Genomic DNA, 72,089 nt, shown 5'->3' with positions numbered 1-72,089 from the left:
AAAACTACAAAGCATTGCTTTTTTTTATTACTCAAATGAATTTATCACATCTGTAGTTGTATAATGATCATAACAATCTGATTTCACAGGATTTCCATCCCACAGCCCAAGCACATCCCCCCACCCCCCAAACTGTCTCCTTCAGAGACCATAAGTTTTTCAATGTCTGTAAGTCAGCATCTGTTCTGCAAAAAAGTTCCATCTGTCCTTTCTTCAGATTCCACATGTCAGTGAAAGCATTGGATGTTGGTGTCTCATTGTCTGGCTGACTTCACTTAGCATGATAGTTTCTAGGTCCATCCATGTTGCTACAAATTCCGGTATTTCATTCCTTTTAATGGCTGGGTAATATTCCACTGCGTATATGTACCACCTCTTCTTGATCCACTCCTCTGTCGATGGACACTTAGGTTGTTTCCACGTTTTGGCTATTGTAAATAGTGCTGCAATAAACATTGGAGTACATGTGTCTTTGCGAGTTGTGGTTTTCTCTGGGTAGATGCCCAGGAGTGGGATTGCTGGATCCAATGGTAGTTCTATGTTTGGTTTTCTGAGGCATCTCCATACTGCTTTCCACAGTGGTTGCACCAATATCCCATCCCACCAACAGTGTGCTAGGGTTCCTTTTTCTCCACACCTTCTCCAGCACTTATTGTTTGTAGACTTTTGGATGATGGCCATTCTGGTTGGTGTAAGGTGGTACCTCAGAGTGGTTTTGATGTGCATTTCTCTAATCATGAGTGAGGCTGAACATCTTTTCATGTGTTTCTCGGCCATCTGTATGTCTTCTTTGGAGAACGGTCTGTTTAGATCTTCCGCCCATTTTTTGCTTGCCCATTTTGGTTGTTTGTTTTTTTGGTATGGAGCTGCAGAAGGTGTTTATAAATTTTGGAGATTTATAAATTTTGGAGATGAATCCCTTGCCCATCAATTCACTTGCAAAGATTTTCTCCCATTCTGTGGGTTGTCTTTTTGTGTCGTTTAGGGTTTCCTTTGCTGTGCAGAAACGTTCAAGTTTGATTAGGTCCCATTTGTTTATTTTTGTTTTTACTGTCAGTACTCTAAGAGGTGGATCTGAGAAGATGTTGCTGTCGTTTATGTCAGAGAGGGTCTGGCCTATGTTTTCCTCTAAGAGTTTTATAGGGTCTGGTCTTATATCTAGGTCTTTAATCCATTTCGAGTTGATTTTTGCATATGGTGTTAGGGAGTGTTCTCATTTCATTCTTTTCCATGTGGCTGTCCAGTTTTCCCAGCACCACTACCGAACAAGCTGTCCTTTCTCCATTGTATCTTCTTGCCTCCATTGTCATAGATGAGTTGGCTGTAGGTGCGTGGGTTGAATTCTGGGCTTTCTATCCTGTTCCACTGATCTATATGTCTGTCTTTGTGCCGGTACCATATGGTTTTGATGATTGTTGCTTTGTAGTATAGTCTGAAGTCCGGGAGCCTGATTCTGCCAGCTCCATTTTTCTTTTTCAGGATGTCTTTGGCTATTCTGGGTCTTTTGTGCTTCCAAACAAACTTTAAAATATTTTGTTTGAGTTCTGTGAAAAATGTCCTTGGTAATTTGATAGGGATTGCATTGAATCTGTAGATTGCCTTAGGTAGTATAGTCATTTTGATAATATTAACTCTTCCAATCCAAGAGCATGGTATATCTTTCCATCTGTGTGTCATCTTTGATTTCTTTCATCAGTGGCTTGTGAAAACTACAAAGCATTGCTGAAAGAAATTAAAGAAGACCTAAATAAATGGAAACATGTTTATGAACTGGAAGACTTAGTTTGTTAAGATTTTAATATTAGCCAAAGCAATCTACAGATTCAGTGCAATCCTTACCAACATCCAACGGTATTTTTCCGGGCTTAGAATAACCTATTCTAAAATTTATATGGAGTCTCAAGGGACCCCTGAATAACAAAAACAAACTTGAAAGACAAGAACAAAATTGGAGGGCTCACACTTCCTGGTTTCAAAATTTACTAGAAAGCTATTTAAAGCTATATTACACTGGCTTAAAGAGAGATTTAGACCAACGGGATCAAATAGAAAACCCAGAAATAAACCCTTGCATATACAGTCAAATGGTTTTTGATAAGAGTGCTAAAATCACTTACTGGGGAAGGGGGCAGTCTTTGAACATTTGGTGCTGGGAAAAATGGCTATCCACATAGAGAAGAATGAAGTTGGATCTTTAGCTACGCTATATACAAAAATTCAGTCAAAATGAATCAAAGACATGAATGTAAGACCTAAAACTATAAAATTCTTAGAAGAAAGCATAGGGTGAAGACTTTACAACATTGAATTTGACTGTGATTTCTTGGATATGATGCCAAAGATACAGGCAACAAGAGAAAAAACAGACAAGTTGGACTTCAAGGAAAATTTTAAAATTTTGTGCATCAAAAGACAATAACAACAGTTAAAAGGCAACTCGTGGAACAGGAGAAAATATTTGGAAAAGACATATCAGATAAAGGATTGTTATCCAAAATATACAAAGAACACTCAAAACTCAACAGTAACGGGAAAAAAACCAATTAAAAAATGGGTCAAGGACCTTAACAGACACTTCACTGAAGAGAATATAAAGATCGCAAATAAGCATATGAAAAGATGCTCCACATCATGTATTATCAGAGAAATGACATATTATTAATATAGTAAAATTATTTTTAACAATGTTAAAAAGAAATGAGCTATCAAGTCATGAAAAGATTTGGAGGAAGCTGAAATGCATAGTACTAAGTGAAAGAAGCCAAGTGAGAGTTTGCACTGTGGCGCAGCGGGTTAAGGATTCGACTGCAGTGGCTTGGGGCAAGGGTTCAATCCCTGGTCTGGTGCCGTGGGTTAAGGATCTGGCATTGCCGCAGCTGTGGAGTAGGTCACTTCCATACACCACAGGTGTTATGCCGCCGCCCCCCAAAAAGCCAATCTAGTAAGGCTGCATACTGCATGATTCCAACTATATGACATTCTGGAAAAGGTGAAACTATGGTAACAGTAAAAACATCAGTGGTTGCCAGGGGTTGGGGCGGGGGTGAGAGGAAGGTGGATAAAGAGGCAGAGCACAGGGGACTTTTAGAGCAGTGAAAACATTCTGTATCAAACTATAATGGTGGATACATATCATTATATATTTATTTAAACCCCTAGAAGGTACAATACCAAGAGTGAATGGTAATGTAACTATGGATTCGGATGATTAGATATCAGTGCAGGTTCAATTGTTACAAGTGTACCACGCTGGTGGGGGAAGTGAAAATGGGAGAGGATGTGCATATGTGGGGGTAGGAGGTATACAAGAAATTTCTGTACCTACTGCTCAGCTTTGCTGTAAACATAAAACTGCTCTAAAATATAAAGTCTATCAAAACAAAGAAATCAGGATAATTCGAGAGGCATTTAGGGAATAGTGCTAAAGAACATGTGTATGCCTTACCTTAAAATACAGAAATAAAATAATTATAAAAATAAATAAAATAATATACTATATATATTATTTTATTTCTCTCTCTCTATAAATATATATATATATATTTTTTTTAGGGCCACACCTGAACATATGGAAGTTCCCAGGCTAGGGGTCGAATTGGAGCTGCAGCTGTTGGCCTACATCACAGCCACAGCAACGTGGGATCCTTAACCCATTGAGGGAGACCAGGGATCGAACCTGCATCCTCATGGATGCTAGTCGGGTTCGTAACGCACTGAGCCAAAACAGGAACTCCCTAATAATTATAATTTTAATGTATTAACTTTTGTGTTCTTGACTCAGCTCCTAAATTATAAAGATCTTAAAACTAATTTTAAAAGACTTTGATAAATCATGGTTTACCTTTTATGTTAAAGTTCCAACACAATGAACATGATAAACTTTCAGCATATACTTTTACCAAGAAAAAGAAAAGTGAATGGATAATGTCTGAAATGGAGAAATCAAGAAATGATAACATGCATAATATTATCTGGAAATATCATGGTAAATACAGTAAAGATTGGTTTAACCATTTTGGAACTGGTTATCTTTTTTAAATGAAAGCAGCCCTCCCGCAATCATGTTTAATTTAAAAATCTGACAAACGAAAGACACCATATTTTGAATGAAATTTATAAACTTTTTTTTTGTCTTTTTTTCTTTTTTTTTTTTTTTTTGTCTTTGGTCTTTTGTTGTTGTTGTTGTTGCTATTTCTTGGGCCGCTCCCGCGGCATATGGAGGTTCCCTGGCTAGGGGTTGAATCGGCGCTGTAGCCACCGGCCTACGCCAGAGCCACAGCAACGCGGGATCCGAGCCGCGTCTGCGACCTACACCACAGCTCACGGCAACGCCAGATCGTTAACCCACTGAGCAAGGGCAGGGACCGAACCCGCAACCCCATGGTTCCTAGTCGGATTCGTTAACCACTGCGCCACGACGGGAACTCCTCTTTTTTTCTTTAGTTTCTTTAGAGCCGTACCCGCGGCATATGGAGGTTCCCAGGCCAGCAGTCGAATCAGAGCTGTAGCCACCGGCCGGCCTCCACCACAGCCACAGCAACTCAGGATCCGAGCCGTGTCTGCGACCTACACCATAGCTCACAGAAACGCCAGATCCTTAACCCACCGAGCGAGGGCAGGAATTGAACCTGCATCCTCATGGATGCTAGTCGGGTTCGGTAACCACTGAGCCACAACGGGAACTCCTGAAATTTATAAACTTTTTAACACATTCACTACTACACTCTCCTTGGTTCTTCGGACTGCTCTTGTTTTAAAAAATATTTTTGAGTCTTGCTTAAAGTATATTTTACCCAGTTTCTCTTTCTCCTCCTGTTTTCAAAAAGTATGCAACTTTTGAAATACATATAATCAAACTTTTGAAATGAATTTACTTTCAAGGGCAAAAGTCAGCCTTTCCCATAGATCGCAAAACCACTCCTAAAAGTTTATGGGAGAAATCTTAGGTTGTGCTCACGTATAAAAGCTATCTGGTTAACATCTGTCTGGGAGTTCCCTACCCCCCTTATCTCTTTCTGAAAGCAATTTCCCCCCCGCCCAGGAAATGGCCAGATTCGTATTCCCAATGTTTCCATTTGTTATGGTCTTGTATTCAAAACATTCTAAATCAATTAAAAGACTGAAAACAATGCAAGTATCTATCAGGAAGGGCCTGGTTTAATTACATTGCATCTATCCAAAGCAGTGTTAAAAAGTAAGGATGCTCTCTATGTACCGATATCAGATACATTGTTAAATATTAAGAAACCAGGTACAGGATGTGTTTAGAGTGTGATACTTTTGTGTAAGGAAGGATAAGAGACTATATATTTCATAAATACTGGAAGAGCATACAAGAACCAGACAAAAATAGGATGCAAGGGGCGAGGGTGTGGGACTTGTCCATGTATACCTCTTTTTGGTACTTCTGATTTTTGAACTATGTAAATATATTACCTTATTAAATCAAATAGGAAAAAGGACAAGAAGTTGATTACTTCCAGAGGAGCAGAAATAGAAGTGATGTGTCAGGAGACTATTTTGCATTATTCACATTTTTGGCACAAATCATCTCCTATGGTTAGGAAACTTGGCTTTGTTTAACATTGAGTGAGATTTGGTAAAAGTCTGATCAGCTGGGCTCTAATTACTAAAAGACCCAAAGGCCCACATTATAGCATCCCCGTGTGTACTCTAAGGATCAATTTATCACGATAATCACTTGCATTTAGGGAGTATAGACAATTAGAAACACTTAACACAAACATCATCATTTTACCCAAGAGCCGAGTATTTTGCCTGGATTAGCAGGACAATCAGAGTAGCTCTCAAATCCAGTTTTCCTTTTGCTTATGTAGACAGAGTGTAAGAAAACTTCTAAAATAAAACTTGAGGGAGATTATAGATCCCCAAACAGAAATTCTCCTCTGAACCTGGAAACAGGGACAACCCAGATAGTTTTATCAAGAGATTGGAGCTAAGTGATGGGGAGCTGAGGCAGGAAGCTACTCACAATTTTTCTACCGTGCTCACCTATCCCAGAATGGCTCATTGATGCATTCCTTCTTGCCCTTTTCTCAAGAGTGGTATCATAGTGGGAGAACAGGGTAGTTTAGAATTGGGGTGAGGATAAGGGTTAGTGCTCAAGTCGAGACAGGAAGAGGATGGAAGGGGCAGTTGTTGGCTAATCCAGCCAGTCCCTTTTTTTTAATGGCTGTACCTGCCACATATGGAAGTTCCCAGGCCAGGGATCGAAGCCCAGCCACAGCTACAACCTACGCCACAGCTACAGCAATGCTGGATCCTGACTCCACCATACAGGTTGTGGATTGAACCTGAACCTCAGCAGCAGCCTGAGCTGCTGCAGAGACGCCAGGTCCTTAACCCGCTGTGCCACAGTGGGAATTCCATAATCCAGCCAGTTCCTTTTATATTCGTGCTTATTTACTTATTTATTTTTGTCCTTTGTCCTTTTTAGGGCCGCACCCGCAGCATATGGGGGTTCCCAGGCTAGGGATTGAATCTGAGCTATAGCCACCGGCTTACACCACAGCCACAGCAACGTGGGATCCGAGCCGCATCTGCCACCTACACCACAGCTCACGGCAACACCAGATCCTTAGCCCACTGAGTGAAGCCAGGGATCCAACACGCAACCTCATGGTTCCTACTCGTATTTGTTTCTGCTGTGCCACGACAGGAACTCATATATTTGTATTTAAAGCACCGTCTTGAGCAAAGAAGACAAACACATCTTTGTGAGGCCAACTCAGGAAGTTAAAGCAGCTGGTGGTCTAGACTGCAGTAGAAAGAAAGGTTTTTAAAAATGTTATATTTCATTCAATATCCTGAGATAAAATAAACCATGACAGAGAAGACTATAAAAAAGAATGTATGTACATGCAAAACTGAATTACTTTGCTGTACATTAGAAATTAACACTACAATGACATCTCAATTAAAAATTTAAGAATAAAAATATTAAATTTCAAGTTCAACTACTTCCTTTGACCATCTTTCTCATACAACAGAAATACAACTACTGCAGTTCCTGTCGTGGCGCAGCGGTCAATGAATCTGACTATGAACCATGAGGTTGCGGGTTCAATCCCTGGCCTTGCTCAGTGGGTTAAGGATCCGGTGTTGCTGTGAGCTGTGGTGTAGGTCGCAGACACAGCTCAGATCCCGTGTTGCTGTGGCTCTGGTGTAGGCCTGTGGCTACAGCTCCGATTAGACCCCTAGCCTGGGAATCTCCACGTGCCACGGGAGCGGCCCTAGAAAAGGCAGAAAGACAAAAAAAAGAAAAAAAGAAAAGAAATACAACTACTGAGATATAAGTAATATACTTGACTTTTCATTCTTTTTCAGATTGATTAGAGTAAGAATGTTTGACCTAAACACAAAAGGACAATGGATAAATTACTTAGTCATGGTGAGTTCCTAATTATCCAAAGTGTGTGTATTTTTGTTATTTTCAGTTGCTAATTCTATTTGTGATTAGGTCAATAATTACACTTACTTTTATTCCCTGAACAGACACCAAATGATCATACGAAATATGAATAACAGGGATGCAAGTGTGAGCTTAAATTGGCTGGTGAATAATCTATGAAGTAAAAAAATTTACATTCTGAGAATTAAAAAATCAATTTTCTATTAAAGCATCCAGCATTCCTCGATAGGTTAAACATAGAGTTATGTTTATGACCCTGCAATTCTACTCCTGGAGAAATGAAAACACGTGTCCTCATAGAAACTTGTAAATCAGTGTTCATAGCAGCATTATTCATAATAGCTAAAAAAGTAGAAACTACCCAGAGGTCCACACCAGATGAAGAGACCAACAAAAAGTGGCATATCCAGAGAGTTCCCGTCGTGGCTCAGTGGTTAACGAATCCATCGAGGAACCATGAGGTTGTGGGTTTGATCCTTGGCCTCACTCAGTGGGTTAAGGATCTGGCATTGCCGTGAGCTGTGGTGTGGGTCCCAGATGCGGCTCGGATCCGCATTGCTGTGGCTCTGGTGTAGGCTGGCAGCTACAGGTCCAATTCGACCCCTAGCCTGGGACCCTCCATATGCCGTGAGTGCAGCCCTAAAAAAAAAGAAAAAGAAAAGAAAAGGGGGCGTACAATGGAAACATTATTCAGCCATAAAAAGGAATGAAGTACTGGAGTTCCTGCTGTGGTGCAGTGGGTTAAGAACCCCACTTCAGCAGCTCAGGTCGCTGCAGAGGAGCCAGTTCTATCCCTGGCCTGGCATAGTGGGTGAAGGATCCCGTGTTGCTACAGCTGTGGTGTAGGTTGCAGCTGTGGCTCAAATTTGATTGCTGGCCCAGGAAATGCCATCGGCCACAGGGCCAGCCGTTGAAAAAGGAAAAAGGAATGGAGCACTGATCCACACTAGCATATGGATGAATCTCAGCACATTACGTGCAGTGGAAGAAAACAGACCACCTATCTTAGGTTTCCATTTACTTGAACTACCCAGAATAGGCAAATCCAGCGAGAGAGAAAGCAGATTGGTAGTTGCCTGGGGGTGGGGGATGGGGAAACGGGAAGCTACTGCTTAATGCGCACAAGCTTTCCTTTGAGGATCAGGAAAATGTTCTCAAATTTGATTGTGGTAATGGTTGCACAAGTCTGTGAATATAATAAAAACCCCTGCATTGTACATGTTAAATGGGTGATTACATGTAGGTTATGTCGATAAAACTATCAATAAAAAGGAGGAGCTCCCATTGTGGCTCAGCAGGTTAAGAACCCAACTAGTATCCATGAGGATGTGGGTTCGATCCCTGGCCTTGCTCAGGGGGTTAAGGATCCGGCGTTGCTGTGGCAGTGGCACAGGCCGGCAGCTGCAGCTCCAACTCCACTCCTAGCCCAGGAACTTCCACATGCTTCAGTTGCAGCCCTAAAAACTCATAACAAAAAGGAAAGGAGCAATTAGGCAGATAAGGGAAGGGGAGCAGGTCACGGATAACTATCTCCCTGGGAGCCCTGACAGCTAGGACTTTTCTGGAGCCCAGCCATCTAATTCAGGTGAGCCTGTGAACACAGCTAAGATGTGAAGCCCCTCAGGCTTCTATTCTCAGGCCGTTGGGTTTTTGAAGGAGTCCCAGCCATGGCTTGCCAAGCACTTGAATGCGTCCAGCACTTTCAACCTGTCACAGGCCTAGAGAAACATCATGTGCCGAGAGAAGCGGGGTGCTGGGCCTGTGTGGCAATCAGCTGGATCTTCAGCCACCAAAGCCCATGGGGGAAAGAAGTCAGCCACTGGGCAGGGAACACCAGCCACTGGGAGCTGGGAAATGGAAGTCACAGGCTTAGGCGGGGTGGTGGGAAGCCAGCCCTTACCCAGGATGCCCATGGAACACACAGGGAGATTGTCAACAGCCAGTCTTGATAAGGGAGAGCTATACATGCTAACTACAAAATCATCCAAAAAGGAGAAAAGATACATGAGCATTTTATTCTGCCTTAAAATCTGTACGCTTGCTCACCAATCTATTGCTTCAAGGACAAGGCTTCTTTTCCCAAGAGTGACTATGCAGATGGAGTTTTCTTCTTGTCCTTCTTGTTTAAACAACACATATGCTTCATCTGATCTGCAGTTTCTGTTTATTTAAAGTGAACACAGGACTTAGAGACATGTTAGAGAACTCTGAGAGCAGGATATTTCTAGATTTTCATAGTTTTCTCATTTTTACATGGAACCAAGCAGAACCAGGTCCCCTCCCCCGCCCCAAACACAAAAGACCCTCCATGTCCCCTTGCTTCCTGTTTGTAGAAAAGCTGAAGTCTCCCAGGCCTCCCAGGGGCACAAAAGAGCAGGCTCGAGCAGTTAACGATAAGGACAAGAGAGTCACAGATTCAGTGATGTACATTCCTGAGTCGGTTTACAGATACAGTAACTGCCACCAGCTTTCAGGAAGATGGCGGAATAGAAGGACTGGAGCTCAACTTCTCTCCTAAAAACAACAAAATTCACAACTAAAGACTGAGCACTCTTCACCCAAATGGACTGGAAACCTTAAAAAAGATATCCTACTCCAGAAGAAAAAGAGGAGGCCACATCAAGAGGTAGGAGGGGTGATTTTGCGATATAAACAACCCCATACCTCCTGGGTGGGAAGCTCCACAGACTGGAAACTAACTGGTTCACAGAGACTCACCTACAGGAGTGAGAGTTCTGCGCCTCACATCAAACTCTCACGTGCAGGGACCTGGCACGGGGAGCAAGAGCCCCCAGAGCATCTGGCATTGAAGGCCAGTGGGGCTTGTGTGCACAGGAGCTCCACGGGACTGGGGGAAACAGAGACCCCATTCTTAAAAAGTGCACACAGACTTTCACGTGCAGTGGGTCCCAGAGCAAAGCAAAGTTTCCATGGGACTCTGGGTCAAACCTGACCGCAGTTCTTGGAGGACATCCTGGGAAAACAGGGGTGAACGTGTCTTGTTGTGAGGGAAGGGTATTGAAAGCAAAGCTCTCGGGAATATTCAGCAGCCATGCCTTTCTCTGGAGGTGGTCATTTCGGGAAAATCTGGCCGCACCCGTCAGTCAGCTGCTGAGAAGCCCCAGGGCAAACAACAATCCAGGTGGGATCACAGCCCTGCCCTTCAGGAAACAGGCTACCTCAAGACCCCTCAGGCACACAGCTGCCTCTAATCCCATCTAGAGACTAAGCCCCACCCACCAGAGGGAATAGAATCAGCTTCACCTACCTATGGGCAGGCATCAGTCCCTCCCATCAGGAAGCCTACAGCAAGCCCCCATACAGACTTCTGCCACAGGGGGGCTGACATCAGAAGTAGAGAGGCTACAACTCTATTATCTGTAAAAAGGTCACCACACCGAAAACCTATAAAAATGAAAAGACAGAGGACTATAACTCAGATGAGGGAGAAAGGAAAAAACCAGCTAAGAAAGAAAATCAGCTAAGCAAGGAGGAGATTCTTAGCCTCCAGGAAAAAGACTTTAGACTGTTGGTGCTGAAGATGATGCAAGACATTGGGAATAAACTGGAGGCAAAAATGGATAACTTACAGGAAATACTGACCAAAGAGATCCAAGATATAAAACTTAAACAGGAAGAGATGCAAAATACAATAACTGAAATAAAAAATCGCTAGAAGCAGCCAACAGCAGAATACAGGAGGCAGAAGAACGAATAAGCGAGGTGGAGGACAGATTAGTGGAAATTATGGATGTAGAACAGAAAAGAGAAAAAGGATTGAAAACAAATGAAGAGAGTCTCAGAGAACTCTAGGACAATGTGAAATACACCAACATCCATATTATAGGGGTGCCAGAAGGAGAAGAGAGAGAGAAGGAGACAGAAAAAATATTCCAAGAGATAATAGCCAAAAACTTCCCTAACATGGGGAAGGAATCACTCACTCAAATCCAGGAAGCACAATGAGTACCATATAAAATAAACCCAAGAAGGAATACCCCAAGACACATATTAATCAAACTGACCAAAATTAAAGACAAAGAGAAAATCTTGAAAGCAGCTAGGGAAAAGAAACAAATAACATACAAGGGAACCCCAATAAGGTTATCGGCAGATTTTTCAGCAGAAACTCTGCAGGCCAGAAGGGAGTGGCATGATATACTTAACATGATGAAAGGAAAAAACCTCCAACCAAGATTACTCTCCCCAGCAAGGCTCTCATTCAGATTTGAAGGAGAAATCAAAACCTTCACAGACAAGCAAAAGCTGAGAGAATTCAGCAACACTAAACCAGCCTTACAACAAATACTAAAGGAACTTCTCTAGGCAGAAAAGAACAAGAGAAGGAGGAAAGAAAAAAGAGGAGCAAAAGCAAATCCAAAGCAATTAATAAAATGGCAATAAGAACATACATATCAATAATTACCTTAAATGTTAATGGACTAAACGCCCCAACCAAAAGACATAGACTGGCTGAATGGATACAAAAACAAGACCTATATATATGCTGTCTTCAAGAGACCCACTTCACTTCTAGGGACACATACAAATTGAAAGTGAGAGGATGGAAGAAAATATTTCATGCAAACGGGGATCAAAAGAAAGCTGGAGTAGCAATACTCATATCAGACAAAATAGACTTTAAAATGAAGACTATTTTAAGGGACAAAGGAGGACAGTACATAATGATCAAAGGATCAATCCAAGAAGATGATATAACAATTTTAAATATCTACCCACCCAACACAGGTTCACTACAATATATAAGGCAACTGCTAACAACCTTAAAAGGAGAAATTGACAATAACACAATCATAGTGGGGGATTTTAACACCCCACTTACAGCAATGGACAGATCAACCAGACAGAAAATCAATAAGGAAACACAGGCCCTGAATGATGCATTAAACCAGATGGACTTAATAGATATTTATAGGACATTTCATCCAAAAGCAACAGCATACACATTCTTCTCAAGTGCATATGGAACCTTGGTAACTTTAAGAAAATTGAAATTATATCAAGCATCTTTTCCAATCACAACGCTATACGACTGGAAATCAACAACGAGAAAAAAACTGCAAAAAACACAAACACGTGGAGACTAAACAACATGCTACTAAACAACCAATAGACCACTGAAGAAATCAAAGAGGAAATTAAAAAATACCTAGCAGCAAATGACAACAAAGATACAACACTCCAAAACCTATGGGATGCAGCAAAAGCCGTTCTAAGAGGAAAATTTATAGCAATACAAGCCCACCTCAGGAAACAAGAAAAAGCCCAGATAAACAAGCTAACTTACAGCTAAAGCAGCTCGAGAGAGAAGAAAAGACAAGACCTCAAGTTAGTAGAAGGAAAGAAATCATAAAGATCAGAGCAGAAATCAATGAAATAGAAACAAAGAAAATCATAGAAAAGATCAATGAAATGAAAAGCTGGTTCTTTGAAAAGATAAACAAAATTGATAAACCCCTAGCCAGACTTTTCAAGCAACAAAGAGAGAGGACTCAAATCAATAAAATTAGAAATGAAAAAGGAAAAGTAACAACGGACATCACAGAAATACAAAGGATCATAAGAGACTACTATATGCAACTATATGCCAATAAAATGGAAAACCTAGAAGATATGGACAAATTCTTAGAAAAGTACAATCTTCCAAGACTAAACCAAGATGAAATAGAAAAGACGAATGGACCAATCACAAGAACTGAAATTGAAACTGTGATTAAAGAACTTTCAACAAACAAAAGTCCAGGACTAGATGGCTTCACAGGTGAATTCTATCAAACATTTACAGAAGAGCTAATGCCTATCCTTCTGAAACTATTCAAAAAATCACAGAGGAAGGGATACTCCCAAACTCATTCTATGAGGCCACCATCACCCTGATACCAAAACCAGACAAAGATACCCCAAAAAAAGAAAACTACAGGCCAATTTCACTGATGAACATCAATGCAAAAATCCTCAACAAAATTCTAGCAAACCGCATCCAACAATACATTAAAAGGATTGTACATCATGATCAAGTGGGATTTATCCCAGGGCTGCAAGTGTTCTTCAATATCCACAAATCCATCAGTGTGATACACCACATTAACAAACTGAAGAATAAAAACCATATGATCCTCTCAATAGATGCGGAAAAAGCCTTTGACAAAATCTAACACCCATTTCTGATAAAAACCCTTCAGAAAGTGGGTATAGCGGGAACCTACCTCAACATCATAAAGGCCGTATATAACAAACCAACAGCAAACATCATTCTCAATGGTGAAAAGATGAAAGAATTCCCACTGAGATCAGGAACAAGACAAGGATGTCCACTCTCGCCACTACTCTACAACATAGTTCTGGAAGTTCTAGCCTTGGCAATCAGAGAAGTAAAAGAAATAAAAGGAATCCAAACTGGAAAGGAAGAAGTAAAACTATCACTATTTGCAGATGACATGATACTATACTTAGAGAATCCTAAAGACTCTACCAGAAAACTGTTAGAGCTTATCCGCGAATTTGGCAAAGTTGCAGGATACAAAATTAATACACAGAAATTGATGGCATTTATATACACTAACAATAAAAGAGCAGAAAAAGAAATTAGGGAAGCAATCCCGTTTACCATCGCATCCAAAAGAATAAAATACCTAGGAGTAAACCTACCTAAAGAGACAAAAGACCTGTACTCTGAAAACTATAAGGCACTGATGAACGAAATCAAAGATGACACAAATAGATGGAAAGATATACCATGCTCTTGGATTGGAAGAGTTAATATTATCAAAATGACTATACTACCTAAGGCAATCTACAGATTCAATGCAATCCCTATCAAATTACCAAGGACATTTTTCACAGAACTCAAACAAAATATTTTAAAGTTTGTTTGCAAGCACAAAAGACCCAGAATAGCCAAAGACATCCTGAAAAAGAAAAATGGAGCTGGCAGAATCAGGCTCCCGGACTTCAGACTATACTACAAAGCAACAATCATCAAAACCGTATGGTACCAGCACAAAGACAGACATATAGATCAGTGGAACAGGATAGAAAGCCCAGAATTCAACCCACGCACCTACAGCCAACTCATCTATGACAAAGGAGGCAAGAAGATACAATGGAGAAAGGACAGCTTGTTCAGTAGTGGTGCTGGGAAAACTGGACAGCCACATGGAAAAGAATGAAATGAGAACACTCCCTAACACCATATGCAAAAATCAACTCGAAATGGATTAAAGACCTAGATATAAGACCAGACCCTATAAAACTCTTAGAGGAAAACATAGGCCAGACCCTCTCTGACATAAACGACAGCAACATCTTCTCAGATCCACCTCTTAGAGTACTGACAGTAAAAACAAAAATAAACAAATGGGACCTAATCAAACTTGAACGTTTCTGCACAGCAAAGGAAACCCTAAACGACACAAAAAGACAACCCACAGAATGGGAGAAAATCTTTGCAAGTGAATTGATGGGCAAGGGATTCATCTCCAAAATTTATAAATCTCCAAAATTTATAAACACCTTCTGCAGCTCCATACCAAAAAAACAAACAACCAAAATGGGCAAGCAAAAAATGGGTGGAAGATCTAAACAGACCGTTCTCCAAAGAAGACATACAGATGGCCGAGAAACACATGAAAAGATGTTCAGCCTCACTCATGATTAGAGAAATGCACATCAAAACCACTCTGAGGTACCACCTTACACCAGCCAGAATGGCCATCATCCAAAAGTCTACAAACAACAAGTGCTGGAGAGGGTGTGGAGAAAAAGGAACCCTAGCACACTGTTGGTGGGATGGGATATTGGTGCAACCACTGTGGAAAGCAGTATGGAGATGCCTCAGAAAACCAAACATAGAACTACCATTGGATCCAGCAAGCCCACTCCTGGGCATCTACCCAGAGAAAACCACAACTCGCAAAGACACATGTACTCCAATGTTTATTGCAGCACTATTTACAATAGCCAAAACGTGGAAACAACCTAAATGTCCATCGACAGAGGAGTGGATCAAGAAGAGGTGGTACATATACGCAGTGGAACATTACCCAGCCATTAAAAGGAATGAAATACCGGAATTTGTAGCAACATGGATGGACCTAGAAACTATCATGCCAAGTGAAGTCAGCCAGACAATGAGACACCAACATCCAATGCTTTCACTGACATGTGGAATCTGAAGAAAGGACAGATGGAACTTTTTTGCAGAACAGATGCTGACTCACAGACATTGAAAAACTTATGGTCTCTGGAGGAGACAGTTTGGGGGGTGGTGGGATGTGCTTGGGCTGTGGGATAGAAATCCTGTGAAATCAGATTGTTGTGATCATTATACAACTACAGATGTGATAAATTCATTTGAGTAATAAAAAAAAAAGCACCTGCCACCAGAGGGAAAAAGCTAACTGTGCGGAGACCACACTGAAGCCCTGACAGTAGCTGCTCTATTTTGAGCAATGCTGAATCCATGGCTAGCACAATTCCAAGCGCTGGCCTTAAGAGAATGGGACTCATAACAATCTATATCTTTGTGGGCATCAAAATAATTGTAGCTTGTTCTGCCCGTATATGTAAGCAGATAACTAAAATTGTCGGCAAAGAGATGCCGCAGCCCCCTGTCTTCCGCTCTGAGAATATGGTGCCCTGTGTCAGCATGAAGTTGCAGAAGATAGACGTTCGCCCATTAGCACATCGAAATGGAAAGATGTTCTGACAAGTGGGAATTTGTAAGCAGCTTTTGGCAGGAAAGAGCTCTTTACAGGAAAGAGCTCTCAGTAGGAGGCCCCCTTTTGTCTTGTCACTACCCTTCAACCTGGCAGCCCTGAGCTCTACTTGTCTCCAGCCCTGGCACACTGTTCAGATCTTTTGATCACGCAATACCTGGCCTAAGCTGATGGTTCTTTCCGTGGATCAAAGAGTAGAAAGAAAGGAAAAGTCCTTACAGATGACCAGCTCTCTTCCCCAGCATCCCCTGCAGTTATCTCGCGAACAAACTGTGAGGAAAGAGCACAAGGAATCAACAAGCCTGCACGCAGTGGGGAGGGCGGCCGCTCTGACCCCCATCTCAATGAGTAACTGAGATCCCTTCCCTCTTTCTCTTTAAAAACCTTCTTGACCGAGCAGAATCCTTGCAGATTTTTTTTTTGGGGGGGGGGACATTGAGCCCACTGTCTCCCCAGGTTGCTGGCATTCTGATTAAAAGCAACTTTCCTTTTAGGAGTTCCCTGATGGCTCAGCAGGTCAAGGATCCGGCTTTGTCATTGCTGTGGCTCTGGTCACTGCTGTGGTGCAGGTTTGATCCCTGGCCCGGGAACTTCTGTGTGCCAAGGGCATGACCAAAAATAAATGTTAAATAATTTCTATAAATTGAAGTATTTATAGGTGAAATTATATGCTGTCTGGGATTTGCTTTAAAATTGTCTAGTAGGAGTTGAGTGAGGAAATATGGAGGGAATATATTTGAAACAAGTCTGGCCACATGTTGGTAGTTATTGAAGCTGAGTTATGTACACAGGGTTCATTATATTGTTTTGTATACTTTTGTGTATGTTTGAAATTTTCCATAATAAAACCAAAACAATTTGTATAATGTCACACTGTTCTACAAAGGTAACAATAATTAAACTAAACAACGAGTGTTTCAGAAGCTATTATAAACACTGTGCAGAGTAATGGATTTATTGCAATTCAAAGTAGGTGATACAGGAGTTCCCTTCCTGGCACAGCGGAAATGAATCTGACTAGGAACCATGAGGTTGCGGGTTCCATCCCTGGCCTCGCTCAGTGGGTTAAGGATCTGGTGTTGCCGTGAGCTGTGGTGTAGGTCTCTACGCAGCTTGGATCTGGCATTGCTATGGCTGTGCCATAGGCCGGTGGCTACAGCTCCAATTAGACTCCTAGTCTGGGATCCTCCAAATGCCGCGGGTGCAGCCCTAAAAAGACAAAAGACAAAAAAAAAAAAAAAAAAAAAAAAAAGAAAAAAAGGAGGTAGGTGATATGGATATTTTGTACTTGATTTGAAATCTTGTTTTTTCAAATATTATTTATACATGGAAGTTATGACATTAATTATTCAGTTTTGGAGAGGAAGCGGGGTTCATGACTAGCATTCTAAACATACTTTGGTTATTTTAAGCTCTATGTCATCAATGCATCAATGACCATATTAATTGGCAATGACTTTTTTTTTTGGCCTCACCCAGGCCAGGTGGAAGTTCTAGGGCCAGGAATTGAACCCACATCACAGTAGCGACCCAAGCCACAGCTGTACTGCTAGGCCACCAGGGAACTCCTTGACAATGGCTTTATATAGAAAATTCAAGTAGAAAAAGTTAAGCAGAAAGTTACAAATATATTAACTATAACATAGATTGACTCTCCCTCTAGATGTATCTATCTTTTCATATACATATATATAATAGCATAAATAAAACTGAAAATCTACTATAAAAAAATTCTACGTAAAATACTACCAAATTTGGGGAAAGCCTAGTGTGAAAATACAGTAGCTCAGTTCTTCTATTGGAACCAGCACATTTAATAGATCAGAGAAAAATGAGACCTTCCATTTAGCAATAAACACCTTTTTTAAAAATTGCCTTAAAAGTATTTCATTCAGTCACTCAATCATTCAACAAATATTATGGAATATCTGTACTGTGATTCTAAGGAGCTTATTTTTTGGTAGGAAAGAAAGTGAAAATTACTTAAAGTCAAGCCTTCAGTGAGGAAGTGATATTTTTGAGCAAGGCCTTAAGAATAAGACTTCTTTTTTTTTCTTTTTTAAAGTATAAGACTTCTTTAAAGTGGCTTGAAATCACTTTCTCAAGCAGGGACTGATTGGACAAAAAAATAATATTAATGGAAATGAAAGCATATACACAGTCCTTTACAAAGCTTCTTCTGTATGTGGTGACATATAATCCTCATAGGATAGCAAGAAGCATTCCGTATCTAAACAGGAGCTGACTTGCATGAAACTGATTGTAGAGCCACCAGATAAATCCTGCCAATAACTTGTTCCTGTTACAAGGAAGCCCATGACTATTGTCTTGGACTGTGCGGGACTCATTTGATGGAAAATTCTCAGCCCATTGGTAATGGCATATTCAAACAAAAGGATTTCCTAGCCCCTGGTCTACTAATGTAGCCATATCATGACAATCAAATATTATGGATTTATTAACATAATTTTCCAGATAATTACTCCTTTCTGATAATATTTTCTCTCTCCTCTAGAAGTAGGTACAACCCTTCCCATTCATTCATTCATTGAACAAATTATCTGCTGAGTGCCAAGTTCTGTATTAGGCACTCCTGGATATCCAAATTAAGTCAAACATGGATCTTCACATGAGAGGATATTAAATACTCCAATGTAACTTGGAGAGCAGACTTGTGGTTGCCAAGGGGGAGGGAGTGGGACGGACTGGGAATCTGGGGTGAATAGATGCAAACTATTGCCTTTGGAATGGATAAGCTCTGAGATCCTGCTGTATGGCACTGGGACCTACACCTAGTCACATATGAGAGAGCATGATAATGTGACGAAAAAGAATGAATATATGTATGTGTGACTGGGTCTCTTTGCTGCACTGTGGAAATTGACAGAACACTGTAAACCTGCTATAATGGAAAAAACAAAAATAATTTAAAATGAAAAACAAATAAATAAATACTCTGATATAGAAAAAAATGTATAGACTTTATCCATTACATCACATGTTTTCATTCAGGTGGCTAAAAGAGGTGGAAGTAGGTCAGAGAAAAGAAAAAAACCCTATGAATCCCAGTTAATGTGGCCTTTTTTTTTTGGTGGACATTGCTAACACACCTTAGATTTTAGAGAACGGTATCATATGTGCATTGCTTCATTTAATCTTCCCATAACTACCCCACGAAGGCAGTATTCCCATGGCGATTGAACATTCTGGAGCACTTTGTCGCGTGTCACAAGGTGAGTCAGGACTCAGAACCCCTCGTCTGTTAACTCTGTGGCAGACACAGAGCAGTGGACACAAGGAAGGCCGTGCAGCTCAGCTGTAGGGAGTTCAGTCAGCAAACAGCCTCCAGTTCTCAGTTCCTTCCACGGCTGCAGAGTCACCTTACAGCCAGGTCACACATTTTTGGGACAGTCCTGCAAAATGGTGTAGCCATTTTGGCTTGATACAGAGCACTTAGGTGAGCACTGTTTGCTCCAGAATCCCACAAAAATAGAGGAAAAACGAGTCCTAAAATTCACACGGAACCACAAAAGACCCCAAATGGCCAAGGCAATCATGAGAAAGAAGAGCGAGTCTGGAGGCATCACATGTCCTGGTTTCAAGCTATAAAACAAAGCTATGGTAATCAAAAGAGTATGGTATCGGCACAAAAAAGACCACATAGACCAATGGGACAGAATCAAGAACCCAGAAATAAACCTATGCATGTACGTTAAGCTAGTCTTTGACAAGGGTGCCAAGAATACCCAATGGGAAAAGGGTGGTCTCTTCAATAAGTGGGGCTGTGAAAACTGGACAGCTACATGCCAGAGAATAACACCAGATATGCACCTTACACCACATACAAAAACTAACTTGAGGAGTTCCCGTCATGGCGCAGTGGTTAACGAATCCGACTAGGAACCATGAGGTTGCGGGTTCGATCCCTGCCCTATGCTCAGTGGGTTAACGATCCGGCGTTGCCGTGAGCTGTGGTGTAGGTTGCAGACGCAGCTCGGATCCCGCGTTGCTGTGGCTCTGGCGTAGGCCGGTGGCTACAGCTCCGATTCAACCCCTAGCCTGGGAACCTCCATATGCCACGGGAGCGGCCCAAGAAATAGCAACAACAACAACAACAACAACAACAAAAAAGACAAAAAGACAAAAGAAAAAAAAAAAAAACTAACTTGAAATGAATTAAAGGCTTAAATGTAAAACCTGAAGCCACAAAATTCCTAGAAGAAAACACAGGGGAAAAGCCCCTTGATATTGGTCTTGGCAATAATTTTTTACACATGACACCAAAAACACAGGTAACTACCAAAAAATAATCAAGTGGTACTATATTAATCTCAAAAGCTTCAGTACAGCAAAGGAAAGAATAAACAAAACAGACAGGCAACCCAATAGAAGGGGAGAAATTTGCAAACCATATATCTGATAAGGAGACTATATCTGAAATGTATAAGGAACTTATATAAGTCCATAGCAAAAAAAAAAAAAAAACCCAATTAGAAAATGCACAAAGGACCTGAACAGACATTTTTCCAAAGAAGATACACAAATGAAAAGATGCTGAATATTTTTTTAAGGACTGCACTCATGGCATATGGAGGTTCCCAGGCTAGGGGTGGAATTGGAGCTGTAGCTGCTGGCCAGATCTGAGCCGTGTCTGCAACCTACATCACAGCTCAAGACAACGCCAGATCCTTAACCCACTGAGCGAGGCCAGGGATTGAACACATGTCCTCATGGACACCAGTCAGGTCCATTACCACTGAGCCACGACGGGAACTCCCAAAAGATGCTCAATATTGCTCATTTTAGAGAAATGCAAGTCCAAACCACAGGAGGATATCACCTCAGCCCTGTTAGGATGACTATTACCAAAAAGATGGCACGTGTTGGTGAGGCTGTGCAGAAAAAGGATACCTTTGTACACTGTTGGTGGGAATGTAAATTGGTGTGGCCGCCATGGAAAACAGTACGGAGGTTCCTCAAAAACGAAAACGTAGAACTGCTACATGATCCAGAAATCCCACTTCTAGATCTTTATCCAGACGAAATAAAATCCGTGTCTTGATATACCTACACTCCCATATGCAATGCAGCATTGTTTATGACGGCTGCAATATGGAAACAACACAAACGACGTCCATCGACTGAAGAGTGGATAATGAGTATGTGATATAGTCACGTATGAATGTGTATACACATATATATTGAATATTACTTAGCCATAAAAGAAGAAAATCCTCTGATTTGTGCCAACATGAAAGTCACAGAAAGGCAAATACTGTATGACCTCACTTAGATATGGAATCTAAAAAAAGCCAAGTTCATGGAAACAGAGAGTAGAATGGTGGTTGCCGGCAGCTGGGGGCGAGGAAATGAGGAGATGCTGGTCGAAGGGCACAGATTTTCAGTTATAAGATGAGTTAAGTTTTAGACCATGGTGAGTGTAGTTAATAATACTGTGTTATAGGAGTTCCCGTTGTGGCTCAGTGGAAATGAACCCAACTAGTATCCCTGAGGATGCGGGTTCAATCCCTAGCCTTGCTCAGTGGGTTAAGGATCCGGCATTGCCGTGAGCTGTGCTGTAGGTTGAAGACGTGGCTCCCCTCCCATGCTGCTGTGGCTATGGTGTAGGCAGGCAGCTACAGCTCCAATTCGACCCCTGGCCTGGGAACTTCCAGGCGCTGCAGGTACAGCTCTAAAAAATAATTTAAGAAAATACTGTATTACATACTTGAAATTTGTTAAAAAAGTAAATCTTTTTTTTAGATTTTTTTTTACTAAAGTATAGCTAATTTATAATGCTGTGCCAGTTTCTGCTGTACAACAAAGTAACCCAGTCATATATATATATATATATATACATACACACACACATATACATACATTTATATATACACACATATACATATACATACACACACACACACATATAGATATAGATGTAGATTTTTTTTTTGCTTTTTAGGGTTGCACCCATGGCATATGAAGGTTCCCAGGCTAGGGGTTGAATCGGAGCTACAGCTGCCGACCTACACCACAGCCACAGCAATGCGGGATCCAAGCCACATCTGTGACCTACACCACAGCTCACGGCAATGCCAAATCCTTAACCCACTGAGCAAGGTCAGGGATCAAACCTACAACCTCATGGTTCCCAGTTGGATTCGTTTCCGTTGCACCACGAAGGGAACTCCCCATATATACATTCTTTAAGACAGTAAATCTTAAATAAGCATTCTCACCACACACACACACACACAAAGGTAACTATTCGAGGTAACGTGTTAATTAACTTAATTGCTGTAATTATTTCACACTGTATATGTATATTAAATCATGTTGTATACCATAAAAATGAAAAAGAAATGTAAAATAATTCCTACATTCTATTCAAATAATAAAGAACAAATAGGGAGGGAATGGTAACTACATGTCTAAGAAGATCAGGTGACTACAGATCTGGTGAGCTGCTGAGGGTAACTGGCTATTGAAAGCCAGGTGTGAAAGCCAAGAAGGCCTCTTTGGTTAAAATACAAGAGCTCCCATCTCCCATATGGGGAGGGCAGAGAACTCTGAGAACCAAACCCAAGACCTAATGATAAGAGTGGCTGAAAGTCAACAAATGTTAAACACCCAACCAAGACAACACCCTTGGATGGGAAAACCTGGGATCCGAGCCCCTGGCTGGGATCTTCTAGGTGAGTGCTCACAAAGATCTGGACTCCCCAGACTTCCCTGAACCACCTGAGCCAGCAGACACGGGACACCCCATCCCTGTTGAGAGCTAACACCCTCCAGGTCTCATGCTAGAAGACCACGCAGAGGCCTCTCCCCACACACAGTAGCCTGTGTTCCCTCTCATGACCCACCCCCACCTCCCTTTCTGGATACTAGTCTTCGAGTTTGGCTGAGTTTAAGCATCACGCAGCTGAGGAGGCACTGGGTCTGTTAAGAGAGGAAAGGGACTATGCCGGCTCCTAGAAGGAACATGTGATAACCTGTGCTCAGTGGAGTTGAAACGTCACTTGCTGTGGTGGCACATAGTCGACAATGGGATTAGAAGGCTCAAGGAAGTGGGCCTGCTGGAATGGATATCCCCACGTACAGCCACAAGAGCCAGCAGGAGATGGGATTCCGTAGGAAGCTCCAGAGGGCACCCTCTGTAAGAAAGCCATCAGGAAGGCACTGCTGAGAGGGACACTAGCGTCACTCAAAAGTTCGGTGTTGGCCTCCTCTGCAATCCGGGACTGATGGTAGAAAAAGCTGTCATAAACTTAGCCTGTTGAGAGCCTTGTCCATGACAAGACTCAGAACAGAGGCCAGGTGGTGGTGCTTGATCGCCAGGTGCCAAGAGATTGTAATTACTGGACAAAGGCGAAGTTCACATGGCAGCCAAGGGGTCCGACCCACAGAGAGATGTGGGGCTGGCCAACAGAACATGGCATCCTTAGCAGCGGGATTTGTGGGCAGCTGCAAAGGGCACTACTCAGCTTATAATGACAGAAAAAATCTGGGCAGTTGTTTCAATAAAAATTCATGATCCCCTAGCCAGTCTCCAGACCTGAGCCAGTTTCCAACTCACTGATAGAAGAGGTGGCTGGATCCCTCGGAGAAAAGACCCTGCAATACCACAGCAAGTATGCACTGTTGTGATTCCTCTGTTTCCTTCTGCAAAGGGCCCACTGGTCCTTTACTTGGGTAAACGCGTATCAGAGAAAGAGGATCCTTTGGCACTTGGAGGACCATCGGACGCAGAGTCTGAGGTGACAGGATACCTGGAGACGCAAAATATCACCATGGCCTCCTGCGAGAGTGTGAACACAAGAGGACCAGGTAATAAATGGAGTCCTGGCCAAGACCCAGCTCATGGGCAGTCCACTGGGTGCAAGAACTCAGCGGCCAACACTCCCGTCTCCAAGGGCACGATTGGGTGCTTGGCACGACCACCACTGTGTGTCCTTGGCCAGTGAGATAAGAGCTCTCACAGTGGGGAAGGCCACATGGAAGCCTCGGACGTTAAACCAGCACCACCACTTCCACCACCCCTGGTGGTGACAGTAAACCATCACATGGCAGTTGGGTTGGGGGGGGGTGGAGATCAGCGCCACCCTTAAGGGTCTCTAGGATGCAGGGTGGTGATTCTCATCATATCTCTGCTTAATTTACCAGTCTTGTATCTGCAGAAAGTAGCTGGGAGCTGACGGTAGATGACTACAAGCTCAACCAAATAGTAGGTCCCCTCATCGCCGCTGTGTTAGGTGGGGTATCTCTGTGGGAGCAGACTAAAAATCTCAAATACATCTTCATGGCCATCGGTGTGGCAAACACTTTATTTTCTGTCTGAATCAGAAAACAGAATCAGGAGTTTCCTGGTGGCTCAGCGGGTTAGGGATCCAGTGTTGTCACTCCAGCTGCTTGGGCCACAGCTGTAGCACGGGCCCCATCCCTGGCCTGGGAACGTCCACGTGCTGTGGGCAGGGCCAAAAAAAAGAGAGCGAATCAATAAGAGTTGGCATTCCAGTGGAGTGGGAAATAGCATATACATGTAGAGTTTTGTCCCAGGGCTGTATCAGCTCCCCATCCTCCGTCATAACTTAGTCTGAAGAGCTCAGCAGCGTGCAGGCGTCGTGCAGAACATCTTAGCAGCCTATTGCATGGAGGATGTTTTGTAGATCAGACTGGAAGAGCAAGAGGGAGCAATTGTGCCACCTCTTGGTAAGACACATGTACTCCTGAGGATGAGCCCTAAACCCCACAAAGGGCTTACCAGATCCATATCAGTTTTAGAGGTCACAGTGTGCCAGGGCACACTGTACCTCTTGCTACAAAGAAGGACTCATGACACCCAGTGGGCGTCTTTGGGTTCCAGAGGCAGCATGTCCCACATCTGTGGATTCTACTCCACCCCTTGTACCAAGTGACAAGGCAGCCTGCCAGCTCCCACTGGGGCCCAGAGCAGGAAAGGGCTCTGCAGCAGGTCCAGGCTCAGGCAAGCTGCCCGGCCACTTGGCCACATAATCTTGGCAGATCATATGGTACTAGAGGTATCAGCACTGGGAATCTGGCAAACCCCCCTGGGAGAATCACGATGCAAGCCCATAGGGTTCTGGAACGAGGCCATGCCATCTGCAGAAGAGAATCGGCAGATGCCTTTTTTTTTTTTTTTTTTTTTTTTTGGCGGCGCCCAAGGCATGCGGAAGTTCCGGGGCTGGGGATCAAACCCGCACCACGGCAGAGACAGTGTGGGATCCTTAACTCGCTGAGCCACCAGCCACCACACCAAAAACAGCTTCGGGTGTGCTGCTGGGCCCTGGTAAAGATGAAACACCTGCCATGGGACAGCAAGTAACCGTGCAACTAGAATTGTCTCTCATGAACTGGGTCTTGCCAGATCCATTAAATCATAAGGTCGGGCAGCCCCAGCAATGATCCATCCCAAGATGAAAGGGGGTCTCCAGGGGTGACCACGAACAGCACTGAAGGGCACAAGCAACCTGCAAGTTCAGAGCACCTCCCCCAGTTCGTGTGTACAGCTCTGCGGGGACCCCATTGGATCAACTGAAGGCGGAGGAAAAAGCTTGGTTTACGGATGGGTTGGGTCAGTATGTGGGTACAAGTCAAAAATGGACAGTGGGAGTTCCCATCGTGGCTCAACGGTTAACAAACCTGACTAGTATCCATGAGGATGCAGGTTCGATCCCTGGCCTCACTCAGTGGGTTAAGGATCTGGTGTTGCCATAAGCTGTGGTGTAGGTCATAGTCTTGGCTCGGATCTGGCTCTGGTGTAGGCTGGTGGCTACGGCTCCGATTAGACCCCTAGCCTGGGAACCTTCATATGCCGCGGGTGAGGCCCTAAAAAGACAAAAAGACCAAGAAAAAAAAAAAAAACCCAACCCAAAACAAAACCCAAAATAAAAATAGACAGTGGCTGCAATATGCCTCATTTGGGGTTGGGGGACTTGGAAGACGGGGCCAGGTGAAAATCCGTAGCTGTGTGACTGCAGAGGCAGGGCTGTAGTTAGTCTGTGAACATCCGTCTTTGAAGTTTCCCCCTGGAAGGGGGGCCTGAAGGAAGCCAGAAGGAGAGGTGCCAGGGATGGCCCATGGTGGGGTTGAAGATGCGCTCGCTGCCCAGGTCCCCTCAAGGAAGGACTGCCCCGCAGAGGGGAGAAAGGACAGCAGACCAGCCCCAGCCGCCAGCTCTTTCATGCAGGGGCTGCCTCATCCACAGACAGCCACTCTGTCTCCCAGAGGCAGCCCGCGCCTGGTGACGGAATGAGGCAGGGGACCCAGGCCCAGCCACGTCTACCCAATGAGGGAGACTTGACCATTTGCCTGGCAATTAGACTTCTCTCTCTGCTCAGTCCTGCTTCCTGCTTCATAGGTGTCCACCCTCAGAAACTTCTGGCACCTCGAACTCCATCTTCTACCAGTGAAGCGAACAGGGCAAGCTCTACCTCTTAAGCTTTTTCGAGTGCCCTGCCCTGCCCTGGCACAAACGCATGAGCTGGAGCCTTCGCTCTCAGCCCTTTATTTATAAACATGCCTTAATATATACCCAAAGGAAAAGCTTTCAGATAACTCCTGTTTTATGGGGGAGAAATCCTGATGCTACATGCAAATATATTTTTTGCACTCATTAAAACCACATCAAAGTATATTCTGCATTTTGAAATGTTGATTACCTCAAACTCAGAAATGCCCTCCAGGCTCTTGGCTGACATAACCCACATTTAGGAAAGCCAAAAGCAGCGCTCCCGATTTCTTCTACTTCATTATATGAAGGGGAGATGTTGTTTTGTAAAATCTTGAATACATTTGTAAATTTAAAGAAAACATTTTGTCTTGTTATTGAAGATATTTTAATAAAGACATCTTGAACTGGTTTTTCCAAGAACAGTTTCAGTTATGAGCGAACAGAATATGATTCTTTCGCTGTAATTTTGAGAAACTTACTAGGGCATCAAGGGAAGAATAAGAGGAAAATAGATAAACCATCAAACATAGTTAACATTTTCTCAGCAGTAAGAGGGCTTAGATAATTTTTCTTTTCTTAAAAAGCGGTCGGCTCTCAATGAAAACACTCTAGGAGGCAAAGATCCAAGGGAAAAAATTTGGTGAAACTTGATAGCTTTGAATTTAAAAAAAAAAAAAATCAGACCCCAAAGCTACAATGAGTGTCAAAGACTTTGTCGTTTGTTATTTTGGCTCCATCGGTGCTGAAGCTTGTTTTAGAGAGCTGTCAATTGGGCTTCATATCTTGACCATTCTTGTTTATGTTACTGGATGCTGTGTCCTTCATGCAGATGTAATAACTCACCATCAGAAGATGTACACTTTATGGCCTTTCCAATAACGAGATGCATCCTCACTATTCTGCCTCACCATTTAAGAGATGGCTGACTCCATATGATCCAGCAATCCCACTCCTGGGCATCAGTCCGGAGAAAATCATAATTGGAAAAGATACATGCACCCAGTGTTCATTGCAGCACTATTTACAATAGCCAAGACATGGAAGCAACCTAAATGTCCATCAACAGATGAATGGATTGGAGTTCCCACAATGGCGCAGTGGAAAAGAATCCAACTAGTATCCATAAGGATGTGGGTTCGATCCCTGGCCTCGCTCAGTGGGTTAAGGATCCGGTGTTGCTGTGAGTTGTGGTGTAGGTCACAGATGTGGCTTGGATCCCACATTGCTGTGGCTGTGGTGTAGATCAGCAGCTGTAGCTCTAATTTGACCCCTAGCCTGGGAACCTCCATATGCCATGGGTGTGGCCCTGAAAAGACAAAAAAAAAAAAAAAAAAACCCAGATGAATGGATAAAAAGATGTGGTACACACATACAATGGAATACTACTCAGCCATGAAAAAGAATGAAATAATGCCATTTGCAGGAACATGGATGTAACTAGAGATTATCATACTAAGTGAAGTAAGTCAGAGAAAGACAAAAGTCATATGACAAGCATTTATGTGTGGAATCTAAAATATGACACAAATGAACTTATCTACAAAACAGAAACAGAATCATAGACATAGAACATACTCGTGGTTGCCAGGGGGAATGGGGTAGGGGAAGGAAGCACTGGGAGTTTGGGATTAGTAGATGCAAACTTTTATATATAGAATGTATAAACAACAAGTTTCTACTGTATAGCACAGGGAACTATATTCAATATTCTACAATAATGGAAAAGACTATGAAAAAGAATATATATTAATATTAATATGTAATAAAAACATATGTATATATATTATATATAATAGCTGAAATCAACTATACTTCAATAAAACTTGGAAAAAATAAAGCTGAGTCCCTTTGCTATACAGCAGAAATTAATACAACATTGTGAATCAACTACAATAAGTTTTTTTAAATGAATGAAAAAAAAAAAGAGATGAGTGACTCAAGTTGATTCCAGATTGCAGTAATAAGCCAGTCTATCTTTGAGAAAGTTAAATAACCTCTATGGTGACCGAACCTTTGGCTCCCTAATTTTAGTATGAAAGTTAGCCTTATATAATGGAATAAACATTATATGTGGACTTGGACAATCTGGGTTCAAATCCAGATCCACTATTTACAGTGCAATATTGAATAAGTCATTTAATATCTCTGAGCCTCGGTTTCCTCATCCGATGATCCAAGATTTTTGTGCAGATTACATAAGATGATGTGCATGGGAGGGTGTGAAACATAATAACGCTTTGTACCCAGGCTCTAACCAATAGTGCAAGTGCAGGCTAACGGTGCCGTGACATAAGAATTTTTCGGGTTATGCCTCTTACCGTGGTCTGGAACCTGCATGACAACACCTATTTTGGAGTCAACAGGCATGGACTGAAAGGCCAAGGAAAAGCGTCGGGGATACTCCAGAACACAATCTCAGAGAACCAGGTGTAACCCCAGTGTCCTGGGAAGTGCATGTTGAGCCCTGGGAAACTCTGCAGTCATCAAAGGTGGGGTATGATGCGGGGGAGGGCTCTGGCCACTGAACAGGGGAGAACCAGGTTGATAGTCAGTGTGGAAAGGAGGGCACACCTACAATACACGGGCTACCAGAGCTTCAGTGTCTTAAGAGTGCAAAGAACAAGACCGTGACTTATTCTTATCTGAGCAGCTGTAGTAGTGGGTCCCCAGCTGCATGGCTCCCTGTGCCAAGGGGAAATGAAAAATACTATAATAGCCTCTCTTGTCTCCATTCCCTCTTCCTAGATGAGCTTTTTCCCACTGGAGCACTAGATCAGGGCTTTCTTCCTCCTTCTGGTCTTCTGCCTGCCAGGGCCAGGGGCCAGCCCTACCTCGACCTGATTGGAGGGGAGCTGGGTGGGCTCTGACCCAAGAAAGTTCACGTTATAGGCTCTGTCTTGAGGCCAGAAAGTCCATCATGACAGATTCACTGCTCTGGCTTAAGGCTTCAAATCCTAATAAAATCAAAATTTCCTCCCTGCAACTTCTTCCATCTTCCCAAACACATCACACATCATTGATGCACATGTTGTGAATGAGTTTATCACATCCTCTCCAGAGAACACAAGTCCAGGGTCAATAAGAGTATAAAGCTCAGGGAGCAGAATGGCTGGGAGGAGACAGATGGACTTGGTCAATTTCCCCTTGTCAGTTATGAAATAATAGCAATAACAGTAAGGGTGACACTTATTGACCATATGTGATCTCATTTTATCCTCCTGACAACACTAGTTATTAACGCCATTCTGCAAAATGAGAAAACTGAGCTACAGGGAGTCATGCAAATTGACCAAGGTCCCGTGGCTGGTAAGGGGATAACCAAAGGTGGGGCACGTCCTCTCCATGCCACACCTCCTGCTTCCTGGAGAGGAGCAGCTGTGCAGGTTCTCTTCCACACCCCGCTTGGAACCAGACCCCTCGCAGAGGACTTAGCCGGAGATGATGACCAGAATCTCTTAGGTCTTTTGTTTCCAAAACAAAAATGGCAGCCAAAGGTAGAGTGGCACAGGGGACTTTAAAATGTGGTCAGCGAAACGTAACATCCTCATGCATTGCTGTGAAGACTTTTCTTTGAAACCAGCTAGACCTTCCACGTTCACATTCCAGAAATGCCCCTGGCCCCATGCTTTGCCTGGAAAAATCCTTCTTATCCTTCAAGGCCCAGCTCAAATGTCACCTTTATGAAGTAATTCCCAGCGCCACGGGCAGAATGAATCGATCCTCCTCTGCGCTCCCAGCACACTTTGTATTAGTACCGCTAGCAGGGCACTTGCCACATTGTTTTAGTTAGTTGCGTAACTAAGGTCCTTGAGGTCAGAGACCTGTCTTATTCATAAATCTTTTTATCCTCATATCCCTTGCCTAGCATATACCACATTTCATCAAACGTAAAACCTCATTGATTGTGAGATACACCATAATTTTATGAGCCACTAAGAAAGATTTTCACAACAAAACACTGGAAATTATACTATGGCATGCCATCAATTTAAAGATGTGTCTGCAGTTCAGGGATGTGTATATATGTATAATATAATTGATGGCATGCCATAGTATAATAGATATCCACAGCATGAAGAAGTTCCCGGGCCAGGGATCTTCAGCAGTGACAAATGCCAAATCCTTAACCACTAGGCCACCAGGGAACTCCCTAAAGTGTGTCTCAGAAGTGATTAACTGTAGTAATAAGTGCTCAGCAAAAGTTTCTAGAACTGGATTATAAACTCAAAGTAGGATGGCTATTCCTGGAGCCCAAGCTTTTCAACAAATACAGAATTGGGGGTTGAAGGGAATGGCGTGCAGTTGCGTTGCTGATTTCAGATATTTCACCCAGCAGATTAAAGAGATGAGTGGCCTGGTGCGGCATTCCTGTTTAAAGAAAAACACCTCCACGTCACCCATTCGGTAGACTAGAAGGTACAGCGACAGTACGTTCTGCTCTAAACTGGGGGTCACACAATTACACAAGTGACTGTGATTACAGAGACAATGGGACAGAGTATTCGCATCTGCCGGTTTTCTGGTTCTTTAAGCCCATTCAACCCACTGCTCTTCCCATCTGCCCGTGAAGATGAACAGTAACTGCTCAGCTTTCTCCCTGCTTATTGCAGCCCTGCTTTTAAAAATTCAAGCATCAAAAGATGTGCTCCTTCCGCGCTCCAAACTGTTGGCTCTCCTTGGCCCTCTGGACTTGGTGACTGTGTACTGTCTCCCTAGATAGTGTCCGCATCTAGGCTTTCTATAGGCCTTTCCACAGGGTGGGCCTTGCTGGGGCTCAGCATCCCAGGCTGTCTCATCAGGAAACTGGGTTTCAGTTGCATCTTAGAAATTCAAACACTGGGCTAAGATGTGCACTTATCTTTTCTGCACCTCCTTCCACCATACTACTCCCCCACTGCCAAGCACACACACACACTCATGCAAGATAAACCAGGATGCCACTGAAGACTTTAGATGTGTGGTTAATTGACAGAAATTCTCCTGGAGTAAGAGCTCCTCTCTAAAAATTGAAAGCCTCTAGCCTGGGAACTTCCACATGCCACGAGTGCGGCCCTAAAAAAAAATAAAAAAAAAAAAGGCAAAATAAAATAAAATACAATAAAAATTGAAAGGTACTAAGAGAATGAACCCAGTAGCTTAATATGATCTGTGAAATATTCTCAACATGTAAGTGGCTCTGCACACTAGTGGTCAGGGGCTGAGGTTCCTTCTGGGGCAGGGACAAAGGATCATTTTTCAGGGGGTGGTGAGGAAGAGAGTCAACGGGGCAAAGACTTCCCGGTCTGCTTTTGTGCCTAGATCCTTGGTGGGAAGCAGTGACCACCCAAAATCTGAAAGTCGACTTCCTCTTTGAGCCGGCTGCCAGCTCCTGGGCAAAGTTATCAGGAGTAATTCAGAAAGACTATGTTCTTCCAATTGAGCCCAACCTTCCCAGGCCGGGCAAGCCCTTCTCAGCTCCAGGTCAGCCTACTTTGCCTCCATTCAGGCCCTTCCCCGACGTTAAGGAAAAGAAGGAAACAAGAGAAAGGAGAAGGAACAATCTCACTTAGTCCCTCTCCTGATTTATCATTGACACGGTATTTGGAGATGTTCAAACCACAAAAAAGAGCCTTTGTATATTTCCTCTGAAAGGAGACGCTCTGGAAAGTAGGTCCCCCAAAGTATTAGAACTGAATGCCCCCAATGCCACAGGAATTTGCCGTCCTCACAGGGAGCCACTTAACACTTGTGAGGAAAATCACTGCAGAGAGTCTGGAGCATGGACCTACTCCCCCATTTTATAGATGAGAACAACTTTGAGGTCTTGAAGGTTAATTAGCTAAATAACAAGGCAGACCCTAGAACCCAAGTGTCCAAACGCCTAGCCTGGGAGTTTTCCATCAGGGAAAATACCTGGACCCTTACAATTGTAACCCCCGCTTCACAGCCTATAATTACATTTGGTTCATTGGACTTGAAAATACCATGCAAATAGGGCTCCAATTACAAAAAAATCTTTTGTTTTTCTTTGTCTTTTTAGGGCCGCACCCATGGCACGTGGAAGTTCCTAGGCTAGGGGTCGAATCTGAGCTGTAGCCTCCTGCCTACACCACAGCCATAGCAACGCCAGATCGGAGCCAAGTCCGCAATCCTACACCACAGCTCACAGCAAGGCAGGATCCTTAACCCACTGAGTGAGGCCAGGGATTGAACCCGTGTCCTCATGGATGCGAATCAGATTTGTTTCCGCTGAGCCACGACTGGAACTCCAATTACAAAAAATCTTACTGATTGATATAAACAAATGCACAGAATCAACTGGTCCATAGTTGCCGCCAAAGGCCTGAGGCAGTGCATTTTTATTCTTTATAACTATAAAAGAAATTGTCTTTGCCTGGGCTCTTTACAGGGCTGGATTTCTATAAAATCAAGCCAGCTCACTAACAGCTTACCTAGGTAACATCCAGCACCTTTCCCCCAGTCTCCCAGCTGGTGACAAAAACTGGGCAGGAAGCAGTTCTTTCCTCCTGGCAGAATTTTGGAAGAACTGTATCCACAGCGCCCCTTGCTGGTCAGCATAAGAAAAGGCAAAAGCCACTGCTAACAAAATCAGAGCTCTGGCCAGGGTCACAGCCTTGAAAGCTAAGTCTATGGCAACCGTGGCCAGGTCAAGCGAGAAAGCATGGGGAAAACAGCAGGAGGGAGGAAAAAACTGCATTGGGTGGGATGTTTATCTGAGCCTAATTAAGGCTAGATCTCAAAGAAAGCAGATACATTTTCAGTATCCCATCGAGACTGAACAGGCAGCTTTAAGACCCATACACACATTATGCTTATACACATAAATGAGATTTTTCTTGTTAAGATCAACAAACATAAATGGAAGAATATTCGTGCCAAGGACATATTGCTCACAAGATCAAAAAATGGCTGTTGATTTGTATTCATCACTGCTTTGGTAAAATCACTACATGTCTTTGAGTTACATACACACACACACACACACACACACACACACACACACACACGAGAGTTCTGAAGCTTCTTTTCCATTTGGACTCTGGCAATAAATTCATTAGAAAGAGAAAAGCAGAAGCTTTGAAGGTAACATCTACAACTGTCATGGATATCCTGACTCACCAAACGTGAAAATTCCATCCCATCACACACATTTGAAGCCGTACACAAAGAAAGCACAAGAAACACTGATTTGGCTCAATGATTTGCCTAATAAAAGGCTTTTTTATTTTTAATTTTTTTAGGTTTTAAAAAAATCCTCCATAAAGCTGTCAGGGGTATTTGATGTTACAGAAGCAAAGTGTTTTCTAAGCAACTCCAGGGCTCTGTTGTTTCTTGCTTGTAGGGTCTTCTCTGCTCTCAGTTCATTCTTGATGGCATTGAGCTCTCCGCGGACCTTTTCCATTTCTAACTCGTAATACAATTTCATTTCTTCCTTTAGGAGGGCATGGCCAACCTCAGTCTGCCGCTTTAACTTTCTGACAGCTTCTTTTAAATCTTTGTTCTCGAGGCTCAACTTGCGGATGACCTCTTTGGCTTGTTCAAGCTCTTCCGTTAAGTTTTTGACATTGGTTGTTTTTTCAGAGAGGTCATTTCTTAAAGCTTGAAGTTCCCAGTCTTTCTTGGAAGTTTCCACCCCTGCTTCTTGAAAATTTAGGGGTTTTGCGGAGACTCCTTTTTTGGAGTTCAAAAGTTCTTTTTCCGCATTTTCGAATTCCTCTTCTATTTTCCTGCATTTCATATTCAGCACTTCTAGCTCGTCATTCAGAAGATTCAGGCGCAGTTTTGGAGACATTCCTTTGGTGAGTTTCTTCTTCTTGTCCTTTCGCCATGGAGTTACTACCTCTTTCGTACCCCAGGTAGGAGTCTCTTTCGTGCTATTAAAGCTTTCTTTGGTTGGAACCTCCACATTAGATGATTCACAGGAGGCAGAATTTGTGATTGCCTTATTCTTTGAAATGTTTATCTTTCTCTCTCTTAAATTTGGTTCTTGTTCGTTTTCATTTAGTTGAGAAATCAATTCTTTCCTTTTAGATTTATTTGCATCTTGAAACTTTCTACTAGACAAATTAAAAATTCTTTCCATTCTCTTGAGCTTATCTAAAGTCAGTTGTTCAGCAGAAGATTCGAGCTGAGAAGCCTCATCTAGAATATCCTGTGCACTAAAAAAAGGAGCAAACATATTCTCCTTCCAGTGTTTACTCCTAGCATCCATTTCTTCAGGTACCTCTTCCGATTCCTGAAAAACAAAATTTAAAATCAAGGCACATATTTATAGTGGCAGCTGGTCTAGTGGAAAGAACTAAGAATCCCGGCTCATGGGGGAAGGAACCTAAATATCTGGGGGCTGGCTCTCCCTCTAATGCACTGAGTGACCTGGGCCTCGGGTCCCTCATTTATAAATGGAAAAGGCTAAACTAGCTCAGTTCTAGAGACCCTTCCAGCTTTACAGCTCTCGGATCCTATGAAATATAACCAATAAATGGACACATGGGGCTATTTACTGTAGAGAGAGAAAAGAATTCTCTGAGAAGGCAACATGAAAACAGATCGCTTCAAAACAGGAGCGTGATTTTAAATGAATACGTTCCTACGTTAAACCTGGGCTTCCAATGCGCCTGATTTTTCTTAGTCCTTTTCGGCTGGACTACTGCTTATTCATTCTTTAAAGTGACGAAGACACCAGGGCTTACTGCGCTGTGAGCTGCGTGTGGTAAAGTGAACCGTCAGGCTTCCTCGTGACGAGCTCTGCCAAATGCCCTTCGGTCTTGACCTGTAAATTCCTGCTCTTCCAGTCTTGGGCTTTGCTTTTAGGCAAGACTGCCAAGTGTACAGAAGTCTATCCCGTTTTGACAGCAATTTCATGATGAGAACCGAATGCCAACAACTGAAAATATGAATGCCACCAAATGGGGTCTTCTTGAGCCACTAACTCCGAGGGTAGTTCTTAAGTGAAAATTTGGCATAACCAAATCAGGACCGACTTGGTAAATTTACAAAAATTAGAGGATATTTAGTTTGGGTCAAGAGGAGTCTTCCCTATTCAAAGAGAGTCCAAAACACGGAAAGATTTGATCACCAACTCCTTCTGAGAGGAATGAGAAAGAAGGATCCAAGCAACACACTGCAGGACCACTGGCATCTGAAGCCACCAAACTGGCAACTGCAGTTATCACCAAAGGGTGGGAAGAAGGAGGGGGTCACTTTATCCATTTTATACATTAATTTGCTCTAATATATTGGTAGCATCACCACTGAGAAAAATCAAAGTAGGCCTGCATCTGTTGTTCCCATGCGCACAAAGGTAATTTTACCTTGGTAATAAAAAAATGGCAACTGTTGTGTTTATGTTTTAATTAATATTTTCTTTAATATTATTAAATATTATAAATGTAATGTAATATACTACTCAATATATTATAATATTTAATAATTATAATGTCATATTATGCAAATCTGCTAATCTTTATGTTGATTCTACAGATCTTTATATAACTCTGAAGAATTTTGGAAAATACAGAATAGCACAAGAAAAAAGAAATTTATGGAATTCCCGTCGTGGCACAGCAGAAACAAATCCGACTAGTATCCATGAGGATGCAGGTTTGATCCCTGGCCTTGCTCAGTGGCTTAAGGATCCGGCCTTGCCATGAGCTATGGTGTAGGTCACAGACGCGGCTCGGATCCCACGTTGCTATGGCTGTGGTGTAGGCCGGTGGCTACAGCTCTGATTTGCCCCCTAGCCTGGGAACCTCCATATGCCGAGGGTGCAGCCCTAAAAAGACAAAAAAGAAAAAAAAAGGAAACAAACAAAAAGAAATTTCCCTCATAATCCCACAGCCCTGAAATAGTAGGCACTTTTTGGTATATTACTCTCAATTATTTTCTTTTTAACAACTATAGTTTAATTGGGGGTTTGGGACTGGCATATGCACCCTGAGGTGTATGGAATGATTAGCCAATGGGGACCTGCTGTAGAGCACAGGGAACTCTACCCAATACTCTGTGATCAGGGAGTTCCCATCGTGGCTCAGTGGTTAACGAATCCAACTAGGAACCATTGGGTTGTGGGTTCGATTCCTGGCCTCGCTCAGTGGGTTAAGGATCCGGTGTTGCCATGAGCTGTGTTGTAGGCCACAGACATGGCTCAGATCTGGTGTTGCTGTGGCTCTGGCGTAGGCCGGCGGCTACAGCTCTGATTAGACCCCTAGCCTGGGAACCTCCATATGCCATGGGTGCAGCCCTAGAAAAGACAAAAAAAAAAAAAAAAAAAAAAGATGAAAAAAAGATACTGTGTGATCATCTATATGGGGAAAGACTCTGAAAGAGAATGCCTGTGTGTCCATGTATAACTGAATTACTTCGCCGTACAGCAGAAATGATCATAATATGGTAAATAAACTCTGCTTCAGTAAAACAAAAAAAATTCGAAAAACTTTTTCTTTCTACAGACAATGAGAGAATAAACTCAACACCTACATGGACTGAACATGCCTGACCCCTCCCCCCAAGGAAGAAGGAAGGGGAAGTTCCTGTGTGGCGTGTGGGTTAAGGATCCTGCATTGCAGCAGCTGCGGCACAGGCCACAAGCCTGGTGCGGGTTTGATCCCTGGCTGGGGAGCCTCTATATGCTGCAGGTGTGTCCAAAAGAAAAAAAAAAAAAAGATGGAAGGGACTCACTACACCCAAGGGTACATCTCCACTGACAACTGCTTGGCTTTGAGGAAAGGGGAAGGTAGAAATATTCAGTGAAGGTGTTAAAACGATTTGTTCAAAAGCCGTAATCCAAGCTTTACGTTTAGTCATTCAGACCACGAGTAATGAGCCACAACTTGAAATTCATGGTATGTATTTGCCATTGGAGCAGCCTCTCCTTTCTCTTGAAATAGTCCCTTCTGACTTTATTATTCCATCAGTCATTATCCAGAAGCATCGATAAGCTCTCTGTCCTTAAAGGGGAAGATGACACTTACCCCCTTTCTCTCCTCTCTAGAAATACAGATGCAAATGACTGGGAATTTAGACAGTGATCATATAGGAAAGGAACAGAGGAATGAGAAAACAGAGTGATGCTGAGTTCACGTTGTGGCTCAGCAGTAACAAACCCACCTAATATCCATGAGGACGCAGGTTCGATCCCTGGCCTTGCTCAGTGGGTTAAGGATCCAGTGTTGCCATGAGCTGTGGTGTAGGTCGCAGACGCGGCTCCAATCCCGCATTGATGTGGCTGTGGTGTAGGCTGGCAGCTGTGGCTCTGATTCGACCCCTAGCTTGGGAACCTCCACATGCTGCACGTGGGGCCTTAAAAAGCAAAAAGAGAAAGAAAAGACAGCGATGCTAATTGTCAGTCGCATTTTTTAGTAGTCAAATTTTTACCAGACAGCTCTGTAAAAGTTTAACAATGCTTCTAATCAGGTAGCGATGGGAGAGCGATTTTGATTCATCCTGCCTAATTCTGGATGAAAGGCACTGGTGAGATTAATCAGGAAGGAGGTGTGCAGAGGGACAAATAAGGTGAGGTCACTTTATGCCTGGAGATAGCAATAGTGACAAATCTCAGAGAGAGGTCTGTGTATAGGTAAAGGTTAAAAGAGAAAGCTCTTTTCATTAATAATTTTGTACCTTGAAAAAGTGACTTGTCTCCAACCCTCCCGAAAATCTCTGGCTACACACACACACACACACACACACACACACACACACACACGGTTCCGTTGTGGCTAAGCGGGTAAAGGATCTGGCATTGTCACTGCTGTGGCTTGGGTCACTGCTGTGGCGTGGGTTTGATCCCTGGCATTCCAGATGCTGGGGTTGCGGCCCAAAAGGAAATAAATAAATATGCCTGTATTTGTTTTTTCAATGTCACTACCTTTCTTTCCTGAGCCTCTGTACAATTTCCTGCTGTAGCCAATGCTTTTCACAGAACTGGGAATATCCCACTTATTTTATAACTGAGGCTCAGAGAAGTTAAGTGACTTGTCCAAGTCCACACAGCCTATAGTGATAAACTGAGACCCTGTCTCCCCAAGTCAGTGCTTATTCTAAAATTCCTCCTTATTCTTCTGTTTTTTGTTTGTTTGTTTTGTTTTTTCAGGGCAGCACCTGTGGCATATGGAGGTTCCCAGGCTAGGGGTTGAATAGGAGCTGTAGCCACCGGCCTACACCACAGCCACAGCTACGAGGGATCCGAGCCACGTCTTCGACCTACACCACGGCTCAGGGCAACGTGGGATCCTTAACCCACTGAGCAAGGCCAGGGATCGAACCTGCATCCTCATGGATACTAGTCAGATTCGTTTCCCCTGAGCCATGAGAGGAACTCCTTCTGCTAGGTTTTATTATACAAATTAAAGGAAAACGACCCACTCTTTTCAGAGCTTAGGCCTTTTTAAAGGGCCATGAAAGGAAAAAGGAAAGGAGGATACGGAGAATTGCATGTCACAAAGCAAAGGCGGGAAAGAGAAAGGTTTGTGAAGCCTTTTGGCATTTCCCTCCCAGGGCTCACACAGGGCAGGGTCAAGGGGTCGCTCAGCTCCTCCGTGCCTTTTTTTCCCCTCTTTTTCATCGGCAAGACATCCTTTAAGGGCTTGTTCCCAAATCTAGTCACAGAGAATGGCAAAGCCCAGACGGGGGGGTAAAAGGTGCCAGGCTCCTTTCCTCTTCCCAAATTACACTGTTGTTTATGCAGAACAAGTATGATATGAGTGTCCTTGGATAAATACAAAAAATATGCTTGAGGCAATGACCCGCCTTCCTCTACCCTGGCGTGGCAGCTATTTCGCTTTCAATAAACTTGATGAGGTCATGCGTTGCAGCGTAAGGCAAATCAAACCAGAGCCATTATCCAAAGTATAAGCATGCCTTCTTGGTAGGTCCACTGCCAGCATTTATTACAAGTGCCTACCCAACCATATATTGGGTGTTTAAAGGACTGAAGAGTAGGGGAAGGAGGTCCAAGCGAAATGAAACATTTAAAGAAACGCAGAGAGCACAAGAAAACGGTATAAAATCATATGACAAAATAACATTAGTGGTCCTCGAAGCCAGCGACCGACCGCACTATGAAGGCATGGCTGTCCGTAACACGGCTACATGTATCCATTTGTGTCTGACATGAATTAATAACGGCCTCCCGGCGGGTCTAGATGGTGTCTCCCAGAAAACATCACCGTCCATCCTCTGGTGACTCTTCTTGTTTGCAAGAGCAAAGAAGCAGGGTGTCTTGGGGAAGTGAGGAATTTCTTGACTCTTGGAAATGGTTTCTATTCACCTAAAGAACTTGGGAACCACTGCTAAAATAAAACTGAAAATGGATTTGTCATGTAATACGATACAACAAAACTGTTGAGAGCTAAGCCAAGAGTGATCCCTTAATATGGGTCTTCAGGTAAACTGTTCCATAAAAGTCTTAGGCGAATGTACATCTGTCTTCGAATAGCTCCAGAAAGTAACACACTGTTTGTTGAGAAAGAAGAAACCCACAAAACCATCTCGTTTTCATGTTCAAGGTAGGGGGCCCTGAGGACTATGCTCATATTAAGATGGATAAGTGATTATATCTGTGAAATCCCATTATTCGTTTTCTAAAATATTCATACGTTAAAGCATATGCTTTAGGGAAAGCTGATGACACAAAAATCAAAGACCTTTTTTGTCCGATGCCTTATCTCATTCACATTCGAATCTGATTTCAAAATTTCAGGACCATCTCTTTTACATAAATCTTGAGCTGTCTGCAAAAGGCTATTCTTCTTCCAGGCAGAGGCAGGCAGAGCCTGGGCTTTTTCCAGAGGCTTCTTCTCATCTCGAGAGCGCTTCATGCCAAACTGTTGAAATCGGGAGTCGTGTTCAGAAAAGGTCATCTCCAGCCTGTGATGGGCAACCTTCTGTCACTACCCGCAGCCTCTCAGCCACCCTCAACTAGAGGGGTGGCTCAAAGTCACAGCTCAGAGGCAATAAGGGGAAGACAAAAGGCCCTTCTTAGGCCAGGGAACTTTTCCCCATTATTCTTGGATGGTTTCGATTCTTCCAACCCTCAGAAAAACTGCTTGGGCAAGATAGGAAAAAAAAGTTTGCTACAAAGAAAAAGTCGCTAGTCTTGCTTCTTTGCTCAACTGTCAGTCTGTTCTCACTTGAAAGCAGTAGTTCTCAACCTTTTTTTCTGCTTCCACTGTGGCTAGGCACAAAATACTACCATCATTACCCTCTCTTTTGGCTCCAGAAGATTCTGACCTGCGCCTTCTAGGGGAGCTTCTCCATTCCCCATCCTTCTGAAAATCAGTGGCTTTCAGAAAACTATTAAATACAAAAATGAGGACCCCCAAAACTGTCCGAAGGAAGGTGGGTAAACACGTTTTACTGTGCAAACTGTGGGGAAGAAGGAAAAGAGAGTTCTCGAGAAAGGAATTAAGTGTGAACTATGGTGAAAAAAAGAAAGAGTCAGATGTCTTGGCTCCCACACTTAAGAACTCTGAAAACTTACCTTTTGTGAATCTTGGTTTCTTCAGGTATAATATAGGGCCAACATACCCCTTTCCAGGTGTTTAAGAGAAATTAATGAAAATGAAGGCAATTTTTTTTTCAGGCCTGCACTTGCGGCATATGGAAGTTCCCAGGCTAGGGGTCGAACTGGAGCTACAACTGCTGGCTTACACCACAGCCACAGCAACGCCAGATCCAAGCCACGTCTGTGACCCACACCGTAGCTCACAGCAGTGCGGGATCCCCAACTCACTTAGTGAGGCCAGGGATCGAACCCCCATTCTCATAGATACTAGTTGGGTTCGTAACCTGCTGAGCCACAACGAGAATTCCCACAATTTTAAGGGATACTATAAACAATGGGTTTTGTTCTTTCTTAGATTTTCCTTATTCTTCCTTGGAACATAAACCAGTCAAACAACCCAACCTTCTCCAAAAGATCTGTGCTCCAAAGTTGCCAGCCTGAAGTCATCAGATGTCAGAAAAAGTCAGTTTGGAAAAACAAAAAGTAAGTGGTATTAAGATAAATAGAGGGGAACCTAAACTCGAATCTTACATTAATTTAACCTGCATCATCACCGAAGAATTAGCCCTTAGGTTGTTGATGCCCCCAAATTTCCAAAGCTCAACTGATTCTAAGCAGAAAAGCAATAGTCTTTTCTACAGCTGAAGACATTTGCACTTTTACCACCAATTGCTTAACTGTGAGCTTTCCAAACGTCCCAATGTTTTTCCGAGCCACCAATAACCTCTTAGAAATATTATAATTGGGAGTTCCCGTCATGGCACAGCGGAAACGAATCCGACTAGGAACCATGAGGTTGCGGGTTCGATCCCTGGCCTTGCTCGGTGGGTTAAGGATCCAGTGTTGCCATGAGGTGTGCTGTAGGTCACAGACACAGCTCAGATCCTGTGTTGCTGTGCCTCTGGCATAGCCCGGCGGCTACAGCTCCAATTCTACCCCTAGCCTGGAAACCTCCATATGCTGCAGGCGTGGCCCGAAAAAGACAAAAAGACAAAAAAAAATTACAATTGGGGCATCAGTTTGAGGATTAGCAATGATGACTCTGCCCTCTGAGTTCTTCCTGTGCTTCGGCATCATTTCCTACATGGTTTTATGTTACCAATTCCCTGTGATCTCCTGGCCTCTCATTCGTCACTGTATCCCTTGCTATTATCTGACACATAGTAGCCCTCAATAAATATTTGTTGAATGAATCATCCTTAATATTCTTCCTGAAAGCTCTATAGTGCTTTGATTCTAATTGAGTTTCTGTAAACACCTAGAATTTTTCCTTTGGCCTATGAGGTTTTGGTGGGGGGAAGGTGGTGACATTTTATGGAAAGGACTTTTATTTTGCCCTGAAAGTTTATTTGGCTCAGCTAGTCTTCAGGAAACTTTTCTCTTGGTTTTTGTTTTGTTTCGGGGTTTGTCTTTTTGTTTTGGTTTGGTTTGGGTTTGTTTGTTTTGTTTTTTGTTTTTTGGCTTTTTAGGGCCAAACCTGTGGCATATGGAAGTTCCCAGGCTAGGGGTGAAATCAGAGCTGCAGCTGCCAGCCACAGCCACAGCAACGTGGGATCCGGGCTGCGTCTTCAACCTACACTACAGCTCATGGCAACGCCAGCTCCTTAACTCACTGAGCGAGGCCAGAGATCAAAACCACATCCTCCTGGATACGAGTCAGGTTTGTTACTGCTGAGCCACGATGGAAACTCCTCTCTTGTATGTTTATGAGGCTTTTGTAGATGGTATACGGACAGCGCAGACTAATGATCAAGTTAAAAGTTGAAGATTTACGATGGGTGAAGCGAGGTGCTTCTAAACACCCATAACAAGCTATCAGCCAGCACAAGGGTACTTACAGTTCCTGACGTCCAAGGTCTTCTATCAGATGCCGCTGTTCTTCTCCAGATTGAACTGAAAAATAAAATGCCACAGCTTAATTAGAAACCAGAATGAACCAGAATGCCCAAATCTGTATTCATACCAGAGATGCAGCTTAAAATGACAAACGATAGACTTAATGGTCTTTGGCCTATCTTCAGTGGGAGGTCAGACACTTCGAAGCAAATTTTCTTTCTAACTTGTCAGCCCAATTTCCTCCACCATTAGGCCACGAAGTCTTCCTTCGCCAAGCAATGTATGTATCAGATGGGACAAGAATCATGGTGGCATCTTAATCAACACAGTACCTCCTTGTCTTGAGCACCTACTGACCAAACAAGCCACCACTGGCGGCGGCGGCGGCGGCGGCGGCAGCAGCCTGCTTGTTAGTAGGAAGCATGCCAAGAGCCACATTAGCAGAGGCAGGAGCCCAGGCCTTGCCTCCCTCCCCCGGAGCCCAGTACATTTGAAAAATTCATTAAAAAGGGAAGTGATCCCAATTTTTGCCTTAATCTCTCCGGCAAGGGTCTACTTCATGGGACAGACCGTCTTCTCTATTGTTTGGCAGATACTGAGAGTGAAGCAAAGTATCATTGGAAACGGGGTCCTGGGAATGGCTCTTACCCCCAATTCTTTGTTATTAGTGTGGACTTATTCCTTCTAGAAGAAAAGACACGGAGTCACCTTAACTCCGAAAGGCAGACTACTTTATTAGTATGGCAGACACAGCCTTGCTATAAAGCCATACCTAAGCATGCACAGTTTGGGGGTTTTCTCTGTAAATGGTTTACCGAAACTCCTGCCACCGCGGCTTCCAGTGGAGAGAAGGTGGCTCTGGTCGGGGTGCTGCCTGGGCTGCCCCACAGGTGACACCTCCCACCCGCCCAGTCCCTACCCTCTGGCTGGCAGGGCGGCGGGGAGAGGGCAGGGGTGAGGCCTGAGCCCGCTCCTCCCTCCACACCCCCGACTCCCACGCCCTGTTCCCTTCCCTCCCAAACGCCCGCCCGCCAGCCCCTGGCCGGGGCCCCAGGGGGCGAAGAAACCCGCAGCAGGCGGCGAGGCGGGGAGCGCGGTGCCTCCGCCCTGGGTCACCCAGGGCGGGCGAGGGGCGGGCCGGGCAGCCAGGGCCCGCGCGGGCGCGGACGTACCTGGCGGCGCGGGTGGGCTCCGGTGGGCCCTGGCCCCTCTTCCCCGAAGCTGGCCACCCGCGGCGAGGGGCTGCCTTGGCTTTGGCGCTGGCCACCGCGACCCGGCCGGGCCGGCCGGGGGCAGAGCGTCCGCAGTGCAGCGGCAGCGCGGGCCGCGCCGTTGCCTGGCAACCGGCCGACCCGATTTAAAGGGGCCTGGGCGCCGCGGCCGCCTGGCGACGGTCACAGCCCGCCAGAGCACTGAGCATGCCCGGTGCGGCGGGCGCCGCGGCGGCTTCTGCCTGCACGAACGCCGGGCTCGAAGAACGGGAGAGCTGAGTCAGGGTGGGAAGGGGCGACAGACTGCGAGGCAGCCCCACCCGCGGCGGGCTTATTACGGAGGGTCTGGGTGACTCACAAAGCCACCCGGACGCTGCGATTGTGGGGGAGGAGGGAGTGGCCCAGGGCTAATGGCTAGGCCTGCAGTTTGGTAATGTGACGTTGAGGACGGCTGGCTCAGGAAGGTCGCCTGGATTTGGTCGGGGGCCCTGACCAGGTGGGAATTGCATCCCGCCCCCACCACAAGCACACCCCAGCCGGTTAGCACAAGGTCTGGCCAGAATTTCTTTCTGCCTTTGAGCACTGTTCTAAGGGCCTGTGTCAGGCGAGCCTGTCCCCTGGTGGTGCCCAGTGGGGGACTGGACTTGTATCCCCAGGAGCCTATGGTTTTTTCATTCATCACCCAGGAATTTCTCTAACCCACTCTTGAACTTTAAAACCGATTGCAGGCAACTAGTCCTACACTACTGGCAGTGTAAAGGGCTTTCCTTTGATCCGTCCCCAAACTACTCTCTTCCAACTTCACGGGTTGCTCACAACCTCCAGGATCTGGCTGAGGGAACAAGTCCATGTTCTTCATCTGTTACACATTTCAGTCCTAGCATTTTGTTAAATAAATGAACGACCTTCGCAGACTTTGATTAGCCTGGTGGCCCAATCCTGATGCTTCCATCATCGAATTGGCCTCACACACTGACAACACACCTTGACTATAGTCTGATTGGGACCTAACCTGGACCTGACCAAAGGATGGATCTGACAAAGGTTATGGGGCCTGAAACAGAGAGGGACTGGAGTGTCCCAAACAGTTATCAGTGACTTTTAGGAAAGCTGGTATTTTCTAGGAAGCATGAGGGTGAAAGGAAACATTGGCTCTGGAATCTCAAGTGAAAGGAGGTTTATGTACATTTAAAAAGTGACTGTCTGATTTTTCAAGTCCTAGCAACAAGACCAGAATACATTGCAAAACTTCAGCACTTCTTGGGAACTGGATCTAACAGGTGTCTGGTGGTTGGCAAGGTCGCATTCAGGTGCCCAGAGGCATAGTTCTGAGTCAATGTCAACAGGGTTGGAGGCAGGAAAAGGCCTAATGTCAAAGTGTATTTTGTGGTGGACCCCCTGGAAATTAGTTTGTGGGAGTCTGACAAAGCGTCTTTCCTTAACATTAAATCTCCAAATTGCCTTGCATTTATCATGTCTGCTTTAATGATTTTAAAGGGATTCCATTTATTTTTGCTTGATATAAGATCCCTTATTAATATAATAAGTGAACCTTTCCTATCTGCTCTGGGCCTCAGTCTCCACGTTTGTACAATAGGAGTAATCATTGTACCTACCTCATGGGGTGCTGTGAGGATTGAGTGAGTTAATATTTTTAAAACTCTTAGGGCAATGCCTGACATAGCAAACCCTATTTGCTATTATGATAAATGTTAGTATGACATATATATATATATATTTGTCTTTTGTCTTTTCAGGGCCACACCCACAGCATATGGAGGTTCCCAGGCTAGGGGTCAAATCAGAGCTATAGCCGCAGGTCTACACCACAGCCACAGCAATGTGGGATCCAAGGCACGTCTGCAACTTACCCCACAGCTCACGGCAACGCCGGATCCTTAACCCACTGAGCGAGGCCAGGGATTGAACCTGCATCCTCATGGATACTAGTCGGGTTTGTTACGGCTGAGCCACAATGGGAACCCCAGTCTTATCTTGTCTTATAAATTCATTACCCTCCTAAAATATAAATATAAACCCACTGATGGTGATAACTCAGGGTGTGCTCTGGGAAGTGGAGTTGAAAGTCTTGCAATTTGGAATTCCAAACCTTTATTTTCAGTAGAGTCCCTGACTCCCATTGGGCAACTCTACTTCCATATTCCTGAGAAAATGCACGAAGGGTTACTTTGGTCTTGCCGTAATTCTATTTTTAAATATGGCGGGTCACTCCTTCATGTACTCAAGTATCAAATGGCAGAGAGTAAACAAGAGTGAGGACAGAGAGTTTTGCTATTTGAAGCCACCGCAGACTTGGACATAGGCTTTCAAAGATGGAAGATGGAAAACCGTTTACTTCTGTGGCAACTTTATCAATACCAAAGCGACAAGGCACTTGATAGCAACAGAATCTTAGCCTCATACAAGGGGAACCCAACCTCCTTGTTTTAGCAAGTGCAATACTGAGACCCAGACAAGGAATGTGATTTACCCTTTGATCACACAGCAAAATAAGCTCCTTTTTAATGTCTCTGGCAGACGGTCCTTCCTTAAGTAGGCTCCAACCTGAGATATTTGGGGCATTGAAAAAATATACATTTAGAGGTATATGTTGCATGTTGATGACTATTTCAGTTACTCAAGCAGATAATAATGAGAGGTAACATTTCTCACACCTCACATCCTACACATCAGCAGATTCTGCTGGCTGTACCTTCATAAGCTATTCAGAATCTAGTGGCTTCTCGCCCATCCTGATTCTGGCCCCATCGTCGCTTTTTAATTTTTATTTATTTATTTTTTCTTTTTTGTCTTTTTAGGGCCGCACCCACAACATACGGAGGTTCCCAGGCTAGGGGTCAAATCCGAGCTGCAGCCGCCAGCCTACACCACAGCCACAGCAACGCAGGATCCGAGCAGTGTCTGAGACCTACACATAGCAACGCTGGCCCTTAACCCCCTGAGCGAGGCCAGGGATCGAACCTGCATCCTCATGGATACTAGGTGGGTTTGTTCCTGCTGAGCCACAGCAGGAACTCCCTCATCATCTCTTGACTGTACTCAGGTCAAAGCCTCCTGACCGCTTCTGCGCTTGCCCACTGGATTTGTTTCCGGGGGCATGAATCAAAGCATCACAAACTGGGGGGCTTAAAACAACAGACGCTTATTCTCTTACAGTTCCAGAGGCTAGAAGTCTGAAATCGAGGTGTCGACAGGGTTGATTGCTTCTGGAGACTCTGAGGAGCAGCATGTCTGTCCTAACTTCCAGTGGCTGCCAGCAATCTAGAGACTTCCCTGGCTTGGAGACACACCACTCCAGCCTTGGCTACTATCTCCCAGTGTTCTCCCTGCGTGTCTGTGTGTGTCACATGGCTCTCTTCCCTCTGTGTGTGTCCCTGTGCCCAGATCCCCTTCTCCTACAAGTATAGTCATTACTGGATTAGGGCCCACTTGAATCCGATATGACCTCATCCTAACTTGATTACATCAGCAAAAGCCCTATGTCTTGTCTTTTTTTTTTAAACTTTCATTAATTTTTTAAAAGTTTTATTGAAGTATAGTTGATTTACAATGTTGTAATCATTTCTGCTGTACAGCAAAGTGATTCAGTTATACATGTACACACATCCATTCTCTTTCAGATTCTTTTTTTTTTTTTTTTTTTTTGTCTTTTTTTCTAGGGCCGCTCCCGTGGCATATGGAGGTTCCCAGGCTAGGGGTCGAATCAGAGCTGCAGCCGCCAGCCTACACCAGAGCCACAGCAACGTGTGATCCGAGCCCCGTGTGCAACCTACACCACAGCTCACAGCCACGCTGGATCCTTAATCCACTGAGCAAGGCCAGGGATCGAACCCGCAACCTCATGGTTCCTAGTCGGATTCATTAACAACTGCGACATGACGGGAACTCCTCTCTTTCAGATTCTTTTCCCATATAGATTATCACAGAATATTGGGTAGAGTTCTCTGTGCTATACAGCAGGTTCCCGTTGGCCAGTCATTCCATTTCTTTCTTTCTTTCTTCCTTTCTTTCTTCCTTCCTTTCTTTCTTTCTTTCTTCCTTTCTTTCTTCCTTCCTTTCTTTCTTTCTTTCTTTCTTTCTTTCTTTCTTTCTCTCTTTCTCTCTTTCTCTCTTTCTCTCTCTCTCTCTCTCTCTCTCTCTCTCTCTCTCTCTCTCTCTCTTTCTTTTTCTTCACCTGAAGCATGTGGAATTTTCCAGGTCAGGGACTGAACCCACACCACAGCAGTGACAATGCTAGATTCTTAACAACTGGGAAACTCCAAAATCCTATTTCTAACAAAAGCACATTCATAGGTACTGAGTGGGTAAGGACTTGAGCATATCTTTTAGGGGGACACGACTCAACCCACGACACCCAGCCACCATCTATTCTCAACGCAGATTCAGAGAGAACATTATAAAACATTAAGTCAGGGAGTTCCCATCCTGGCTCAGTGGTAATGAACCTGACTAGAATCCGTGAGGACACAGGTTCCATCCTTGGCCTCACTCAGTGGGTTAAGGATCCAGCATTGCCCTGAGCTGTGGTATAGGTCACAGATGCGGCTTGGATCCTACATTACTGTGGCTGTGGCGTAGGCCAGCAGCTACAGCTCAGATTCAATCCCTAGCCTGGGAACTTCCATATTTGTAGGCTGTGGGTGCGGCCCTAAAAAGACAAAAAAAAAAAAAATTAAGTCAGACCATATTACCACTCTGCTCAAAAGCCTACAAAGGCTCTTGATTTAACTTGTATTAAAAAGCAAATTTTTAGGCTTGAGTTCAATCTCTTGCCCAGGAACTTCCACCTATTGTGGGTGTGGCGAAAACCCCAAATTCTTTTTTCTTTTGTCCTTTTTTTTTAGGTTGTTCGTTCTCCATTGGCACTTTAAAGCTATAATTCAATTGCCTCTTGGCTCCGCTGCTGCTCTTGGGAATCAGCTGTCACTTAGCTGTCTAGTGTCTCTCCTTTCTTTGCAAGTAATCCGTGCTGTTTTCTCTGCCTGCTCTACTCTGGTGTCCTTGCTCAGTTCTGAAAAGCTCTCAGCCGTTGCCTCTCTCTACTTTCCTTCTAGAATTCTGATTAAGTGTATATTTCAGACCTGAGTCTATCACTCAAAATTCCAAGTTTCTTTCTCGTTTGCTTTATTTTATCTCTTTTTTATTGGAAAATAAAGGCTTTATTATAACATCTACTAGATGTAATATGACTTGGTTTGAAATTTCTCAAACAATAGCAAAGCCTGTCTATGAACTCTTTTTTTGTACCTTCTTTCTTTTTTTATTTTTCTGTCTTTTTAGGGCCACCCCGCCCCCAGTGTACAGAATTTGCCAGGCTAGGGGTGGAATCAGAGCTGCAGCTGCCAACCTACACCACAGTCACAGCAACACAAGGTCTAAGCTGCATCTGTGACCTACGCTGCAGCTTGCAGCAATGCCGGATCCTTAACCCACTGAGCAAGGCCAGGGATCAAACCTGCATCCTCCTGGATGCTAGTCAGATTCGTTTCCACTGAGCCACGACAGGAACTCCCTGTAGCCTCTTTCATATATTCTATCTATTTGCCTCTCTAATGATTTCTGAAGAATTTCTTCTTTTTAAAAATTGAGATATTATTGACATATGACATTATATTAATTTCAGATGTGCAACAAGGTAATTAAATATTTGTATATATTGTGAAATGACCACCACGATACCTCTGGTTAACATCTGTCATTACCACACAGTTACAATTTTTTTCTTGTGGTGAAAACTGCTAAGATCTATTGCCTTATAAATAGTTTCTTCTGAAATCTCTTCCAATCCACTAATGCTCTAATTAATGATGTCTAATTTCCTGTTAATCTCTTCGATTTATTGAGTTCCTAATTTCAATCATGATTTTTCCTTTACTCTCTAAAATTCACTGATTCTCATTTGTGGTAATTCAATACCTTGTCTGATGATTAACTTTTTTGAGCCACTCACATTCTTTATAAAATTATTTATTTATTTATTTATTTATTTATTTGCCTTTTCTAGGGCTGCTCCCGCGGCATATGGAGGTTCCCAGGCTAGGGGTTGAATCGGAGCTGTAGCTGCCGGCCTACACCACAGCCACAGCAACGCCAGATCACAGATCCGAGCCGCGTCTTTGACCTACACCACAGCTCACAGCCACGCTGGATCCTTAAGCCACTGAGCAAGGCCAGGGATCAAACCTGCAACCTCATGGTTCCTAGTCGGATTCATTAACCACTGTGCCACGACAGGAACTCCATAAAATAATTTAAATAAATTCTTTGAAAGCTAGGACGAAGGTGAATTTCTTCACAAAGGATCTATGTTTGCTTTTGCTAAGTGTCTGGGAATATTGACAGGCCTGAATCATTTTTTTATTTTATTTTTTAAATTTTTTTGTCTTTTTAGCTATTTCTTGGGCCGCTCCCGCGGCATATGGAGGTTCCCAGGCTAGGGGTCTAATTGGAGCTGTAGCCACCGGCCTACGCCAGAGCCACAGCAACTCCGGATCCGAGCGTCTGCAACCTACACCACAGCTCACGGCAACGCCGGATTGTTAACCCACTGAGCAAGGGCAGGGACCGAACCTGCAACCTCATGGTTCCTAGTCAGATTCGTCAACCACTGCACCACGACGGGAACTCCCTGAATCATTTTAAATTTATGACTAGCGATAGCTTGAGTCAGCCTCGCAGCGTGATTTGGGTTGCATGATGACAGCTTTTAGGCCAATTTCTTCCTGCCTTGTCCTGCTTAGCACCACCAGGAAAATATTCCTTTATAGTCCCGAGGAAAGTAGGTAGGAAAGCAAATTAAGTTCTCCCTCACTGATGGTTTATTTCTTTTGGGCACCAATTTAATAGGAAAAGACTTCTATTAGACTGTTCACCTTTTATAACATTTTTTTTTTCTTTTTTGGCTGCCCTGCAGCATGTGGAGTTCCTGGGCCAGGGCTCAGATCCGAGTTGTAGTTGTGACCTAAACCTTAGCCGTGGCAATGTGGGATCCTTAACCCACTGCACTGGGCTGGGGATCGAACCTGTGTCCCAGCACCCCCAACACACCGCCAATCCCAATGCGCCACAGCAGGAACTCCTAGCCTGTTCATCTTTAACTGGCCCCTGGGCTTCTGTCTTCTACCCCTGTGTTTTGGGTGGCTTTCGCCAAGTTGAAACCCTCAAACACCCAGATTCCTCAACTGTTTTCTGCACAGAGCTGATGTCATCACTTCACTTCTCCGTGTTCTCACAGCCTCTAGGTTTTATCCTGATAATTGCTTACCCTGCAGATCTTCAAGGCTTTTCTGTAGATGTTTTCTCATCTATGAACCAGTACTTTTTGTTTGTTTTCGGCAGTGATGACATGCCAGAAACAAAGCCTATCCTCCCTCTTGGGCCCACTTCAGCATGGCTTCTGGACCTGCTAAAACCCCGTTTACAGAGGTCAGAAGAGATGGCTGAGCTGCCCTGCCGCTTGGACATATTTTTCATTCCCATGGAATCCAGCCTCTCCACGGTTTCTGACACACCGGATGGTATTCCTTCCCTGTTGGAACCAGGTTCCGGCTTTCACAGCACCTCACTTTCCTAGCCAACTCCTCAGTGACCACTCCTCAGGGGTCACATCTGGCTCTTCTCATTTCTGCATTTCCTCTGCCACCAGCCTGCCTGAAGCCACTGGCATCTGTCTCTGAGATGACTTCAGCAGCCTCTTCGTGACATCCTTCGCCCCCTCTTCTCTCCAACCAGTCCATTCTCCCCAGAGCCATCAGAGGGACCCTTCAAAAATGAAAATTAGATCATTTTGACTGGGTCAACCCTTCAAAGTACCACATTTCAACTTCATTATTTATTTATTTATTTATTTATTTATTTTGTCTTTTGTGGGCCGCACCTGCAGCATGTGGAGGTTCCCAGGCTAGGGGTCAAATCGGGGTGTTGCTGCCGGCCTACACCACAGCCACAGCCATGCCAGATTCCAGATTCGAGCCGCGTCTGTGACCTACACCACAGCTCACGGCCACGCTGGATCCTTAAGCCACTGAGCAAGGCCAGGGATCGAACCCGCAACCTCATGGTTCCTAGTCGGATGCGCTAACCACTAAGCCACGATGGGAACTCCCTGCATTTCAACTTTAGATAAATTCCAAACTATTTACCATTAGCCACCACCACAAACTTTGTATGATCTAACTCCTGCTGTGTACCCCCAACCGTCCCCCTATATGACGCTATAGGCAAAAGTATGTTTCTTCGGTTCCTCAAGCATGTCAAACTCTCACCTCAGATTCTTGACGCTTGCTGTTCCCTCTTCTTGGAATATCGTTTCCATGCTTTTTACATGGCTGCCTCTTATTCCAACTTCATATCTCATCCTAACTGTTACTTTTTCAGAGACTTTTCCTGACCACCTAATCCGATGGCATCCTGTTCTTTTCCTTTCAAACATGTATCATAATCTGTGGTTAAATATGTACTGTACATTTATTTATTTAGGGTCTGTCCCCCCAATTATCTTTAAAGGTCGAGAAAGTGGAAGTCCCACTTCCTACCTTCCCACTCTGGGCCCAGGATGTAGCACAGCGTTTAGCACATAGTAGTTCAAGAAGCATATGTTAAATGATTGATTTCGTTCCCTTTAAGCAGACCTATAGGAATAGTATACTTATAGTTAAAAACTGGGGCGTTTCCACTGTGGTGCAGCAAGTTAAGGGTCCAGTGTTGCCACAGCTGTGGCAAAGGTTGCAGCTGCAGCTCAGATTCAATCCCAGGAACTTCCATATACCACGTGTGCAACCAAAGAAGTTTAAAAAAATGTACTCATTGAGCACAGAATTAAAACCAAGAGGTATGAGTTAGATGGCAATCACATGCCTAGAAATCAGGCTAAAATAAGATATATCTGTGACTAGACCCATAATGCTTAAAGCCATGCAGCCTAGATTACTTCGCCTGTTTAATATTTAATGGATGAGACCAGCCCCTTCCTCAATAACTTAATACATGGCTTTTTATTATTGTTATCTACACTTTAGTCAAAGCAAATAAATATTCATCTATTAATAACTCACGTTTTTCACGTTGGCTTGGAAGTTCATTGTTGGCAATGCTGAAAACATTTTCTTCCAGGTCCAATATTATACATAGGAGCTGGGTTCTTTTAGTTCGGTTGTAATGTTTAACCCATAATTCCTTTATCCATTTAAAAATATGAATTGAGCACTAATGTGTATCAAGAACTGTTTTAGGAGTTCCTGTCGTGGCGCAGTGGTTAACGAATCCGACTAGGAACCATGAGGTTGCAGGTTTGGTCCCTGCCCTTGCTCAGTGGGTTAAGGATCCAGCGTTGCCATGAGCTATGGTGTAGGTTGCAGACACGGCTCGGATCCCGCGTTGCTGTGGCTCTGGCATAGGCCGGGGGCTACAGCTCCGATTGGACCCCTAGCCTAGGAACCTCCATGTGCCGCGGGAGCGGCCCAAAGAAATGGCAAAAAAAAAAAAAAAAAAAGACAAAAAAAAAAAGAACTGTTCTAGCACAGAGGATATAATAATAAATAAGCCAGCCAAAAAATCCTTATCCTCATGAATCTTGTATCCAAACAGCATAGAAAGAAGCAAGTGAACTATGCAGAATGGTAGGTGATGCTCTAAGCTACAGTGAAGCACAAAGCAGAGCCCAGGGATGGGGACCGGAGGGTGCGATCTTAGCCTCTTATTAGCAGAGCTTTTATCCTATAGTGCTCAACAAGGATTTAGGGTGTTCATTATTTATAAAATCTAATATTCACAAATAAAATAATAACATTCCTAAAAGGAAAGGCTTTCAACCGAGAAACTTGATAAAGATATACTTTCTTCCCCATGGCAGTAGGACAGGCAGAGAACTGCTCAGGATTTAAGTCACTGATGAGCGCTCACAGCCTGGAACAGGGTCTCCAAAAGGGCAGTGACTAGAGAGGAAAAGCGGGGGAAAGCAACGATGGAAATTCCAGGAAGAAGGAAATGAGGAGCCAAGAAGGAAAGCACACTTCTGATGAGATGAACGCCTGCAGACAGGCAGTCCCCACTATTCAATTGCCCCTTGGCTGTCTTTCCTTTCTACAGCTGTAACTATTTCTGACCACAGCCTCTTTCTTATTTGGCATGTTAGAGTTGTATCACTTTTCCCATGTTGTTCTAGTCTCCGAATAAATATTTAATTTGGGGAGCTTTTCTGATAAATGTAATTGTCAGCAACATAAGGAAATGACAGAAAAAGATCCCTTTTCATCCCCACCTGTGCTATTAACATTTATATTAAAGAAATGCAGGGAGTTCCCGTTGTGGCTCAGTGGTTAAGGAATCCGACTAGGAACCACGAGGTTGTGGGTTTGATTCCCGGCCTTGCTCGGTGGGTTAAGGATCCGGAGTTGCCCTGAGCTGTGGTGTAGGTCGCAGTCACAGCTCAGATCTGGCGTTGCTGTGGCTGTGGCGTGGGCCAGAGGCTACAGCTCCAATTCGACCCCTAGCCTAGGAACCTCCATATGCCATGGGAGTGGCCCTAAAAAGACAAAAAGACAAATAGACAAAAAAAAGAAAAAGAAAAAAAGAAATGCAGGTAACCAGTACACTACTTTAGTGCCCTCTTATATTTTATCTTAATAAGTAGGATAAAAACAGGACCCGTGGAGTTCCCTATTGGCCTAGCGGTTAAGGATCCAGCATTATCAAAGTGTGGCATGGGTTTGATTCCTCGCCTGGGAACTTCCTCATGCCTTGGGCATGCTGAAAGAAAGACAGACAGACAGACAGACAGACAGATGAACTCAGCCAGTCCATAAGAAATTTCTTCTTATGAGAAGTTTTTATTCCTCCTGATGGGAAAGGGCCTCTTTATTTTGAAGCATTTGTAAGATTTCACCCCCTCCCCCCAAAAAAGCAAGGGTTTTTAGTCATCGAGTGCTAACAATAGTTTTGTAATTGAAGTGTTCATTATGCTGTCATTTAAATAAAATAACTTATCAGGCTCAGGCTATGACTATCAGAGGGAATATTTGAAGGAATTGTCCAAATTTAGCATGATTTATTTTATTCAAACTTGCAAAGAAGAAAGCCTCACGTTCAGAGACTATTGCCATCTTACTATTAAGTCCTCCAGTTTATGCACATGGACGTCTTTTCATTTATTTGGGTCTTTCATTTCTTTCAATAATACTTGGTAGTTTCCAGTCTTGCTCTTCTCTCAAGTTAAATTTATTCATAAGTGTTTTATTCTTTTTAATGCTATTGTAAATAGGATTATTTTCATAACTTCATATCTGGAGAGTTCTTCACTACTGTAGAGAAATATAGGTGATTTGTATATTACTCTTCTATCCTGCTACTTTGCTGTACTGGTTTATTAGGTCTAAGAGGTTGTGTGTGTGTGTGTCTGTGTGAATTATTTAGGATTTTCTACATATAAGATAAATTCATAATTTTTTGTGTGTCTTTTGTCTTTTTAGGGCTGCACCCACAGCATGTGGAGGTTCCCAGGGTAGGGGTCTGATCGGAGCTGTAACCACCAGCCACAGCCACAGCAACACCAGATCCGAGCCGCATCTGCAACCTAGACCACAGCTCACGGCAAGGCCAGATCCTTGCTCAGAACACTGAGCAAGGCCAGGGAGAGATTCCATGTCCTTATGGATATTAGTTGGGTTCATTAACCACTGAGCCACGATAGGAACTCTGATAAATTCATCATTTAAAAATTCGCCCCAGGAGTTCCCGTCGTGGCGCAGTGGTTAACAAATCCGACTAGGAACCATGAGGTTGCGGGTTCGGTCCCTGCCCTTGCTCAGTGGGTTAAGGATCCGGCGTTGCCGTGAGCTGTGGTGTAGGCTGCAGATGCGGTTCGGATCCCGTGTTGCTGTGGCTCTGGCATAGGCCAGTAGCTACAGCTCCGATTCAACCCCTAGCCTGGGAACCTCCATATGCCGCGGGAGCGGCCCAAAGAAATAGCAAAAAGACAAAATAAATAAATAAATAAAAATTCGCCCCAAAGAACTCTCCAGACTCAGCTAGTTTTACTGGAGAATTTTATCAAACATTTAAAGATTTAGCTCCAGTTTTGCACAATCCCATCCAGAGAAGAGAAGGGGCACGAACACTTCCCGATTCATTTTGTGAAACTCGTGTTACCTCTGCTACCATGCCAGTGGCAGGGGAAGGAGTATTTCATTGCTGCCAGAGGTGGCAGGGCCAAGCTCTCTATGTGGTTTCTATTGACACCTCACTGGGAGAGGGAGAACAGGGGAAGATTATTATGGGTCAGCAGAGCAGAAGTCCTGGGCCCTGACTTGGCTTTCGCTGATCCCACCCTAGTGGGGGTTGCAGCACACTTGTTACTGTCCGCTGAGTGTGGAATTCTAAGCCAGTATCTCGGCATTTGCTGCTGGAGCTGGGGATGGGACCACTGATTTTTTTTGTGGTGTTTGGCTGGAGGAGAGCAGTTACTGCAAAATGTTTTCTTTCTTACCAGGCTGCCCCATTCCTGGCCCTTTGGCTAAAGAGTGAAGATTTTTGCTGGGACTTTTTTGGGTCTGTTCCTATTGGCATTTCTGGGTTGCCAACTTCTTCATCTCTATGTCTGGGAAAAATAAGGCAACACCATGTTGTTCCTTGGGGCCCAAGGTCCCTAAACAGCACAGTTCTTCTGTTTCAATCCCACTTTCAGAGTCTTCTTCTGTTTGTTTTATATATAGTGTACAGGATTTTTTTAGTTGTACTTGGAAGGAGGAATAGGAAAAAATAGGTCTACACAATATTCTTGGAAGAATAAGTCTTCTTGATAAGCTGTTTTTTAAACAAAGAAACATAGCGCTTCAATTCTCGATGTTTTATTTTTCATTTTTATTTTTTTGCGTTTTAGGGCCTCACCCAAGGCATATGGAGGTTCCCAGGCTAGAGGTCAAATCAGAGCTGCAGCTGCCGGCCTACACCCACAAGCCACAGCAACTCAGGGTCTGAGCTGTGTCTGCAACCTACACCGCAGCTCACAGCAACGCCAGATCCTTAACCCACTGAGTGAGGCCAAGGGTGGAACTCACATCCTTGTGGATACTAGTTGGGTTCATTATCGCTCAGCCATGATGGGAAGCCTAAATATTTTTTGTGCCTCATATCAGAGCTTCAAATTACATGAAGCAAGTCTGACTGCCAGGGGACGAGATAGCAGAGTAGAAGGACTTGAGCTCACCTCCTCTCATGAGCCCACCCAAATCACAACTGACTGCTGAAAAGCCATTGATAAGAAAAGACTGGAACTACCAAAAAAGATATTCTACATCCAATGATATAAAGAGGAAACCGCAACAAGATGGTAGGAGGGAGCACACCTGTGATAGAATCAAATCCCACAAACCTGGGTGGGTGATCCACAGCTTGGTAAAAAATTAGATCTTAGGAGCTCTGCCACAGGAGTGAGAACCCTGAGTCTCATGTTAGGCTCCGCAGCCAAGGGGTCCGGCATCAGGAGGAGGAGCCCCTGAGCATTTGGCTTTGAAGTCCAGCTGAGCTTGAGTGCGGGAGCTCCATAGGACTGGGGGGAAAAAAGAGACTCCGCTCTTGGAGGGAGCACCCAATATCTCATGTGCACTGGGACCCAGAGCAAAGCAGTGACTCCATAGCAGCCTGGGCCAGACCTACCTGCTAGTCTTGGAGGGTCTTCTGGGGAGGCGGGGAGTGGCTGTGGCTCTCTCTGGGTGTCATAAAAGCTGGTGGCGGACATATCAGGGAGTGCTGCTCTACAGAAGCTCTGGCTGGAAGCAGACGTCTTTCTTGGGTCCGTCGTACCAAGACCCGGCGCACCCCCCAATGTTCATTGCAGCACTATTTGCAATAGCTAAGACATGGAAGCAACCTAAATGTCCATCAACAGAGGAATGGACAAAGATGCGGTGCACATATTCAGTGAAATGTTACTCAGCAATAAAAAAGAATGAAATAATGTCTTTTGTAGCAAGGTGGATGGACCTCGAGGTTATCATATTGAGTGAAGTAAGTCAAACAGAAAAAGATAAATATCATATGAGATTACTAATATGTAGAATCTAAAAAGAAAAAAAGATACAGAGTTCTTGCTATGGCACAGCTGGTTAAGGATCTGGTGTTGTCTCTGTGGCAGTACAGGTTCAGTCCCCACCCCAGTGCAGTGGGTTAAGGATCCAGCATTGCCGCAGCTGTCCCATAGGTCGAAGCTACAGCTTGGATTCAATCCCTGGCCCAGGAACTTCCATATGCCATGGGTGCAGCCAAAACTAAAACAAACAAACAACAACAAGGACAAAGTTACATGAAGCAAAAACTTATATAATTGCAAAGAGAAACAGATAAATGCACAATGATAGCAGGAGACTTGAACATCCCTCCCTCAATAATTGATAGGACAAGTAGACAGAAAATCATTACAATATAGAAGACCTGAACAACGTGATTGGCTAATTTGACCTAATTGATATTTACATAACATTCCACCACTAGCAGCAGAATATGTATTGTTTTTAATTAAACACATTGACCAAGATAAACCATATTCTGGGCCATAAAATAAGTCTCAATAAATTTAAAAGGATTCAGGAGTTCCCGTTGTGGCGCAGTGGTTAACGAATCTGACTAGGAACCATGAGGTTGCAGGTTTGATCCCTGGCCTTGCTCAGTGGGTTAACGATCTGGCGTTGCGTGAGCTGTGGTGTAGGTTGAAGATGTGGCTCAGATCCTGTGTGGCTGTGGCTGTGGTGTAGGCTGGCAGCAACAACTCCGATTGGACCCCTAGACTGGGAACCTCCATATGCCTCGGGAGCGGCCCAAGAAATGGCAAAAAGACAAAAAAATAAAATAAAATAAAATAAAAATAAAAGGATTCAAACAAAGCATGTTCTCTGATCACAGGGAATTAAATTAGAAATCAATAACAGAAGGACATCTGGGATATCCTCAAATATTTGGAAAGTAAATGACACTTCTAAATGACATGTGGGTCAAAAAGGAGCTCAAAAGAATCTTAAAAGTATTTTGAACTGAATTAAAGTGAAAACACAATATGTAAAATTTTATTATAGGCAGCTAAAGCAGTGCTTAGAGAAAAAATTAAAGCACTAAATACTTAGGTTAGAAAAGAGGCCGGTTCTAAGTTTTCAAATCAATGACTTCAACTTCTGCTTTAAAAATCTTAGAGAAAGAACCAATGAAAATCAAAGTAAAATTCAGTAAAACAGAAAAATAGAAAAATGAGAGTTCCCTTTGCGGCTCAGCCAAAACGAACCCAACTAATATCCATGAGGACGCAAGTTTGATCCCTGGCCTCGCTCACTGGGTTTAAGGATCCAGCCTTACCGTGAGCTGTGGTGTAGGTCGCAGACACCGCTCGGATCCTGTGCTATTGTAGCTGTGGTGTAGGCCGGCAGCTGCAGCTCTGATTCGACCCCTAGCCTGGGAACTTCCATGTGCCATGAGTGTGGCCCTAAAAAGACAACAACAAAAACAAGAAAAAAAGAAAGAAAAACATAAAAACAACAGAGGAAAATTAATGAAATTTATTCATCTTTTTGTGAAGACAAATAATAACAGATTGATCAGGAAAAGAGAGAGAAGACACAAATTATGAATATGGAATGAGATGACGTCACTGCAAATATTTACATCATCTTATAAATATTAAAAAGACAGAAAGGGAATGTTATCAACAATCTTGCATCTATAAATTCAATGACTTAGGAGTTCCCATCATGGCGCAGTGATTAACGAATCCGACTAGGAACCGTGAGGTTGCGGGTTCGGTCCCTGCCCTTGCTCAGTGGGTTAATGATCCGGCGTTGCCGTGAGCTGTGGTGTAGGTTGCAGATGCGGCTCGGATCCCATGTTGCTTTGGCCCTGGCGTAGGCCGGTGGCTACAGCTCCGATTGGACCCCTAGCCTGGGAACCTCCATATGCCGCAGGAGCGGCCCAAGAAATAGCAAAAAGACAAAAAAAAAATTCAGTGACTTAGATGAAATGGACACATTCTTTGAAACTACTAAAACTCACTCAAAAAGAAATATACAACTTGAGTAAGTCTCTATTAAAGAAGTTGAATTTACGAAAAAGCTTTCCCTAAAGAAACTCCAATCCCAGATGACATTATTCATGCATTCTACTCAGCATCTAGGAAAGAAATATTAATTCTACATAAACTCTTTTTAGAGAATGAAGACGTTGGACTGGGTCACTTTGTTGTACAGCAGAAATGAAGAAGTTGGGATACCACTTAATTCATTCAATGAAGCCAGTGTTAATCTGATACCAAAACTATACAAAGGAATCGTAAGAAATGAAAGCTACAGACCACAATCCCTCATGAACTTAGAAACACAAATTCTTTTCCTTTTTTCTGCCCCACGGCGTATGGAGTTCCCAGGCCAGGGATCAGATCCACACCACAGTTGTGAGTTATGCCACAGCTGTAGCAACTCGAAATCCTTTTTTTTTTTTTTTTTTTTTTTGTCTTTTTAGGGTCATACCTGCAGCATATGGAGGTTCCCAGGCTAGGGGTCAAAGAAGAGCTGTGGCCGCCGGCCTACACGACAACCACAGCAACTCCGAGACTCATATGCAACCTACACCACAGCTCATGGCACCACTGGATCCTTAACCCACTGAGCAGGGCCAGGGATCGAATCTGTGCCATTGTGGATACTAGTCAGGTTAGTTACCGCTGAGCCACGATGGGAACTCCAACACCAGATCCTTTTAATCCATTATGCTGGGCTGAGGATTGAACCTGTGACCTGGCTCTACAGAGGTCCCATTACACCACAGCAGGAACTCCAAAAAACTCTTAATAAAATATTAACAAGTCAAATTAAACTATAGACGGAGTTCCCATCATGGCGCAGTGGAAACAAATCCGACTAGGAACCATGAGGTTGCGGGTTCGATCCCTGGCCTCGCTCAGTGGGTGAAGGATCCAGCGTTACCGTGAGCTGTGGTGTAGGTCACAGACGTGGCTCGGATCCCGTGTTGCTGTGGCTGTGGTGTAGACCAGCAGCTGTAGCTCCAATTAGACTCCTACCCTGGGAACCTCCATGTGCCACGGGTGCGGCCCTTAAAAAAAGGACAAAAGACAAATTAAACTATAGAAAGGATAATTCACCAAGTGGGAATTTTCCTGGGAATGAAAGGTTGTGTTAATATTTATAAATCAACCAATGCAATTCAGTATATTAAACCAAAAAAATTTTTAAAGTATGATCATCACGATATACATAGAACAAGTATTTGACAAAAATCAACATTCATTTCTGGTAAAAATTCTCAGCAAACCAGGAACAGAAGGAAACTTCCTCCACCTGATAAAGGGCATCTACTAAAACCTATATCTGATATCATTCAGTGATGAAAGGTTGAATGCTTTCCCACTAAGACTGGGAGCAAAGTAAGGATGTCTGTCCTCTCCATTCATATTCAGTATTTTACTGGAGTTTCTAAGCGGTGCAACAAGGCGAGAAAAAGAAATAAAAATTTTCCAGATTGAAAAGAAAGAAGCAAAACTGTTTTTATTCTCCAAGACATGATCATCTTTGTACAAAGTCCTGTGGAAGTTACAAAAAATTATTGCAACTAATAAGTATGTTTAGCAAGGTTGTAGGATACAAGGTCCATGTAAAAAATCAATTTTATTTCTATATATTAGCAACAAACAATGGGAAATGGAAATAAACAATATCTTTCATAATAGGATGAAAATATAAAAAATACTTAGGGATAAATCTGGCAAAAGATGTGAAAGACCTATGCACTGGAAACTATCAAAATTGTTGGCCGAAATCATGGAATTCTTTTTTTTTTTTTTTTTTTTTTTTGTCTTTTTGCTATTTCTTTGGGCCGCTCCCTTGGCATATGGAGGTTCCCAGGCTAGGGGTTGAATCGGAGCTGTAGCCGCCAGCCTGAGCCAGAGCCACAGCAACGCGGGATCCGAGCCGCGTCTGCAACCTACACCACAGCTCATGGCAACGCCAGATCCTTAACCCACTGAGCAAGGGCAGGGACCGAACCCGCAACCTCATGGTTCCTAGTCGGATTTGTTAACCACTGCGTCACGACGGGAACTCCCGAAATCATGGAGTTCTTATAAGAATCCTACGATGGAGTTCTCCCGTGCTGCAGTGGGTTAAGGATCTGGCATTCTCACTGTGGTGTGGGTTCAATCCCTGGCCTGGGGGCTTCCACATACCTCAGGCACAGCCAAACAATTAAAAAAATTTTTTTTAATTGTTGACAGAAATCAAAGAAGAACTAAATAGATGGAGAGATACACTGTGTTCATGAACTGAAAGACTTAAAACTCTTGAGCTAGCAATTATCCCCAAAATTGATCTATAGGGCTCAATACAATCCCAGAAGGTTTTTTTGGTAAAAATCAATAAGCTGCTTCTAAAATACATATATTTTAGAATATGTTTGTGTGTGTATCCGATTTTTGACAAAGTGCACCTCTGCAACTCAGTGGAGAAAGAATTGTATTTTCAACAAGTGGTATTGGAATATTTTAATATCCACATGCAAAGACATTACTTTTTATCCATATCTCATATCAAATACATTCACTCCAAATGTGTCACAGACCTAGTCTAAACTATAGTTTTAAAACTATAATTGGGTCTTTGGGGTTAGTAGATGCAAACTAGCACATTCAGAATGGATAAGCAATGAGGTCCCACTGTATAGCACAGGGAACTCAACCCAGTTTCTTGGGATAGAACATGATGGAAGATAATACAAGGAAGGGAATGTATATATGTATGTATGACTGGGTCACTTTGCTGTACAACAGAAATTGGCACAACATTGTAAACCAACTGTAGTCTAATACATTTTTAAAAAAAAAACTATATAACTTACAAAAGAAAACCTTGGAGAAAATCTTTTTTGACCATAAATGAGGCAAAGATTTTTTTACATATAACGCTAAAAGTATATCCATGAAAGAGCAAATTTATAAATTGGGCTTCATCAAAATCTAAAACTTCTGGAGTTCCCTAGTGGCTCAATAGGTTAAGGATCCGGCATTGTCACTGCTGTGGCGTGGGTCACTGCGGTGGCTTGGGTTCCATCGCTGGCCGAGGAACTTCTGCATGCCACAGGTGTGGCCAAAAATAAATCAATAAATCAATAAATCTAAAACTTCTGCTCTTCGTGGGACCCAGTTTAAGAAACATAAAGGCAAGGCACTGACTGGGAGAAAATAATTGCTAATCTTGTATCTGATAAAAGATGTATACGGGATATATAGACCTCCCACGACTCGATAATAAAAAGAGAAGTAACCAAATTATGGGGGGGGAAAGGCCAAAAATTTGAATAGACACTACCAAAGAAGATATACAGATGGCAAATAAGCACATGACACTCAGATGCTCAATGTCATTAGTCATTCACGAAATGCAAATTACAACCACAAGGAGCTACCACTGCACACCTATTAGAATGACTAAAATTAGAGCAATTATACAAAATGTTGGTGAGGATGTGGAAGACCTGGAAGTGCTATACCCTGCTGGTGGGAATGCAAAAATGGCACAAGCACTTTGGACAACAATCTGATCATTTCTTTTTTACTTTATTCTTGTTTTTACTGAAGGACCGTTGACAAACCCCACTATACAAGTTTCGGGTGTGCGTATGATGATTCCATACTTGTGTATGTTGTGAAATGATCACCCCAACTAGTCTAGTTAACATCTGTCACCGCACATGGAGACTTTTTTTCTTGGGAGGAGAAATTATGGAAATTTCTTAAAAAGCTTAATACACACCTACTGTATAATCCAGCTTTCTTTGTAATAGCCAAAAACGGAAAGCAACTCAAATGTCATTCATAGCTGAGTGGATAAAAAAAATTAGTTTAGTCACACAATGTGACACTATTCAGCAGTAAAAAGGAATGTACTCTTGTTACATACAACAACATGGATAATTTCAAAATAAGTATCCTGAATGAAAAAAGTCAGCCAAGGAGTTCCCGTCGTGGCTCAGTGGTGAATGAATCCGACTAGGAACCATGAGGTTGTGGGTTCGATCTCTGGCCTCGCTCAGTGGGTTAAGGATCCAGCGTTGCCATGAGTTGTGGTGTAGGTGGCAGACGCAGCTCGGATCCCACGTTGCTGTGGCTGTGGCGTAGGCCGGTGGCTACAGCTCCGATTCGACCCCTAGCCTGGGAACCTCCATATGCCGCAGGTGCGGCCCTAGAAAAGACAAAAAAAAAAAAAATTAAGAAAGAAAAGAAAAGAAAAAAGTCAGCCAAAATGAATATACTCTACATGATTCCATTTATATAAAAGTTCTGGAAAATGCAAGCTCATCTACAGTGACATAATGCAGGCCAGAGCTTTTCAAGGGATGGGGTAGAAGAGGGAGGGACTACAAAGGGGCACCAGAAAATGCTGGGGGGTGACGGCTGTGTTCATTATTCTTGATAGTGATGGTTTCACGGGTATACACAGATGGCAACAGTTATCAAATGATACACTTGTAATATATACAGCTTGTTTTATGTCCATTATATCTCAATAAAGCTGTTTAGTAAGTATTTTACAAACTTGGAACGAGGAGATGAATATGTTCTGTTCCAGAGACCTAATGAACTGCACAGTGATTAGAGTCAACGACACTGTGTTATTTATTTATTTCCAAGTTGCTAACTAACGAGCTCTTAAATGGTATCACCACGGAATTCCCATTGTGGCTCAGAGGCAACGAATCTGACTAGCATCCAGGAGGATGCAGGTTTGATCCCTGGCCTTGCTCAGTGGGTTAAGGATCCGGCATTGCTGCAAGCTGTGGCAATAGATCTAGCGTTGCTGTGGCTGTGGCACAGGCCAGCAGCTCTAGCTCTGATTCGACCCCTAGCCCAGGAACGTCCATATGCCGAGGGAGGAGCCATAAAAAAAAAGAAAAGAAAAAGAAATAAAGAATCTGGCATTGCCACAACAGTGTTGTAGGTTGCAGCTGCAGCTCAGATTCGCTACCTGCCCTGGCAACTCCCATATGCCACGCGTGCAGCCATCAATCAATCAATCAGTCAATTAAATAAACACCAAAAAGAGGAATAAGGATGTTGAGCATTCTGGAGAGAATTAAGGGAGATGGTAGGATAAGACAGTATTAAAATCTCTAGTCAGAGACGTGTGTGAATTTAAAAAATAAGACATTTTGTTGCATTGCCATGATTTGTTGGCAGTTACAATGCCTAATTTATTTTTAAATTTCAAATAATGCTAAGGGAGGGCAGGGCATTTTAAAAATGTATCATGTTATCAAAAGAAAGGTTTTTTTAAAGTTACAAAATTATCGTATCTTACTTTCAAAGAACATTTTCGGCGTCTCCTTTTCTATTGTTTTAGATACACATAGGTTTTAAAAAAGTCAAACAGTAGAGTAAGATAAAAAAGGAAAAGTCTTCCTCTGTCCTTGTCCCACCATAATCTTGCCCCTGGGGCATTACCATCCCTCATGGTTTCTTTTGATGTCGTCCACAATTTGTCTACAATATACAAGCAGAGAAAGAAAGGTTTTTGTTTATTTTTGTTTTGTGGGATCGCAGGAAACGAGCCAATGGCACCCAATACAAATTGATCTCCATTATTATTATTATTTTCTTTTTATTTTATTTTTTTTTTATTTTCCCACTGTACAGCAAGGGGGTCAGGTTATCCTTACTCTTTTTAGGGCCACACCTGCGGCATATGGAGGTTCCCAGGCTAGGGGTTGAATCGGAGCTGCAGCTGCCGGCCTCCACCACAGCCACAGCAACGCCAGATCTGAGCCGCGTCTGCGACCTACCCCACAGCTCAGAGCAACGCTGGATCCTTAACCCACTGGGCGAGGCCAGGGATTGAACCCGAATCCTCATGGACATTATGTCAGGTTCTTAACCCACTGAGGTTTCCCGTTCCACAACGGGAACTCCCTCCCTTATTATATTTAATAGCGGCATGCTATTCCATTGCCCAATGTAGCTTACCTTGTCACTCGTTCATGGATATTTAAACTCTAGCTGTTTGCTCTTTCAGCACTGTCATGAACTTTTCTTAGGCCATGTTTGCTGTACTCGTGCGCATATATTAGTAGGAGAAAGTCACAAAACTTGGACTGCAGGGTGGTACAGAGTGATTAAGTGCATGAAAGCTGGCCCCAAAGGGGTTGCCAAGATTTGTATTCTCTTATTGTCTCCCCAGCACCCCTGCCAACATGGGGAGGTGAATAATGCTGTTTTAATGTGCATTCTTGAACTGTGAGTGAGGTTGAGTGTTTTCTTATGTTTTCCTGGATATTTGCATTTCCTTCAAGAAGCACTTTGCTAGAGAGTTGAAAATGAATGCACGTATACGCTTTAGGGGAACACAGCTATTATGGTAAATGAAACATACTTCTATACTACTTGCACTTAAAAACATCAAATTTTTCTATTGCTAATATAAGTGTTAAACGTGTAAAGACAAGAACAATAGAAATACAGTTTTCTGGCACTTAAAAAATAGACCAATGATCTGTAGTGTGCCATGGGCAGTAAAACATATGGTGGGAATTAAGATTTTCAGAGGGATAGAAAGGATGGCTTGTTTCTTTCACTGGCTTAAAGGTTATGACCTACCGCGCACCACGTGACCCGTCAGGACCTAGTGACCCACCAATTATCCTGTGGAAAATGGAACTCACTAACTCTTCCCCACTTTTGCCCAAACCCACAGCTCCTGCTGTGCTCCCCATCTCTGTTAAAGGCATCACATCTCCCCCGTGGGCTGAGCTAGAAATCTAGGGAGCTGAAACACGGTCCCAGGTCTAGAAGGGCAGTAAGACATGCGGTGGTCAGGGAAAGGGATTTCGTTCTTTCACCTTTGGCAGCGTTTCCTTTATCCGTCAGCTCCATGCCCCCAAAACAACAATGCGAGAGTTCCCTGGTGGTGCAGTGGGTTAAGGGTCCGGTGTTGTCATTGCAGCAGCTCAGGTCACTACAGTGACCCTTGGCCTGGGAACTTCCATGTGCTGTGGGGGAAGCCAAAAACAAACAAACAAACAAAAAACCCCCAAACCCCCCAAACAAAAAGCCACCAACGCCCTCTTACCAGTGATCTCGGGCTTCCCGCATTGTCTCCGTAAGGTTTCTGCCTTACGTGTTTAACTGTATACCTGGAGGAATAGGTGTGCCGGACACTCACCTTCCACCAGGCAGGAAGAATGGAGTTGCCCATGTGGAACATGTTAATTGAAAAATAGTCTAATCTTTTTTCCTTTATAACCAGAAAGGATGCTAATGATTTCTTCTCTTCTTACAGGCCAGTATTGTTATTTTAAACTTTGGTTTGGGAGGAAAGTTAGATGGAATGCTCTCAGAAGGATTTTGGAGGGGAGGTCATCGGAAGGCAAAGGCAGAATGTCTACGCGATGATGGGACGTGAAATAAAAATGTGCAGACACCACCTCCTGCCCCAGTTATAGGTTATCAGTATCTCCTCCACACAAAGCAGATTTCTGGCCCCTGTCTTCCACCACCTTCTGTTGGTGGGCACGCAAAGGCTACGAATTCCCTTTCATATGTCTATGATCTTCAGCAAAACATAATTAAGAACACAAATGGCCTGCTTCTAAAAATAATATTATGCACTTCAAAACACAATATTATGAAGTTTGGATTATCTGCTGTTTCGGATTATCTCTGCCACTGCCCTAAAGGGTCGAATTTCCTCCGCAGCTTCTAGCCCTTGAAAACATGTGTTTAGTTATAAACATAGGTCCCTCTGGGGAATCTCCAAATGGGAATGTTTCTCTCGTTTGTGAGTGAGAAATGCATGCATTTCCTTCGACACAAAGGAGCGCAGTAATGCTTGCCAATTTGCAGATAATTTCAAAATGTGTTCTAACCCTCAAACATTTTACCAGTCAGCAAATTTTGTTCTGGCATCTATCTGGCAATGAGCATGAGTCAATGCAAGAAGTTTAGTTCTTAACTCCTATAACTGGGCCACATTTCAAAGTGTTAAAAAAAAATGTAAAGTATTCTTTAAATTAGAAACGTTGTCAGAAGTAGTCACTCGCTCTCACCCCATTCTCCTGTAACACCCAGACTCTTATGTGCGGGCCACCGCTGTTAGCAATTTCTTAAGAATACACATAGAGGAAGTTCCCTTGTGGCCTCGTGGGTTAAGGGTCTGGTGTTGTGCAGCTGTAGTGGAGGCTGCAACTGCACCATGGGTTTGATTCCTGGGCCCGGGAATTTCTACATGCCTTAGACATGGCCAAAAAAAAAAAAAAAAAAGTATTCCTTTAGAAATAACCCACACAAATACACATACATATGTGTATATTTATCCCCTCCTTCTCACATAAATGGAAACATATTATTCATATTGTCCTACCTTATTTTTCACTTGCTCTGAGAGATTGCTCCATAGCAGAAGACCTATCTGTGGCTCCATCTATCTTTGTTTTTGTTTACTTATTAAAAAAATGGTTTTTTTGGCTGTGCGCATGGCACATGGAAGATCCCGGACCAAGGATCAAACCCATGCCACAGCGGTGACCCAAGCCACAGCAGTGACAACTCGGCATCCTTAGCCCTCTGAGTCACCAGGGAACGCCTACCTTTATTTTCAACAATATTGCAGTATTCCACTGTGTGACTCTCCATTAATTGATTTAACCAGCCCTTGTTCCAGGTTGTTTATAGGTTTCTTTCCCAGTACAAGCAATACTGCTATAAAACATTACACCTTGCTCTTTCGAAAAAGCGAAGTCAAAGATCTACAAAAGTAGAGAAATAGCACAATGAACTCCCATAGACTGAACACCCAACCTTAACAACCATCACCTAACTCATGGGCGAAATTGTTTCATCTATACTCTTCCACTTTCCCCACCAAATTATTGTGAGGCAGATTCCTTCCATAAATAGTTCATTATGTACCTATAGAGATAAGGACTCTAAAAAAATAAATAAATAATAATTATTATTTAAAAATTATTTTAAAATTATTATTAAAAAATAAATTATTATTATTAAAAATTATTTAAAATTATTTTTAAAATTATTATTAAAAAAGAATAATTTCCTGATATTAAAAAACATGCTGTCCGTGTTCAAATTTCCCCTAAGGACAGTCATTTACAGCTAACCGACTAAAAGTCAGAATTCAAACAAGGTCCACATCTTGCTTTTGATCGACCTGCCTCTTAATCACTTTGCATTTAGAAATTCTCTCTCTTCCCCCCCCCCAACCTCTTGCAGTTTATTTGTTGGCAAAACTGGGCGGTTTGTCCTGCACTTCCCCACACTCTGGGTTTGGCTGACTGCATTGCATGGCTTTGTCTAAGGTGTTCTCTCGTCCTCAGGCTTCCTCCAAACTGGCCATTTGGTAAGCAGGCTTCACTGGCTTAATGCTTTGGCAAGAACACTCCCTAGTTGGGGTTGTGAGCTTCCCTCAGGGGACCATCAGCATTCTGGCCTAGGGGTAGGAGGGTGTCTGCTGGATACATTTTTTTAAGTAAAACTGCTTGTTCTATTTTAAAAATGTGAGGCGTTCCCGTCGTGGCACAGCAGAAATGAATCTGACTAGGAACCATGAAGTTGCGGGTTTGATCCCTGGCCTCACTCCGTGGGTTGAGGACCTGGCGTTGCCGTGAGCTGTGGTGTAGGTCGCAGACGTGGCTTGGATCTTGTGTTGCTGTGGCTGCGGCAGCTATAGCTCCGATTTGACCCCTAGCCTGGGAATCTCTGTATGCTGCAGGCGTGGCTCTAAAAAAAAAAGCAATAGAATAAAATAAAATTTTGATAGCTATTATCAAATTACCGTACGCCTTCCACAGAAATTTTGCCAATTTACATTCCCATCTGAAATAAATAAGCATCTGTTTTCCCATACCAACCCTATTTTATCAAGCTCTTCTTAGTCTTTGCCAACCTGATACACAAAGAATGTTATCTTGTCAAAAGTTAATACAGTCTAGATTTTTTTTTCTTTTGGGGGCCACACCTGAGGCATATGGAGGTTCCCAGGCTATGGATCGAATCGGAGCTACAGCTGCCAGCCTACGCCACAGCCACAGCAATGCCAGATCCGAGCTGCATCTGTGACCTACACCACAGCTCACGACAACACTGGATCCTTAACCCACTGAGCGAGGCCAGGGATGGAACCCACAACCTCATGGATACTAGTCCGGTTTGTTACTGCTGAACCACAACAGGAACGCTGAGATTTGACTAGAACCAGAATTCATCTTGCTTCAGCCCAATTTCTTTCTTCATTGGCTCGCATGAGTACAATATTGCAGGGTGATACTACAACTGCAGTAACATCACAAATGATCTATATAAACCAAAATAAATTGACCTGGGTGAAGTATTTGTTAAAACTTAATGTAGAACCACGTGTACAATGCTACTGCCTTTGGTTTGTCAGTGCAGATGCAGGTCAAAGTCTTGTGTGTATGGAGTTCCTGCTGTGTCGCAACGCGATCGGCAGTGTCTTGAGATCTCTAGCCCAGCACAGTGGGTTAAGGGTCTGGCCTTGTTGCAGCTGCAGCTTGGGTCTCGACTGTGCCTCGGATCTGATCTCTGGCCTGGGAACTCCATATGCAGCAGGGTGGCAAAAAAAAAAAAAAAAAAAGGAAAAGAAATCTTGTATGTATATTTGGAAAATTGGTAGAATTTTCCAAGTCTGGAGCACCAGCCCTATGCCAAACACGTGGAGGGATCCAGTGGTTACCAAAGACCAAGACTTTTGCACCAAAGAGCTCACAGTCCAGTAAGGGAGGTAAGACACTTACTTAAAAAGCAGTTCGAACTCAGAAGACGGGGGCGCGGGGCGGGGGGGTGTCACTTCACCTTCTAGAGGTAGGAGGGTGGCCTGGAGAAGAGGTGGCATTTGAAATGGGCCTTGAAGAGTGGGAAGTCTCAGAAAGAGAGAAGGAGCTTGGCAGGTGACAAGAAGGGCATGAGCACAAGCTAGAGATGAAGAAGGCACAGGATACATTCAAGGAGTCCTGAGCAGGCCAGTTGGGCTGTAGAATAGATAAAGGACCTGTGAAAAACTGAACCGACCACAAACCTGGGAAGCATAGAAAACCAACCAATTAGCAGAGTTACTTTATGAGACACAATGTTTTGAAAAATTAAAAGGAAATAATTGTTACTGTAAAAAGTAAAAGGCCACATAGCTGATTAAAAGAAAAAAACAAACAATACCACATGTGAATAGCAGTCCCCTTACAACACGTTACCATTGTATCTTCTTTTTAACAATCGTCAACGATAGTTTTGCATGCATTTAATATGTGCAGACCTAAGGCAGTTTCTATAGTGTTCTACATAGCCCGGTTAGAAAAAAAATAATAGCAGCAGCTACATTTCTTCCTTGCTTAATCAAACCTTGGTGGCACTGAGGGCTTTTGTTTGTTGTTTAATTACAGGGTTTTTTTTTTTGGTTTGTTCGTTTGCTTTTTAGGGCTGCACCCGTGGCATATGGAGGTTCTCAGGCTGGGGGTCGAATTGGAACTGCAGCTGCCAGCCTACATCACAGCCACAGGAATGCAGGATCTGTGCCTGGTCTTTGACCTACACCACAGATCATGGCAACACCAGATCCTTAACCCACTGAGCAAGGCCAGGGATCGAACCCACATTGTCATGGATACTGGTCGGATTCATTTCCACGGCACCACAACAGGAACTCCTTAATTATAGCTTCGAGTGACAACCCTTGAGGGAAATGTTCAGAATTGTAATAATCACACCACATTTAGGCCCAGTGAATTTCTCCACGTTGTGACGGGGGAGAAGGGCTTCTGTGGACGGCAAGCTACACCATCAGTGTTTTCAGCTGCCAGGTATTAAGAGCTC

General features: G+C 43.5%; 1 protein-coding gene across 3 annotated transcripts; it reads right to left on the bottom strand.

The window, feature by feature from the left end:
* On the bottom strand, positions 33,833-44,354 carry CCDC160 (coiled-coil domain containing 160). Of its 3 annotated transcripts, none has more exons than XM_005673935.3 (3): positions 44,156-44,354; positions 42,986-43,040; positions 33,833-34,880 (listed from the first exon to the last, which is right to left on the bottom strand). In XM_005673935.3, exon 3 carries the CDS (start codon positions 34,854-34,856, stop codon positions 33,882-33,884), a length of 975 nt encoding a protein of 324 aa, XP_005673992.1. In that variant the 5' UTR covers positions 34,857-34,880; positions 42,986-43,040; positions 44,156-44,354; the 3' UTR covers positions 33,833-33,881. The 3 variants fall into 3 exon arrangements, with proteins under 3 accessions (XP_005673992.1, XP_013841904.1, XP_020936486.1); XM_013986450.2 differs by lacking the exon at positions 44,156-44,354 and adding an exon at positions 43,799-43,831; XM_021080827.1 differs by lacking the exon at positions 44,156-44,354 and adding an exon at positions 43,756-43,778.

Source organism: Sus scrofa, chromosome X (assembly GCF_000003025.6).
Source record: "Sus scrofa isolate TJ Tabasco breed Duroc chromosome X, Sscrofa11.1, whole genome shotgun sequence".
NCBI classification, from domain to species: domain Eukaryota; kingdom Metazoa; phylum Chordata; class Mammalia; order Artiodactyla; family Suidae; genus Sus; species Sus scrofa.
Note: the sequence above shows the minus strand (reverse complement) of the source record. Positions and strands in the feature narration are given on the sequence as shown.

Coding starts and splice junctions, on each gene's coding strand:
- CCDC160 (XM_021080827.1), bottom strand. Junction 34,881..42,985: donor GACCTTGGACGTCAGGAACT/GTAAGTACCCTT, acceptor TTTGTTTTTCAG/GAATCGGAAGAGGTACCTGA.